At 45.4% G+C, this 72,089-nt stretch overlaps 1 protein-coding gene across 2 annotated transcripts; it reads right to left on the minus strand.

Annotated features, from left to right (window-relative positions):
* Window positions 1-15,132: 15,132 nt before the first annotated feature.
* On the minus strand, window positions 15,133-33,628 carry LOC309523318 (BCL-6 corepressor-like protein 1). 2 transcript variants are annotated; one of them, XM_082207119.1, is made up of 4 exons: window positions 33,415-33,628; window positions 26,159-26,236; window positions 18,094-18,247; window positions 15,133-16,788 (listed from the first exon to the last, which is right to left on the minus strand). In XM_082207119.1, exons 1-4 carry the CDS (start codon window positions 33,518-33,520, stop codon window positions 16,506-16,508), a joined length of 621 nt encoding a protein of 206 aa, XP_082063245.1. In that variant the 5' UTR covers window positions 33,521-33,628; the 3' UTR covers window positions 15,133-16,505. The 2 variants fall into 2 exon arrangements, with proteins under 2 accessions (XP_082063245.1, XP_082063246.1); XM_082207120.1 differs by having other exon boundaries at window positions 26,159-26,216; window positions 33,415-33,466.
* Between the last annotated feature and the right edge of the window lie 38,461 nt (window positions 33,629-72,089).

Consider the following 72,089-nt stretch of genomic DNA (forward strand, 5'->3'; position numbering starts at 1 on the left):
CCTCCTCCGTTTCAGTCTCTTTCAGTCCCCCCCCTTACTTCTGTGCCTTAACAGGTAAATTTACTCCCAAGTAAGCTTCCTTTCACGAGGAAACTGCAAAAGAGGGGAGGCAGTGTTTGCTAGGAACTCCATTTGTTATGAAAGGTGTGAGGAGAATCAGAACTTACAGAGTTAAACAGTTCTGTGTATCGTCCAGCCTACTGAGGTATGGCTTTTTTTCACATACGGGAATCTTTCTTTGTGTGTGAGTTACTTTCGCTTTTTCGCTGATGAACCGGGAGGATGGCTGCTCAATCTCCCGGCTGATTTATTGTGCTATGGTGTTCATTAAAGCCTCTTTAGATTAGAAAGAAGCTTACGTACGGACTGTGATTTATTGCACCTACACAAGGCACACACTGCTGCTGCGATACTCTGCTTGGAGCCAGGAAAAAGTCTTAAGGCTCAGAGGCACAAGGAAGTGTGCCAGACGCTACTCTAACTCAAGAGGTTATGGGAGCTGCCACGTCGTGCCTATGTGTGGGGGTGCAGCAAGGCCAGCTGGAGCTCCTGCCTAAGGCTTGAGGCAACGAAGCTCGCTGGTGAGAAGGCCTCATCTTCAGGACCAGCTGCCAGGAGCTACTGGAACGTGAGTAGGCTAAGCCCCGGGGGAGAAGATGGCGGAAGGCCAAGAGTCCTTCACAGTCCCTTTTGAGAGACTCAATGGACATAACTGGGAGGAATGGTCCCGAAATGTCAAGGCCTGGCTAATAGCCAAAGGTCTGTGGGAGGCCACGCAAGGAGCCCCATTGCAAGCTGCAGACGAAGATGCAGCAGCAGTAGTTGCAGCAGCATATGCCTCACAGAGGAAGGATCAGAAAGCTCTGGGATCTATAGTGCTCAGTTTGGATGGCTCACTTGTTGAGGGTCTTGAGAATGCCCAGGCTGTTTGGCAGGAGCTGGAGAGGGTTCACCAAGGAACCACAGCAGGAGCCAAAGGCCACGTCCCCAGAAGCAGTACAGCTTCAAGGAGAGCTGCCAGCAAGAGGGGTGGGGGCAGTAAAGACAGAAGGCACAGTGCAAGCTTTTTCTTTTCGTCGTTGCTTTGTATGCGGTTCTGACCAGCACCTGCGTCGCTCCTGCCCAAGGAGAGCCAAGGAGGCTACACAGGATGCTTCCAAGGTCATTTCCCATGGCAGCCAGCCAGGTCCCCATGGCAACCAGATTAGAAGGGGAGCCCAATGTAGGAACGCGAAAGGAGGACATGACAAAGGAAGTGAGAGGGACAGCACTTCTTATCATCTTGCTACTTCCATGGCAACAGTCAAAGACAGCTCCAGTGAGGTCAGCATGCTGTGTTAGATCATCGACTCTGGTGCCAGTCATCATCTGCTGCCATCTAGCAGCCAAATGTGGAACTGCAGAGCTGTTTCAACTGGAAAAGCAGTCACACTTGCAGATGGAACACAGAGGCAGTTGACTACTGTTGGAAATGTCTATGTTTCTTTCCTACAGGAAGAGCTGGAAGTGTATGCTGTGCCAGGAATGCAATGTTGTTTGCTATCTGTTTCTGCTCTTGTAAAGGATGACTATAAGGTTAGCTTTGAAAATGATGTCTGTTCTATTTCCAGGGGTGGGAAGCATCTGGTCAGTGTTGAATGTCAGAACAGGCTCTATGTTCTGGAAACACCTCCAGCAGGTAGGGGTGACACTGAGACAGCACAGGCCCAATGTGCTAATGTTCCCACACACAATATGTGTCAGCATCTGTGGCACAGGAGAATGTCGCACAGCAACTGGAAGTACATCCAGAAGCTTCCAGAGTGCATTGAGGGATGCAAAATAAAGGCATGTGATAAATTCTTGGATTGCAGAGCTTGCAAAAGAGTAAAGGTAAAAAGGTGAAGTTATCCTAGGTCTGACAGAGTGACCACAAAACCTTTTGAACTGGTACATGCAGACCTATGTGGCTCCATGCCAGTGGCCAGTCTGGGCGGGGCCAAATTTGCGCTCACTCTGACAGATGATTTTCCCTGAAATGGTTGGCTGTTCATCTTGAGACACAAGAGTGAGGGTGAGCCGCTGATCAGAGACTGGATTGCAGCAGTGGAACTACAATTTTCCACACGTGTACAGAGCTTTCAAAGTGACCATGGTGGAGAATTTACTGGGTCTGCTTTGCAGGGTTTCTTCCGCCAGAAAGGGATACGTCACAGGCTGATGGTCACTTATTCTCCCCAGGAGAATGGCATTGCAGAACGCAGGAACAGAACACCACAAGAGGCAGCTGAAGCTCTACTTCCGCCCAAAAGCGCCTGCCCCAGCGCTTTTGGGTGGAAGCTTAGAAATTGGCGAACTTTACGATTAATCGCTCATATAGCTCTGTTGTAGGGAACATGCCCTATTTCCTGACGCACGGTAAGAAGCCCAAGGTGCATTTCTTCTGTGTGTTTGGATGCGAGGCTTGGGTTCTTGTGCCAAAGGCCCAACCCAAGGTCCCGGAAAATGATATTTTGTGGGTATGAGCCTGGGACAAAGGGGTGGAGGTTTGCCTATCCAGAAGGCGATCAGTCCAGGATTCTGGTCAGCAGGAGTGCTGAGTTCTGTGAGCAGAGTGGGTGGACACGGATCCATGGGAATCCTGACATTCTCTCAGAGAGTCTGTTTGATTCTGCTGAGGAGGGAGAAGTAGACACTGAATCTGCTGCTGAGGATCAGGTCTCTGACCAGGAGCAGGAACAGGGAAAGGCATCTCTACAGGCTATTAAGCTAGAGCAAAAGAGTGTGCCTTCATCTCCCATCAGACCAGTGCAGAAGGCCAAAAGACACAGTAAGTCAGAGGGGGAGTCTTCTGATGTCAAGGACACATTAGCTGGCCCCAGTGGGTCAGAGGGAGCACCTGAGGTAGTGCTCAGACGTTCCACACGCACTGCTAAAGGGATACCTCCTGAGAGGTTCGAGGTCACTAGCGTGTGGGTTGGTTTGGTGCAGTGCGAACCAGAGAGTTTTGAGGAAGTTCAACAGTTGCCTGAAGCAGAAGCCAGGAAATGGCAAGAGGCAATGGGAAAGGAGTTGAACTCAATGAGGTCTTTAGGTGTGTTCACCACCAAGAAGCTGCCAGCAGGCAAGCAGGCTGTGAACTGTTGCTGGGTTTACAGGATTAAGCCCACAGCAACTGGAGAACCACAGTACAAGGCTAGGCTAGTAGCCAGAGGGTTCATGCAGAGGAGGGGGCTGCATTACATTGAAGTGTATGCTCATACTTCCCGAAGTGAAACTCTGTGCATGCTTTTAACAGTAGCTGCACAAAGAGGGCACCAAGTGCACCACTTTGATGTAGATGTCGCTTATTTGAACTCAGACCTGAAGGAGGATCTGTACATGCTACCTCCTCCAGGGTTTGAGGGCAATGAGCCAGGTGTTGTGTGGAAGCTGCACAAGTCCATTTATGGCTTGAGACAATTGGCCAGAAATTAGAACATATGTCTGAATGATGCTTTGGGAAGCATGGGTTTCCAAAGGAGTCTTGCAGACAGCTGCCTATACCTGAAGGGGTCAGGGGAGACACAGGAGTTGATCCTGGTGTTTGTGGATGACATCTTATACGTGTCACAGACAGGTAAACAGGTGCAAGGTTTTGCCAAAGAGCTTGGAAACCATTTTAAGCTCAAAAACCTTGGTCCAGAAAGGCAAGATTGAGCAGTTGCTTGAGAAGTTCAGGATGTCTGACTGTGCGGGAGTCAGAACATCCATGGAGACAAGCTACGTGAAGGACAGTCAACTTGGGGATCATTCTGAGTTCCAAAACCCTGAGGTTTTTCAGTCATTTTTTCCAAACTTTACCAACCCCATCCATTGTTTTAACAAGATGGCCTGTCCCTTTAAAAAAAAAAAAATCACCCTATACTATATAAACCTGTGATTGGAAACACCCGGTATCAGTCTTTAACATCAGCAGTAACATCTAGACCATGGGAGCTTTTCAGCCCTGTTCTTGAGTTTGTTTAAAATCTAAAACATCTTATCTTGTGTTCTTTTTTTTTTTTTGAATTTGTGCCATTTAGGTTTTTAAACCTTTTGTAAAAGCAGCACTAGAATTTTCACAGTTGAGTCCTCAAACCTTTATTACTGCGCTTTTCTTTACCTAGGTCAAGCTAGGATTATAATACTTCAGAATTTTGGGGGGGTTCTACCCTTTTTTAATTTTGATCATTTAAAGTTTATGATTTTTCTATTTCCTTCTGAGGAAACTGAATAGTTCAGTGAAACGAGGTTTGTAGCCAGCATCCCGTTAAGGCTTTGTTCTGTTTTAGGTTTTTCTAATGTTTTCCTTAAGCTTTTTGATTTTTAATATTTAGTTTATTTCCACAAGATAATATTTCTAGTAGATTACTTCTCGTTTCAGGGATTTTCACGGTATTTCATTTGTTTTGTGCAATTTCTCAGTTCTGTGACTGTTTTTTTTCTATAGGGATGAGGAACCAGCAGCTCTCTAGCTGTTACCAACTCTGATCATCTCTTACCATTGGCCATGCTGGCTGAGGCTGATGGGAGTTGGAATCCAACATCATATGCAGGACCAGAAGTTTCCTATACTGTTGCAGCTGGTCTCTGAAGCTCCTGATTTTCACTCCTACCCAGCACAGTTGTTTCCCCTCAAAGGCTGATGTCAGAAAGGAGTGGCTTGTTTTACACCGTGACTGCCCAACCTTAACCTTCACACAACCATTGCTCAGTGCATTTTTCCCAGGGGGTACTCAAGGGTATGCAGTACCAGCACCTCATTTTGTTGTTTAAAAAGTGTGGCACTTATTGTAACAACTTCATGGTGAGTACCAGCACCTATTTCTCTAGAAAGAAAGAAAAGCATTGCCAGTGTCCAATCAGCAGCAGGGAGGTTGCCAGGAAACCGGCCCTGGTTGCTATTTAGAATCTGGTTTTATTTATGGTGCAAAGAGAGCCCAAGTCTTGGGCCTTTACAAACATTCACAAATATTCACATATACTGTGGTGGGCAGGACAGGGAGGGGGCACACAAGCAGATGAGCTGACGCAGCTTGGTGCCTAGGCCTTCATCTCTCCAGTTTCCAAATGCATCCCAGACTGAGGCTTTGGGTGGGACACTCAGTCCTCATGAATTTGAAGAGTCATCTTGGGTTGGAGGAAGTGTTTGTAGCATTAGAAGAGAGAAAATGCCTACCCACTTTCTTCACATTTTGCATAATTGTATACATGTTCCCACACGCACTGTTATTTCCAGCATTACAAATGTATCCTTTCATTAGAGGGGATTTGTTCCTGTCCCATGATCGTTTTGCTTGCCTTTTTCTGAACCTTTTCTCAGTTCTACAATGTATTTTTTAGGGACAGTGACCAGATCTGTACAGAGTATTCAAAGTGCAGTATCACCACAGATTTGTATAGTAGTGTTGCAATACTGACAGTTGTTTTCAATCCCTTTCTTAATGGTCCATAAGATGGTATTCACCTCCACAGCTGTGGCACACTAGTTGATGCTTCCATTGAATGTCTCCAATACCTTTTTCCTGGTCAGTCTATCACTCGCTCAGGCCCCTTTAAGTGTACAGTTGAAGCCAGGATTTTTTTGCCTCAATGGACATCACTTTGCACTTACTTACACTGAATAGAATTTGCCATTTGAATGCCCATTCACCCAGTTTGGAGACATCCTTTTTGTTCTTATTGCCCTGACCAATTTGGTGCCATTTGTAAACTTGGCCATCTCACTGCTCATCCCTAACTCCAGGTTATTAGTATAATAGTTCAAAACTCAAGTCCCAGTACTGATCCTAGGGGGGGGGGCCCTACTTACAGTCTTCCATTGTGAGAACAGCCTATTTATTCTTACCCTTTGCTTCCTGATTGTTGACCAGCTGCTGATCCATAAGACCTTATCCTCTTTGTTTCATCACTGCTAAGCTTACTCATTAGTCTTTGCTGAGGAACTGTATCAAAAAGTTTTGAAAATATGGTATCTACCACAGCACCTCCGCAGATATACTTATTGACACTCTTAAAATAACTGCTATGGGAGGCAAGATGTGTTGGGATATGAGTGCTCACCAGCAGCTCATTGTTTACATCATGTGATTCATCTGATGTTACTGAGCGTGAGACAGGATGTTCTTCGCTCTTCTCAAGGTTGTGTTCTCAGTGTAACTTGAGACCTTCCTGTTGTTGCTGCAAAGGGGGAGTGAGTGAGTTGTATGGAGCTTTCTGAGATGTACACACTGTGCTGGTTATTTTTCAGCAAGGCTCTCTTTTTTGTACACTTGGTAATTCTACCTCTAATAATGCTCTGCAATAGCTTTTCCAGTAGAGATGTCAAGCTAACTGGCCTGTAATTTCATGGCAGCTCCCTAATTATGTTTTTTAAAAAATTGTGTTACCTTTAGGACCTCAAGCACAGAGGCTGATCTTAGGGTGTTGCATACTTTTGGTAGCCGATCAGCCATTTCACATTTCAGTTCTTAAGATTACACCTAGGCTTCTGCTGTTCAACACCCTTTCTTGAAATGTTCCATGAAATGGGACTTCCGGAGGCGGCGCCAACGGTAATGGCGGTCTCCTTCTGAACGGGAGGAGAAGCTCCGCGGAATTCGGGGTCTTACCGCTACGGCGCAGCGGGGACCCGAAAAAAACCGCAGGCAGGAGAAGCCTGCGGCCGTGGCACCCGGCGGGCACCAGAAGCGCCCCCCCAATTAGCAAGGGAACCCCGTGAGGGGCTCCGGAGCGGAGCGGGGGTGGCGCGGCGCTGAGGGTCGATCGCTACTTCTGTGGAGTGAAGCCGCGCAGCTGTTGCCAGAGAGCGCTGTACTCTTCCCTTTGAAATTCGGATTACAAACTACAACCCGTGAGTAAGATCTTTAAATCGGGAGATCAGAGGATTGGATTACCTTTGATCGGCATAAAAGACTTTGAACTTGGCACTGAAGCGGGAAAGATGCAAAAAGGAAGTCCGCCTTCCGCTTTTGTAAATAGGAGCAAAGCAAAGACTATTAAAGCCAGAGCCGGAGAAATTAAATTAAGAAGACTTAGATTTTAATGCCAGATGCAAGAACCCCCTCCTGGAGTGAGGGGGAGAGGGAAACTTTTGGACTTGAGAATAAGAAAGTGGAGGAAAAAGACCACTGCCTAATCCCTGATATTGGTCTGCCAGAGACAGTAAGAAAGTGTTGCACCGTTTATAAATATTTGTAACTGTTTGAGACCACTCTGCTTTTGAATTGGATGGGACTCTTTGTAACAGCTGGAATTGGAAGGACTCTTTGTAATTGTTGCCTTTTATTGAAAAGTGAAAGCAGGACAGGACTGCCTTTGGAAAACTGCTTTGAAAGTAACATTGTTGCCAAGGTACTCCCCTAGAGGAGGCCTAGAATATAGCTGGGGATTTTCCACTACAACAGGTCTGGAAATTTTCCCATCGGAAAGGAATTTGAACTGCGTGAGTGACCTTGAACTTTAGAAAACAAAGCAATGGATCAGGATAAGCCCCAGCCAACAAGGATTAAAACTAGACAGCAGCAACGAAGACAATCAATAGTAGCACCTCCTGTATTAGAAAAAGAGGATACTGGACAGACTGGTGCAAAAAGCACAGGTGCTGAAGAGAATCTAAGTGCATCATTAGACAAAATATTTGGAGCTTTGGAAAAATTGTCAGCTAAAATTGATTTAAACACCACAACTATCAACTCCAATACTCAGGCTATTGACAGGCTGGTGCAGGAATCCAAACTGACAAGGAAAATTGCTGATGAAGCCAGAGAAAAGGTGCTGGTGGTAGAAGGAAAACTGCAGCCAATTAACAAGCAATTAGAAGAGCATAAGGCACAACTGTCCCTACTAGAATTGAAAAATAAACAGGCCAATTTAAGGATCAGGGCTGTACCGGAATCAGAAGAAGGTAATTTGAGTGAATTTCTTACACAGGAATTTGAAGATTTCTGGGGCCTTGATCCAGAGAAAGACTTTAAGATAGTGACAGCCTTTAGACTTGGCAGAGGGAACAAAGAGGGAAGAAAGAACAAGGTAAGAGACTGTTTGATTATGCTTGGATCTAAAGAAGAGAGAGATAAAATACTGGGCCTACACTATCAGAAATCACTGGAAATAGAGGGTTCAAAGATAGAAATTTACAAAGATATCCCAAAACATCTACTGGACCTTAGAGCTAAATACGGAGACCTGGTGACCTTACTAAGAAGAAATAGTGTTGTCTTCCGGTGGAAATTTCCCCAGGGGCTGTCTTTTACTTACAAAGGGGAAAAGGTCAAGATAAAATCGGAAGAGGATAAAGAGAAGTTTTTGAAGGACCACGAGGAAGATTTATACAAGGAGGTGGTGGACAAAAGAGAACCAAGGTTGAAACCAGGAATTTTGGACCTAACAAAGCTACCACTGGAGGACAAACCAAAAGTGATACCACCCACAGATCAAGAACAAGTACTGGGAGCAGTCGGAGGAGAAGCAGAATAATTACACAATGTCTCTGCAAGTATTAAGTTGGAACATTCGAGGTTTGAATTCCCCTGACAAGAGGGGAAAAAAATTCATTTGTTGAAAAAGGAAAAATTGGACTTGATATGTTTGCAAGAAACCCATGTGATCAGAACACATAGGAAAGTGTTAATCAACAAAAGATTAGGACAAGAATTTATCTCATCAGACAAAGTTAAAAAGAGAGGAGTGGTGATCTACGCAAAGGAAAGTCTATCACCTAAATTTGTATTTAAAGGCGATCAAGGAAGATATGTGGCTATTGAAATACAATGTCAAGGTGAGAAATTTTTGATAATAGGGATATATGCACCTAATGAGGGGAAATCAGAATTTTACAAGAAATTGCATGAGACATTGTTGGACTATATGGACTTAAACATTATTATGCTTGGAGATATGAATGGAGTGGTATCGACAAATATGGATAAGTCAGAAAGACAAGTGGTGACAAAAGACGGAAGACTACCGAAAACCTTTTTTGAAATGACAGACAATATGGACTTAATCGACATCTGGAGAACTAAGAACCCCCTAGGTAAAGAGGGGACTTTTTTTCTGAAGCCCAAAAGACCTGGACAAGGATTGACCAAATCTGGATAACCAGAGGAATGGCTCCCAAGATTTTGTAAAGCGGAAATCTGCCCAAAAATCTGCTCCGACCACAACCCTGTGAAGATGGAAATGAAACCAACATTGATCGGCCCCTTCAGATGGAGGATGAATGATGCCTTGTTTAGAGACTCAGAAATTATCAAGAAGGCCCAAAAAACTATAAAAGACTATTTTGAGATAAATTTGAAGACTACAGTGGAAAAAAGAACAATCTGGGACGCAAGCAAAGCCGTGATGAGAGGGCTTTTGATACAACAAAATGCAATAAAAAGGAAAATCCAAAATGAGAAAAAGGAGAAGATTTTGGAGAAAATAAGAGAAGGAGAGAAAAAACTTAGAGTTAAACCAAAATCCCAAGAGATTTTGAGAGAAATCAAGTTATACCAAGTACAATATATGAAATTGATAAATCAGGACATTGAATGGAAAGTCAAACAGATGAGACAAAAAACCTTCGAATCAGCCAATAAATGTGGAAAGCTGCTAGCATGGCAGCTGAAGAAGAGACAAAAATTAAATACTGTCACTAATCTCGAAGTGGATGGAAAGAACATTCAGAAGCCACAGGAGATTAGAAGCTGCTTCCAGAGATACTTTAAAGAACTTTATACACAAGGGCCGCAGATGGAGTTGAAAATTGATCAATTTCTGAATATCAATGGATTACAAAAAAATTCTCAAGAAAATAAAGCTTTATTGAACTATAAAATATCCGAACAAGAGGTGGAAGGCGCGATCCAAAATATGCAATTGGGCAAATCTCCAGGACCTGATGAATTAACCTCCAAGTATTACAGAACTTTGAAAGACTATTTAATTCAATGTTTGAAGGAGGTTTGTAATGAAATTATGGAAGGTAAAAAGGCACCTGAGACGTGGAAAGAAGCTTACATCACACTTATACCGAAAACTGAGTCTGAAAAGACACAACTATCGCCCCATATCCCTGCTCAATGTGGATTATAAATTTTTTGCAGATATTTTGGCCAGAAGATTGAAAAAAGTTTTGGCAGAAGTGATACATAAAGACCAGGCTGGCTTTCTCCCTGGAAGACACTTATCGGACAACACGAGGAATATTATTAATATTCTAGAAAAGTTGCAAGTGAACATTAATACAAAAGCAGTTTTGATCTTTGTGGATGCGGAGAAAGCCTTTGACAATATTTCCTGGAGTTTTATGAAGAAAAATCTTCAGGGGATGGGGGTTGGACAGAACTTTGAAAATGGTATAGGTGAGATATATTCTGAACAAAAAGCTAAATTGATAGTAAACAATATGGTTACGGAAGAGTTCAAAATAGAGAAAGGGACACGACAAGGTTGCCCAATTTCCCCATTGCTTTTTATTTCAGTCCTGGAGGTTTTGCTAAATATGATCAGAAGGGACCATTTGATTCAAGGTATTCAGGTCGGAGTTAAACAATACAAACTTAAAGCTTTTGCAGATGATCTTGTTATGACATTACAGGAGCCGATACCCAGTACTAAGAGGGCCTTAGAAGTAATCCAGGAATTTGGTCAAGTGGCAGGTTTTAAATTGAACAAATTGAAAACTAAGGTTTTGGAGAAAAAATTGACACCGATAGAAAGAGAGAGGTTTCAGAATGAAACAGATTTAACATTAGTAAAGAAGGTAAAATACTTGGGGGTGAACATGACATCTAAGAATGTGAACCTATTTAAAGATAATTATGAGAAATGTTGGTCTGAGGTGAAAAAAGATCTAGAAACTTGGACGAAATTGAAGCTTTCCTTGCTGGGTCGAATTGCTGTTATTAAGATGAATGTATTGCCGAGAATGTTATTTTTATTCCAATCATTGCAAATTATTGATAAGATGGATTGTTTCAAGAAGTGGCAAAGAGATATATCTAGGTTTGTCTGGCAGGGCAAAAAGCCCAGAATAAAATTTAAAATTCTTACTGATGTTAAAGACAGAGGGGGGTTTGCCCTGCCATATTTAAAACTTTATTATGAGGCAGAAGCTTTTTGCTGGCTGAAAGAATGGCTACTTCTTGAGAATACAGATGTTTTGGATCTTGAAGGGAATGACAATGTATTTGGGTGGCATGCATATCTATGGTACGGCAAGATAAAAGCCCATAAGGCATTTAAAAACTATATTGTCAGAAAAGCTCTGTTTAATGTCTGGATAAGGTATAAAGACTTTTTGGAGAGCAAAACTCCAAGGTGGCTATCACCTATGGAGGCGAAAACCTTGAAAAAACTTAATATGGAAGCCAAATGGCCAAAATACTGGGAAATTCTATAACAGGAAGGTGATAAATTGAAACTGCAGAGTTTTGACAAACTCAAAGAGAAGGTGCGAGACTGGTTACACTATTTTCAAATAAGAGAGGTTTATAACTTGGATAAAAAAATTGGTTTCCAGGTGGAAAAATAAAGTTAGAAACAGAACTGTTAGAACCCAATGCTAAGACACTTTCAAGAATGTATAACCTGCTGTTGAAATGGAACACAGAGGAAGAAACGGTAAAATCGGCAATGATAAAATGGGCACAAGATATAGGACATAATATTATGTTTGCTGACTGGGAGAAGTTGTGGACCACCGGGATTAAATTTACGGCATGTAATGCCTTAAGAGAGAATATTATGAAAATGATGTATAGGTGGTACATGACCCCAGTCAAACTTGCAAAAATATATCATTTGCCCGATAACAAATGTTGGAAATGCAAAGAGATTGAAGGTACATTCTTTCACCTTTGGTGGACGTGCCCAAGGATCAAAGCCTTCTGGGAAATGATATATAATGAACTGAAAAAGGTATTTAAATATACTTTCCCGAAGAAACCAGAGGCCTTCTGGGCATAGTGGACCAATCGGTGTTAAAGAAGGATAGAACCTTTTTTATGTATGCTACAGCAGCAGCAAGAATTCTCATCGCAAAGCATTGGAAGACACAAGATCTACCCACCTTGGAGGACTGGCAGATGCAACTAATAGACTATATGGAGATGGCGGAAATGACTGGCAGAATCCGAAACCAGGGAGAGGAGTCGGTGGAGGAAGATTGGAAGAAATTTAAAATTTATTTGCAGAAATATTGTAAAATTTTTGAATGTTGAGGACATTGAAATGAATCGCAGGGGCTTTAGCAACAAAGTAAAGTGTAAGATTGGATTAATAACAGATAAATTAACAGGATATGAATTTGCTGAATTAATTTCTAAAAAGGGATACAAGAACGGGAGACGTGAGGAAGTCGGGAAAATAAGTTAATTGAAGATGGGAAATTAAGAAAGAGGGAATTTTTGTTTTTTGTTATTATATGTGTTTTTATCTCTTTTTTCTTTTTCTTTTGATGTGTTCAATGTTTGTATTTTTGTATTGTATTGTTTTTTGTGTTTTTGTATTTTCTTTGTTTTTGCATATTTTCTTGAATGCTTTTTTATTGTGAAAACTTAATAAAATATTTATTTAAAAAAATGTTCCATGAAATGAAGGATTTTCATGAGCTCAGGTGAACTACTGCAGCTGCCCAAGGGCCCGTTTTTACCTGGCTCCAGATATATAGTTTGTTGTCATATACTGAAGACTGGCCAGTGAGGACAAGCCATGCCCCCTTTGAGCCTGTCACACACCAGTGTTTTCCCTTGCAGCTCATTGACTGATACGGGGCATGGGGAGTGGTTTATTTTTTGTGTCCTTCTTCCACATTGCTGGGGGCACATGGTGTCCTTGAATTCCCTCTCAACCCTTGCAGCCACCCAATCTAGTCATCTGCTCTGTATGAGAAAAAATTGGGGGATTCTAGTCTACCATGTAATAACTGGCTACAGCTTCATGCTAGGCCCCAGCTTGGATCCCAAGCAGTTAGGAGGGAGAAATTTAAATGAGGCTCACATCCATGATTAGGTTACTGGGCAGTTTATCATCTGGCATGCATATCCTTTCTTCCAACAGAAATAGGGAACCTGTGACTGGCCATATGTTGGACTCCTGGCTCCTATCAGCCCTGGGCAGTATGGCCAGGTCACAAGTTTCCAATCCCTGCCTTACAGAGTAGGGACCATGCCTCCTTGTTCCAGTGAATAGCCAATAAATGCTTTTCTAGATTAAAGGACAAGATTTGTCCCCCAGGAGCTACAGTTGTGCCCAACAAGGATTGTGTGTGCATCCCACTTGAGTTTGGAACAGCATCTCCTTTCATCCAGGCATTCCATGCCCCAGGCTTGGGTAGGGAACAGGTATCATGTCAAAGGGAAAGCAGGCACAGGAGAGGAATGAACCCTAGTCCCCTAGAGCCCAGCCCAGCATCATAAGTGACAACTTGCAACACAAAACAAAGCAGGCACAATTCAGGGGGTTCCAGAAATTCACCAGCTTGCTGCATTCCTCTCTGCACCAGGAAAGCAACCTGATATGCCAGTAAAAGCTCTGCTTTGAGGAGAGAACCCACCTCTTTCCCTTGCTGTAGGAGAGCAAGAGAGTGAAATCTTGCTACTGTAAGTTGGTTGTTGTCAAAAAAAGATGGAGGAGATACCCCAAGTTCTTGCTGGAGAAAAGGAGTAACGGGTGACGAGGTAATTACTTTACTTTCCGAGTGGGCTTCAAGATGGAGTGGAAAACACAGGAATGCCTGTGCCTTCTGCCCAATACCTGCATCAAAGAAGAGTGCCTTGACTTTCCACCCTCAGTTCTTTGCCTGTGCCAGGAGATTCTGGGAAATGAGGCGACAGTCCCACATAACACTCCTGACTAGAAAGCCAACCTAACTGCTGAAGACAAAGTGGGAGATAATCCCAGCTAGGGAGGACAGATTTTTCAAACCAATCCTCCTCCCAGGAATAATAGAAACCTTGTGTACAGCTAAGCTATGATGGAGCTGATCGGAGATAGAAAACACCTGTGGACACCTTAGCTGCTGCTGACCATTGGGTAAGTTGGCTGGAAGTGCTTGGAGTTGAAGTCCACCCACAGCAACCAAAGGGCCACAGGTTTCCTGTCCATGGACAAAACCTTCCATGTTGAACAGACCGCCTGCCCCCCTGCAGCTAGTCCTTCCCTTTGCGCAGCACTGACAGGGAAGACTTTTGCAAAGACAGGATGCTGCTGCAGCAAATTCCACCTTAGCTGAATGGTATGAGGGATAACCCAGCAAAGTGCCTTAAGATTTTTCTGCAGCAGACAATTATACTCTGGTACTGTTTAAAGTGAGTATAGGGAACCTGTGACTCTCAAGAGTCCTTGGCCATTGCCCATGCTGGCTGGGGTGTTCCGAGTTTCCCCAACATCTGGAGGGCCACACGTTCCCCACTCCTGGTTTAAAGAGGAGGCAAAGGGGGCTAAGTCCTAAAAAACCAGCTGTGTGAACAGAGCACTTGACTCCTTTAAAGAAATTAGAACGTTGGGTTTGGATAGAGCTGGGAAAGAAAGTGTACGTGGAGGCTGACCCTTTCAACTTCCTCACACCCTGTTTTACACAACTGGAATCACAGCAGCTTTAGCTGAGGGGTGAGTGGAATGGGAATTCCAGTCAGGAAAATGCAAGTCGCTTAAATGATGCACCTTCAAAAAACACAATGCAGGCTCTCAAATTAAAACTGTCCTTCAAGATGCCTTTGTGTTCAACAGTTTAGGTGATGGACAACAGTATCAGAGCCAAAATCCATCTCCCTTCCTTGCTGATCTTGGTTTACTGGCCGGCCCGTACTGGGACTAAGAGCCCAGCACTCTCTTCCCCCAACCAACAACAGCTTGCTTTGTCCTGGGAGGGATATGGCAAGAAACTGTTTTCAAAAGTCAACTGTTATTGTACAGGTAAGCATCAAGTGGAAGTTGTAAACGGCCTTCTTTAGTCTGCACAACTCACTGCCAAAAATGGGTGGAAGAGGCAGCCATTACGGCATATAGATAACACCCATTTTCCCCTCAGAGCAGAAGTGCTTCTATGATGGGGTTGCTTTCCCCCCACCCCCACCCCCGCCCTATCCACCAGGCTTCAGAAGTAAGAGGCCGGACCCAAAAGACGAGGCAGGAGACTGAGGCTCTGATGCAGGTTTTTCTGTACATAAGTGTTTTTGACACCAAAGTGTTGCTTAAAACAAATCAGAAGAAGAAGCAGCAGCAGCTGCAGCAGCTGTAGCACATGCCCCAAAGCCTTGGTGGAAGAGAGAGATGGTGGCGGAGAGAAGGGAACGCTGTTTGCTTTTTCCAAGGAAGGGGGCCAGAAGAGGCAGCCTGCTTGGAAAACTGATTTTGGAGCTGTGCAAGGAAATGCAGCTCCCCGAGTGGGGGGGGGGGGGGAACACAACACAAAAGAACAAAAATATCACCACCCAAAACAACCTCCCCAGAGCAGGGGAAGAGCCAAAATAATAAGAGATTGTCCAGTCCTTGTTAGCACCTGTACAATAAAACTGTACCGCACACCCCCACACCCTGCCCCCCTACCCTCCAAATGATCTCTCTCTCTCTCTCTCTCTTTCTCTGCTGCCCCCACCCCGTTGAAGACCGTACTGCCTTGCCAGCCGAACTGATTGAACAAGGATGAAATTATAAAGAGGGAGTGGGGGGTGTGCAAATAAAATAGCTGAGACCACCAGGTGCCTTTGGCTGTGTAATCATTCTGTTTCGAAAAGTGGCTGGCTGGACATCAGAAACAGAATAATATGATAAAAAAGGGCAGGGAGGGAAATGCACCCAACTATGGGTGCCAACTTGAATAAAGTACTGGGGGGGGGGGAGGTGTCGCATCGCTTAGCTGATCACAAGATGTGATGCCCACACACCATTTGAATGGTTATGCTCCTCAACTTTGGGGGGGGGGCGGCCCCTCAAATAATTTATTGTGGAAACTGAAGGTTGGCTCCTACTCACCCAACAGAAGCTGGGTGTCTCTAAAACAGAGGGGGGAGAAGAAACAATAGCCTCCCTCTCGCTATTTCACGGAGGACAGGAGAAAGGAAGGTGCAGCTTAGTCACTCAGGGGAATCCCAGAGGCGATGGTGGCTGCAGGAAGTTGTCCCCTGTCTCTCCCCCCCCCCCGAATCACAGTGATACAGACTTAGCAAGAACAAAAAAGAAAAAGAACACCACAAATTAAATACTAATTTAAATAAATACTCTCGATGAGCTTGGGGGTGGGGAAAGAGACGCAGTTCCATGGAGAGGCTTCCAAACCACGAAGGCCCTGCAGCAGGTGAACGAGTGCAGAGTCCAGGGCACAGGGGACGGCAGCTTCCTACCCTCAGGGTTGGTGGGAAGGTAGGAGGGCAGGCGGTGAGCACCCGTTGCAGTTCGTCAGGGAGGACCAGGCAGACAGAAGCCCTGCCCGCGAGAAGGCCACCTTCTCGCCTTGGTCCAGATTATTGCCTTGCAGTGCAGTCCAACACCGACAGAGGGGAATGCCCAGCCCCCCATCAGCTGCTCCAGGCCTCCAACATCACCTCCGAGCCCAGCAGCTGAGCCAGCTCCAGCTCGTGGCGCACCAGCTCCACCGTCTCTGCAGCACCCAGAGCCAAGGGGGGCGCCATGTGCTCCTGGATTTCTTTTGGGGCCAGCACCTGGCTCAACGACACCTGGTGCTGGAACTCCACCTTGGGCAGGGTGGTCACCTCAAAGTGTGGGAAACGGGCCTGGAAGATGCGGGACGAGAGCTTCAACCGCTTCAGCATGTCCGAGAAGAGGAACCAGTTGCAGGGCCTGGGCAAAGGGGAGAAGCGTGGTGGTCAGTAGGGACATGCTCTCTGTGCCCATCCCTCCCCTGTTCTCCATTTCACTCTCCCCCTCCCACCCCCACAGTCAAAGTTCTAAAAGCTGAAATGCAAGGGTTGAAACCTACCCATAAGCGACACCATCCCATCTTGATGGAAGCCCATTTTCCCCATATGTTGCTAGATCACAACTGCCATTATTCTTCCCACTGGCCAAACTGGCTGGGGCCAACAGGAGTTGGAGCTCAATGACATCTAGGGGGCCACATGTTCCCCATCCCTAATGTACTCAGAGCAACTGTCCTATCTTCTAGTGCCGTGTTTCCCCAAACGTGGGTATCCAGCTGTTTTGGGGCTATGATTCCCATCATCCCTGACCACTGGTCCTGCTAGCTTAAAAAGTGCTCGCGCTGCAACTCCACGCATCCTCTCTCCCCAGCCGTTAGCACCCACCTCACATCACCCACGGCTACAACTGCCTGGTGCAAGTAAGTGAAAAGGATGGTAGTGCTTTGTTTTTGAACACCATGCTTCTAACCCTCATGGGTGCCCATTATGCTTGAATACACTGCAGCCTGTCTCTACTGACATCTCAGCAGTTGGCTGGGCAGAGGAGGGGGGAGGCAGGACTTGGGTCAGGTAGTGGGTAGCTTGTCTCTGTGCTGTGCGGCCCTCCCCCATCCCTCCCCCAGCTTTTGCCTAATAAAAAACAGAACCGATGATGCAAAAGCACAAGACATTCTGAGATCTGCTTCCTTTGCATCCTTTATCTGGGTCACAGCATTGTAACGACTGCAGCACCAGCAGTTTGGAATGGTGCTTTTGCAGATGCAGGATCTTGGCCACGACCCTGCCTGCCTTCACCCCCATCCTTTTGGAACCATGGAGCTCCCACCACTTCCATGCTTAATATGCAGAATAGGCATCATATACCCCCCCAAGCCTGTTATTTTGTCATGGTTTGCCAGTCTCTCATTTGTCACAGCAGGCTCTCTGAATGCCCCTCCCCTCCTTGAGAAGCTGGCACAACCTTACTGTGCCTGTGTGAGCTGGAGAAGGAAAGGGAAAGCTGACTTGCAAGCAAATGCATGTCTCCTCATCCTTTCTCCAAGGCTCTCAAAAGCTGTTGTCTGCAACAGACCCGTCCTTCCTTCCCTCCTGCTCACCACCTTCCAATGACACTGGCCTTCAGACTTCAGGGTTCCTCTTTCTCCCAGGGAGTAGTGGGGTGGTACAATTTGTCCCGTTCTCAAAAGCTCCCCAAGCTCTCCCAACAAGGAGATGCTGCCATTACTCACCCCTGGGAGACATTTCCTGGTTGTAGCAGGGGAGCAACGGCTTGTTGGAGAACTCAAACATAAGGTGGCCCGAGTCCTGCTCATCATCCTCCTGATCAGAGCTCCCGGGAGGGTTGAGCAGAAGGTCACAGCCAATTTTCTCTTTCCCCTCTGAAACAAGGGATACGGGAAATGGAGATGGAAGTGAGGGAGGGGAAATGCCACGGGCTCAAAGAACTCTGCATGCACAAGCTTGCTCCCTAGCCTTCCCTGTGCCCAGTTCACTTGCTGGACAGCCATCACCATAGCAACCCAACCACGGGCTGCAAAAGAAGCCCAGCATGTAGATGCCTGGAGGAACACCTGGAAGAAGCCAATAGAAATTTAGAGACCACTGTGGGGCTGTGTTATGCTGCAATGCTACAGGAGTGCAGACGGCTCAGGCTGGGTGAGGAATGTAGCTCTGCAAGAATGACAGCTCCTGTTTTGAAAAACCCCATGCATCTAGCCTTTTTAGGTGCAGAGAAGCATCTGGCAGTGCAAGTAAGCTGGGTCTCCTGATGTTTCAGAAGTCGGAATGTAAGATTTCCAGGGGTTGGGGTGCATAGCTCATCAGCCCCTCCCAGGATCAGCAAAGGTAGAATAAATGACAGACACAAAAAACCCCCAAACAGTGGAATAAATTGTGCATAATAAGGGAACTTATGCACAGTGCTCAATCCTTGTCCTTTAGAGCTACCTTCTCCAATGTGGTGCCCTCCAGTTGTTTTTAGACTACAACTCCCATTACTCATGACTGTCAGCAGTGCTGGCTGGGGTTGATGGGAACTGGGACCATGCAGCATCTAGAAGGCACCAGGTGAGGGGAGGCTACTTTTGGCAGGCACAAAATTCAACTCTTCTGGACTGCATGGATGCAAAAATGCTGGGTTCCTGATTCCCACATTTAAACAGAGTACAAACAGTCTTAGATACACACTGCCTCTCATTTCCCCACTCTCTCCACTCTCAGGATGGGAGAGGCCAACTTCCTGAGGCACAGGAGCAGCAGGCTCTTTTCTCCCACAGAGAATGGCTGGAATTCTGGCACAAGGTATGCCAAAAGTCACCCATCTCTTGCTGCCTACTGCTTGCCCAGAGCTGCCATTAGGGCAAGGACAGGGAACCTGTGGCCCTCCAGATGTTGCTGGACTCCCAACTCCCATCAGTCCAAGCAAACGCTTAGGGATGACAGAAGCGGAAGTCAAACAGCACCTGGAAGGCCACAGGTTCCCTGTCCCTGCCTAGGCTGAAGAAGGGAAGGCACCAGCAAAGGATCAAAGAATGGAGGAAACTGTTAGGATATAGTTCCGTTCCACCTTAAATGGTCAGGCATGATTGTTGTGTATCACATGCCTGTTTCGTTCCAGCTCTCTCTCTCTCTTTAAAAAAAATAATTTTTATTAACCGACCAATCAAATCAAATCACATAAATTACAAATTACAAAGCCAAATTTTAAATTTTTGTTGGGGGTACCCATATTTCAAGTTCTGAAGGGGATCCAATCATCTTCTTGCTGCTGCTTTCAAGTCCACAAATCTGTCCAAATAATGTTCACAGTTCTATCCAATCCTTTCTTGTTGTTTCTTGTTGTTTTCCACATCTCTTCTTGTTGTTTTCATATATTTTTCCTTTCTCTTTGTGACCTCTGATGGTCTCCACAAGCGGCTTAAGACAAATTGTAATCCTGTGTAGGTTTTTTCCGTTCATCCAAGAGCCATATCAGACGGCTTCCGTATATCATCGCTTTCATAAATAAAAACGCTCTTACCGTCGTTAATCTTCACTGGTCTGTCACTCCCTTCTCAGTCCTTTGATGAGGTTCGCTAGGAATCCAGTATGAAAACAAGTCCATTCCTCCTCCCGGTCGTAAATCTTTCGACAAAACCAGCCAACATGATGACTTTGTTTTTTATTGCTGCGTCATTCCAAAAGCTCTTGTTCTTTTCTCAATCTCCGTAAAGCAAACTTTTGGTTAGAATTCACTTCCACACAGTTCTTAATCATCCTGCTTGGATCAGTTAAGCAACGGTTCTATCTTGAGGAAGGGTTATTGGTTAATCACATAGAAGAAAATAAAAAGAGTACCCCCCCATCCAGTCCCGCTGCCGACATTCCAAGCCTTTGATGTATTCTTCATGATATATTCCTGTTGATCCAACCCGTTGCTCTTCTTTCGCAGAGGTCCCTTCAATTAGCAGTCTTCACTCCCGTTCTTCACTTGAAATATGTGCATTTGCTTCTTTCTAATTGTTTATTTCCAATTTGCTGCAGCTAGTGCACGATCAGAGACAGCGTCCAGGAGAGCCGGAGTCCACACAAGGGCATTCTGCCTAGTGCCCTCACCCCCTTCTTTTGAATCCGGGGGTGATTTATGGGCACAGCAGGCAAGGGCAGTGTTCCCCATTCCCTTGGGGCAACAAGGGAGGCTGCATACTCCCATAACAGCCTCTTAATTACCTCATGTGGGCCGGAGAGATGTTATTGTCGGCCATCTTCCAATGCGCCCCTAGTGGCCCCCCCGTTTCATTCCAGCTCTCGCTGGGAACTTCTGTTTTGTATATAGCTTTTGTTCTGGCTGTTTTCCTGGACACGGAGGCAAGCAGTCATGTTTTTCCTTTGTTCTGATCTACGTTGAATAAAGCTGTAAATATGCTCTTCTGTCTGCATCTTCCGTTGTGGAGACTCTGCTGAAAGGGTGTGCACGGGCCTTGGAATGTCTCTGAGGCTCGTGTCGCTAATTGACTGATGCTGTTCCTGTTGGAAAACATGCCCCCTCGGGAGAGGCTGGCGCCTCTCCGCGGCTCCCGGGGCTTGTCTCCGGTGACCTACTCCGGCTGGTATCACGGCAGTCCAGAGAGGTCTTGATAGGCGACATCCCCCAGCGTGGAAGATGCACACCCCCTTCTCCCCTTGCATACCAGCAGGGGAAAGAAGATAGTCAGAAAGCCTATTACATTTCTACGGTTTATTTCTGACTTTACATCTGTACAAAAACATGTCCGTTCAGTTCAGTCTTCTCCAAGCAACTGACTAAGACTTCCTTCACACATGCAACAGGAAGGTCTCATATTACATATAGAACAAATCCCTGTGAACTGCCTGGTACATTCTTTCCCAGGACTAGCCACATCATGTGATGTAAACATCGAGCTGCTTGTTTGCAGCTGCGTTGTACTCATATCCCAACAGTTCCACGGGAGACCGGTGATCGTCTGGAGACGACGTGTAGGCTGCCTGATGCCTCCGTCTCCCTGGCAGTATCCCAACAACAGGTTATGGGCCCAGATTCATGGTGCTTACAGGAGAGTAAGACTGCTGAAGACTGCGAGAGGTATGTGGAGAAAAGCAAGACTTTTCTGTGCCGCAACAGAGTCTTTGAAGTCCGAGCCAACTAATTAGGCTGGCAGAGAGAGCAAGCAGGCCTCGTAATTTACAACCTGCCAAAGATGAGGTGCTTTTGAAGGGAATAAGGCTCATGGCTGAAGTAAAGAGCTGAAATTGAGCTTTTACAAGCCTAAGATGGGGTTCCGTGCCCAAAGCTTAATGGCCACAACTATCAGACCTGGGCAAGGTACTGCGAGGGCCAGATGAGACAATTTGGAGTGTGGCACACTGTTTCTGAAGCCCCTCCAGTTCCTCTGACAGATAGATGGAGGGCCGATGATTCAAGGGCCATAGACGTGATCGTCTTGTCCGTCTCTCTGGAGGAAATTGTAACACTGGCTGGCAACACGACAGCAAGTCAGATGTGAAATGCTTTGAAAGTAGCCCATCTGACAGCGTCTCCAGCACAGAGTTTGACTGCCTCGGAGGTCCTGGCTGTTTCCCAGATTGAGAGTGATTGCAGGGATGCCGAGGGCACCAGTTGCAAGCTGCAGGGGGAGCTGACTGTTACGTCATCCCAGACAGCATTCCAGCCTCCAGGGGGAGCCAAGGAGTCGGCAGCTGAGAGCTCTGTTTCCTGTGAGAACCGAGGTCGCCTTTGCAGAGGCCTGAAGGCGAGATGTAAACAGAGACAAAAGCCTGCAGATGGCCAGGAGCAGGGGGGCAAGCAGCAGCCCAGGCCAGTGGAAAACAAGGTTTTGTTTGCTGGCACTGCTTCTCCAAAGGCCAAAGCCAGATTTGTTGTCGATTCTGTAGCCACAAGGCACATTTCGAAAAATCAACGCTTGTTTATCTCCTTCACGCCTCAAGATGGAGAGATCCAACAGGCTGATGGAAAGACGTTGAGAGTTGCAGGAGTAGGGACAGTGAAACTGGCAAGTCTGCATACAACCATTAGCAAAGTACTTTTTGTTCCAGATTCTGCAGACAATTTGCTCAGTGTCCCACAGCTGACTGGGCGAGGCTTTGAGATTTCCTTCAAGAAGAGCGTCTGTGTCATCAGGAAGGGCAAAGAGGACATTTTGCATGCGAAGTTTATAGATGGCTTGTTCTTGATAACTTATGATGACAATGCTGTTGATGTGTCTAGTGTTGAATCTTGTGTTGCACAAACTAACAAAGTTCTTCACGCAGGATGTATTCATGAGGCGCACCGAAAATTTGGTCACATGTCTTGACAGGCACTGGCCAAGATGCCTGGAATGGTTCAGGGTTTAAACATCAAGCCCTGTGAGTTTCACATGAAATGTGTGTCTTGTGCAGAGAACAAGGTGAAGGTTGCTTCGAAAGGCAAGGTGTCTAGGAGACAGGCTTCCAAACCATATCAGCTAGTCCACGCAGACCTGGTTGGTCCACTTGCACCCTCTTTGGGTGGAGCAAGATACTTCATGGTTTTAATTGATTCTTTTTCCAGGTACATTCATGTGTTTATGCTCCAGCAGATGTCAGAAGCGTTTCCTAAGTTCAAGGCATTCTGTGCTTGGTTGGAGAATGCTCACAATAAACACATTGGCTGTTTATTTTCTGATCGAAGTGGTGAATTCGCTTCTCAGCAGTTTGAAGCTTTCCTGACTGAGAAGGGAATCCAGCATAGCCTCTCAAGTCCTAGATCTCCATGGGAGAATGGACTTTGTGAGCAAGCAAGCCAGACTTTGCTGCAAGGCCTAAAAAACTTACTGCATGATGCCAATCTCCCTGAGAAATATTGGGCTGAAGCTTTATCGTGTTTCCTTTATTCCTATAATAGGAGACTGTCATCACCTATTGGTTGTACTCCCTATGAGAAGATGTTTGGTAAGAAACCTCACGTCAAGCACATGAGAATATTTGGTTCTGACATGTGGGTACACACCCCACAGAACAGCAAGCTTGGGAAGTGTGGGGCACATGGTTTGTTCACGGGGTACGAAAAAGGTGCATACAGGGTATTCATGACTGACTCTAAGTCCATTAGGTTCACAAAGAGTGTTGAGTACAATCCTAAGTTGGGGGGGGGAATGTGGGAATTTTCCAGAGTCACTCAGAGGAGGATGAAGATGATGTGAAAGAAGCAGATGATGATGAGGTAGACAAGGAAGCTGAGGATGATGATCAGAGTTTGGATTCCAGCTCAGTGGGCGGCGCTGCTGCTGTTGTCAGCGACAGTGATGACACAGCAGACTACAAGAGCGCAAAGGCCTCAGTCAGACCATCTGATGCGTCTGACACTGAACTGGGAGAACCACTGTTCACCATTGGTCACTTTTCTCCTAAGAAGGAGAAGATGAGTGCAGAAGACTTGCGTCTAGTATGCAGATGTGAAAGGGCCAAAAAAGGCAAACCTCCAAAGAGATTTGCTGATGAGTTTGCTAAGACAGCAACTGCTGTTCTTAGTAGCTTAGAGAAGGTGTGGGAACCTTCAAGCTTCAAAGAGGTTCAGGAGTTGACCTCTAAAGATGCTGAGCCATGGCTTAATGCCATGAAGGCTGAAGCTGATTCCTTGAATAGGAACCAAACCTGGGAGCTAGGAATGAGACTGGTTGGCAGCAAATGGGTCTTCAAGGCCAAGACAGACCAGATTGGCAAGGTTGTAAGGCACAAAGCCAGATTGGTCGCTAGAGGTTTTCCACAGGTACCAGGACAGGATTACCACGAGACCTACTCACCCACCGTCAAGTATGAGAGCATTCGGCTAATGCTCACGATTGCTGCAGAGGAGAAACTGCACGTTTCTCATCACGATGTGAACACAGCTTTTTTGTACGGGGTTTGGGGGGAGGAGCTGTATATGCTTCCACCTGATGGAGTGCAGACACAGAAGGGAATGGTCTGTAAACTACGGAAGTCCTTATATGGTCTCAAGCAGAGTGCCAGGTGTTGGAACACAAAACTCACTGAGACATTGCTTTCTCTAGGTTTTCACCAAGGCAAAGCTGATCCATGTGTGTTTGTCAAGGAGGAGGGGCAAAACAAACTGTATTGTTTATGTTTTGTTGATTATCTTCTTCTGTTTTGGAAGAATCAGGCTTTGTACCAAAGCACCCTAGCTCAGCTCAAGGAGCACTTTGACATGAAGGATCTTGGTGAGGTATCCAACTATCTTTCTCTGCAGGTGGAGAAGGACCAAGCAGGTAATTTTCTGGTACACCAAACACAGAAAATTGCTGATGTATTAACCAGGTTGAATTTGGTTGATGCAAACCCAGCAGACAAACCGATGGTGACAGGTTACCAGGTAGATAGTACTGCTGAAGCATTTTCTGACACCACACTGTACAGATGCATTCTAGGCAAGCTGAATCTCATTGCTAGATGTTCAAGACCTGACATAGCTGTAAGCACTAACCTGCTTAGCAGACATGCCAACAATCCTACTGTTCAGGATTGGAAAGCTCTGAAGCGCATAGCCCACTATTTGAAGGGGACTTTGCACTACAGGCTGAGGTTCACCAGTCAGAAGACTGCATGTCTTGAAATCTTTGCAGATGCTAGTTTTGGAAGTGACACCACGGATGGTACAAGCACTTCTGGAGCATGCTACATGTACAACCATTGTCTGTTTGACTGGCTATGCAAAAAGCAGACGACAGTAAGCCTAAGTTCCTGTGAAGCAGAACTCAATGCCCTGTCATTTTCACTCATGGGTTGTGAATGGTTGATGCAACTGTTTCAGGACATCAGAGTTTCTGTGAAATGTCCTATACAGGTGTATCAAGACAATAGATCATGTTTGGCTTTGCTGAACTCAGAGAGTTGCAAGCAAAGAACCAAGTACTTGCAGATTAAGTTACATTGTGCAAGAGAGTGTATTCAGAAAGGACTCATTCAGGTGTCCTACATGCCAGGAAATGAAATTCCTGCTGATCTGTTGTCTAAGGCTGTTAACAGAGAACAACTTAAGGTTTATGTACAGATCGTGCAATTGGGTTGAACCACAGGTACTACAGGTTACACGGAAAGGGGGAGGATGTTAGGATATAGTTTTGTTCCACCTTAAATGGTCAGGCATGATTGTTGTGTATCACATTCCTGTTTCGTTCCAGCTCTCGCTGGGAACTTCCGTTTTGTATATAGCTTTTGTTCTGGCTGTTTTCCTGGACACGGAGGCAAGCAGTCATGTTTTTCCTTTGTTCTGATCTACGTTGAATAAAGCTGTAAATATGCTCTCCTGTCTACATCTTTTGTTGTGGAGACTGCTGAAAGGGTGTGCACGGGCCTTGGAATGTCTCTGAGGCTCGTGTCACTAATTGACTGATGCTGTTCCACGGGAGACCAGTGATCGTCCGGAGGCGACTGGGGGCCTGCCTGATGCCTCCGTCTCCTTGGCAATATCCCAACAGAAACATCCCAAGGTGCACTTGTGAGACCAATATGTCTTGAGCTTGAAGGGTCAACCAAACCAGTTTCTTCAAAGGGCAGTAACTGAGCAAAATCACCCACCATTTGAAGAAAATGGTTCAAACACATCTTTGAAGATCTGTCTCCTCCACTCAGTACGCTGCAGGAGCAAGTGGTTTAAGACCAAAAGACAGAGTGCTTGGGAAACAAATAAAAAATGCCCTGCACTTCATTCCCTTGCTCCAAACATCCTGCCTCTAAGGATGGAGGGAAGCCGATCAGCTCCGCTACTTGTTGTTCCAGGGAGCAGGGAAAAGAGGTAGGTGGGGTCTACTCACCTAATATAGTGCTGCTGTAAAAATCCCAGGCTGTATGGGGGTCCCCTTCAGCTCGACCCTGCAGATCCAAGAGGTAATCTGCAAGAAGATAAAATGGAATAAAGGAAGCTGAGATGTCAATGTGTTTTCAGGTGCTTAGGCAAGGTTCCCAGAGAGTAAGATGGGGGAATTTTTGACCTGGTGTGCCAGATATTTTATCTCTCCCCATCCTTGTGGCTGAATTTTTACAGGTAGGCAGAGGCAACCCATCTGCCATTGGGTGACCATTAAGTAGGCAATCTTGCCCACCTGTTAACTTGCGGAAGGAAAAAGTCACCAGGAAGCAGCAAGGAGCAGAACTGAACTCTCTCTCATCAGGTGATGGGTGGGCACTTAAAATACTGATGCTTTGGCTGAGCATACCAGCTCCATGTGGGGAACAGGCAGGCACAGTCCATGCAGAACTGAACAGCCCATCAGCTGATTTCACCCACCCATCAAAGTGATGTCAGGTGACTGACCAGAGGGGGCACAGTTTAGAGGAACCATTGCTTGATTTGATTTATTACGGCCATTGGCCCATATCTAAAACAATACATCAAGATTTAACCATAAACAAACAATTTAAACAGTTCCAAGTTAAAACACCCATATAAAACCAATTTTACTTCAATTAAGTAAACACTATATACAATAAGCTCCCTCTATGTCAACTGCAAATCAAATCCCTCGGATTTTGGGGGATATGCGTCTTAGTTCTGGCACTTATTGATGGTTCTTAAGTTTGGCTAAGCTGTCAGAGTCATACAGTGATCCATTTCTCCTCTTATGAAATAAGACATTAATCAGGTATCTAGCGACTGCAAGGGATCTACTTGAGTCTTCGTCGTTTAATAAGTATATTATTTGGGCTTCCTGAGGTCTGTCAGCAATTCTCGATAAATATGGGGCCAGAAACTTGGACCGTGAAGCCGAATGTAATGGGCAACAGAAGATTATATGATATAACGATTCTATAGATCCACTTTTACAGTCACAGAGGAGTGAGATCTGTCCGTTGGAGAGTCTGTTACCCAACACATTTGATGGGAAAACATTGAATCTAGCCTTTATAAAGGCATACCTGTGCATCACCACAGATAAGGTAGTTAAATAAGATGGAAGTTTCGTTGGTGGTGTTAAGCCAAGGTTTATCGGCGAACAGGTGCCACCACCTGTCGCAATATTAAATTGTAAATCGGTCTCCTCCAATTTGTGAGTTATAATTCTCTTGGCAGAAATTAAATCCAATTTTAGTAGTTCAGATGGAGATAGTCCTAAGGACACAAGTTTCCCATGTATTATTTTTGCCCGAGGGCTAGGGAAGTCATCTCTCCAGAGACACTGTATCAAGTGGAGATTTGGGAGTTTATGCCATAATGCCAACCAGTAACAGAGGATGCATTTCCATAGTGTGGTTTCTAGATATGTCACATTTAGTTCGAGTCGTATAGCAGTATTGCCTACACACCTGGGTAATTTTAGCAACCTTCTTAGCAGTTGGTTTTGGATTACCTCCAATTGGGTTAGATTAACAAAGGACCCCCATATTGGGATTGCATATGCTATTGTTGCAATCACCTTTGCCTTGAAAACTTTTAATACTGATGGAATATGGAAAGCCCCATCTGAAAAGAAAAAACGCAGTAGCGCAAAGGAAAGGGCTTTAGCTCTATTTAATACATGTGCAAGATGGACCTTTCAGCCCATGTTGTGTTGGAGAAGGACTCCCAAGTATTGAAATTTAAAAACTTGGTCTACGGCTTTCCCGTCTATTCTCCAATTATAGGTTTTTCGACTCTTGGTGAAAATTAGGACTTTGGACTTTGCATGATTAATTGTAAGAAAATTTGATTTGCAGTAAGCATCAAAAATTTTTAAGGCCCTCCTAAGGCCAACTCTTGAAAACGATAGGATCACTGCGTCGTCTGCGTAGAGTAGAAGGGGGCAACGATATTGGGCAAGACGGGGGGCGTGGATCATTTCTTGAGAATCTATCAGAGGCGCCCTCATATCGCTTATAAATAGATTAAAAAGGGTCAGAGCAAGGATACATCCTTGACGAACACCTCTATTGATGGTTACTGGATTTGAGAGGTCGCCTGCCGGAGTGATTCTCACCCTAGCGGCTGATCCATCATGCAGTTTAGTTATTAGCCACAAAAGTCTTTTGTCTATTCCCCATCGTGCTAGTTTTCCCCAAAGTAGTCCTCTGGGGATGCTGTCAAAAGCGGCCTTTAAATCAATAAAGGCCGCACAAAGTTGGCCTCTATTTGGGGCGGAATATTTCCGGGCAAGGTGGTATAAAACTAAGACATGATTGACCGCTGACTGATTCGATCTAAAACCAGCCTGTTCAGGCCCAATCAGGTTGTTCTCTTCGGCCCACTTAGTAAGCTTAGTTAACAAGAACCGTGCATATATTTTCCCAATTATTGACAATAAGCTGATATTCCTGTAATTTCCCGGATCATCTGTCGAGCCCTTTTTATGAATTGGAATAATAATCGCATCCTTCCATATTCTTGGAACCTTCCCACTGTTGTTTACGGCATCAAAAGTAACGGCCAGGATTTTCGCCCACCAGTCTGCGTGAAGTTTTATAGCTTCCGCCGGGACTAGGTCAGGACCGGGGGCTTTCCCAACTTTGAGATTAGAAATGAGTCCGTGGATTTCTTCCGGGTCAGTGGGTGGCCAAAGAGGGAGCTGCTCATAGAATCCATCAATTGTATTAATATTAAGGTCTGGTAAGGCAAAATAGTTCCTTAGAAAGGATTCCCAGACTGGGGCAGGGATAACTGTTAGGGGGTATCTTTTAGATTTTCTGTTAACCAACAGCCAGAATTTTTGGGAATTACGGGTATTTGAGGCAGCTATAAGTGCATGCCAGCGGTTCAGTTGCCATTCCTGTCTGGCCTTTTTTTGCACATATTTGTAAGCTGATTTTGCCTGATAGTACTCATTGGGAAGCATAGTCGCCCCTGAGGATTTGTAATCATTATAAATAGCACAAAGATGTTGTTTGGCTTGTTTGCAATTACGGTTAAACCACAGTGCACCTGTCTTGGAGTGGGCCCGATTTGCCTGGTGGGTTGGGACAGTAAAGAATGACGTGAGGACATTCAACAGATTGGCAAATAGATTAATAGTTTGGTCGTGTTCATATGAAGTTATGTCAAGGGCTGAATAGGTTTGTATGATCTCCTGCTGAAAAAATTCAGAATATTTTTGAGCCTGCGTTGCAGACCACTTTATACCCTTCACTCGTAATGCCGTATTAATACCCTATACCAGGTTTTCTGTGTTAGTGTCTAATTGAGTTGGATGACTGTACTCGTCCCCGTGCCAGTCTAGGTCAAGCGTAGCAGCAAGTGGGAGGTGGTCACTGAACTGAATATTGTCAATCTTAAAAGAGAGAGCTTTCGGCATCAAATCACTCGAGGCTAAAAGGTAATCTAGTACACTATTTGATTTTATGCCTAGGTGAGTATACTCCCCCGGTATATCGGGAGGGCAGCAACCATTCAGGGGTGCTAGGTTTAAGCGAATAGCCATTTGGTAAAGAAGTACACCAGCCTCGTTTACTTGAATCTTTTGAGGTTCTCCTCAAGGCATGTATCAAATCATAATTTTCGAGGCATGGAGCTGACCACCATTTAGCTTTAGTTAAATCAGCCCAATTTGCTGCTATGCGTGCGTTAAAGTCACCCCCAATTAGGGATTGGCTATTGGAATATTTAACTCGGCATGATACTAAATGATCTTCTAATATTTCCCATCTATCATGCAGTTCAAGGGACGAACCACCTGGCGGGATGTAGACATTGGAGATTAGCAGTGATACTTCCCCCCCCCCCCCGACATCAACCCGGATAAAGCATAGGGGGGAGCAGTCAAAACTAATGAAAATTTAAAATGCAGCTTCAGTGAGATACCAATTACTAGACCACCTTTCGGCCATCCTCCTTTCTGGGAGGGGCAAGCTGGAAGAGATAGAAGGTCGAATCCATTTATGACAATTTCACCCTCCTCCCAAGTTTCTTGCAATAGAATGATATGAAACGAATTGATATACGACTGGAATTCTGGGTCACATTTTTTCCTACGCCAGCCAGCGATGTTCCAACAGAGGATCGATATTGGTGGTTTTTTGGGTTGTCCGGCTAACCGTCATTTAAATTCTTGTGGGGAGCTCTTATGCAGCAAGGACGCTCCCTTAAAGAAGTCTGTTATTTTCCTTTGCTGAATGTTGACGTCCTGGTGAGGTGAGTCTTTTGCTCTGGTGCGCGCCGGTTGTGGTGAGTCTTTTGCTCTGGTGCGATCCAGTTGTGGCACGATCAAATCACAAGGGCCAGAATTTTTGGGGGGCAGAAAAGAGTTAGCATCCTGGTGAGTAGAGATAATATTTGGCGTTTTTAGCTGTCGAGCCCAACTATGCTCTGAGGAGGCTCCTGCCAAGTCCGCTGGAGCCGTCCTCTTTGGGGATCTAACCGATACACTTGTGATCATTTGATTTATATGTCCTGCTGGGTCTTCAGTCCACTCTGTGTTGACTCTCAACACTGTAGTGTCTTCCTCACGTAATTTTTGGATTTTTGGTGGAGAAGCCTGACTTGGAGTGGCCACTACCGTCACAGGTCGTGGATGGTCTTCGATGTATGTTGATTCCAAGTCCGGCATGGAGGGATGCAGGGGCGACGATTTATCCAAGGGAGTGTTATCCTGAGAATCATTCTTTGATCGGTTAATCTCAGAGGGAGCAGTTAAGTCTATTAAAAGCAGGGATGAGTTACCAGCGTGAAGGGGAGGAGAAGAGTCTGCCTCCAGCCGAGAGACCTTCCCATCCAATGCCGATGGCACCTTATATGCTGGATATTGGGGGCTTGTTGTTTCCAGTGTGGTGTAGTGGTTAAGCCACGTAATCTGGGGAACCGGGTTCACGTCTCCGCTCCTCCACATGCAGCTGCTGGGTGACCTTGGGCCAGTCACGCTTCCTTGAAGTCTCTCAGCCCCACTCACCTCACAGAGTGTTTGTTGTGGGGGAGGAAGGGAAAGGAGAATGTTAGCCGCTTTGAGACTCCTGAAGGGGAGTGAAAGGCGGGATATCAAATCCAAACTCTTCTTCTTCTTCTTCTTCTTCCACCTCCATGGGGCATGGCACCGCTAAGTTAGAGTGGGTATTATTCCTAGGAACTCCGTTGCAAGCGATACTTAGGAGCTGAAGTTTAAGTGAGTCCAGCCTATTTATAATTTCTTGTTGTTCCCTCGCTGGTAACTCTCCAAAGGAGGCAATAAGCTCTCTTTCCTCCTGGGGTGTCAACGAGTTACTGGCACAATCATAGTGTTTAGTTGAAGAAGTGGGGGTACTATGGGACTGGCCCAGACATGAGGTGTACAGCTCAGCCCTCTTTTGTGGTTCAGGATGGGAAGGTTGTACCGTCTCCTTGATTAATCCCTCCAATAGGAGGGGTCTAATTATGGAGTCCATGAAAACTCTCGTTGGAAAAATGCCAAGACTATTCAAAAACAATTTTTGCTGAATGATGAGAGAGGGGATTTTTGCAGAGTGGAAAGCCAGCATTATTCTCTGGTATCTGTTCTGGTGGAATAAGGGAAGCACAGCACAAAGATCTATTTGTGATGTCTCGAGTTTTAGAAGCCATCTGAGGTGCTCTTTAGTCCCATGTAGCGTTGCCCAACTTGGGTCCCTTTCCCGGATGGTTAGGGAAATCTTCCTTGGATGTAGAATCAGGGATTGGCGATTCAGTGAGGGGTTAAGATTGTATTTGCAGTTCTTCATATGATCAGTGTTTGGAGGGGCTTTCTGCCGGCACAATGGAACATCTACTGCCCCATCTTGGGCTGTCTGAACCGGCTGGTCATCCAGTTTTTGCTGCAGGCTATGCAGCTGAGAGGATAGGCCGTCAATTTTCTTAAATATACAGTTTAGAGTTTTAATTACTAGATGGAGTTGCTCACATCCTGAGCGGTCCGCAGAATCGGCTACCAACACCTCCTTCGGATAGGGGCCCTCCCCATTTGTATTACCATTAGCGTTTCCAATTTGTGGCGTCTCAGGAGCCTCATCTTTTGATGTTGTTTCAAGGGCAATTAGGGGATCAAAACGATTTTGAGTTACTATTGAGTAGGTACATTCCTCGGTGCCTCTCCCTCCTTTAAGTGAACCCTTCCTTGATTGCTTAGGCCTCGGAGAAGATAACGCCTTGTCCGAGTCTCTTGGGCGTTTTCCATGACCCATAAATCAATTTTGCAGGGGACCCGTCGTGGGCACTGTGCTGGGGAGCACCTTAAATCCTTTAGTCTTCCACACAAGAATACTGCCTTCCACTTATCTCTCCCAGGTTAGGGAGGCGGCGACAGCCGTGGCGGTAATAAAAGAGATAATAAAAGACAGCCAGCACGGCCAACAGTTCGTTAAAACTCTCGGATAAAAAGCCAGCACAGCCAGCAGATCATTAAAACTCTCGGATAAAAAACAGGGGAAGATAAAAACCACTTAAAACCACTTAAAACTTTGATAAGGGTAAGCGAACTTACTTGGTGACTACCTTCGCCGCCATCTTGGAATCCTTTGACCAGTTTAGAGGAAATGGCCTCATGGGCCAAACTGGACCCAAGATTGGCCTGCAGGATGAAGGCTCCACAATCCTTGCCATAAAGACTGATTAAAGCAGGGTTTCCCAAACTTGTGCCTCCAGCTGTCGTTGGACTACAACTCCCATCACCACAAGCTAGCAGGACCAGTGGTCAGGGATGATGGGAAATGTAGTCCAAAAAAACAGCTGGAGACCAAAGTTTGGGAAACCCTGGATTAAAGGGATAATTCAATGTGGATTTATCACAAAAGATTGTGATGTTATGATAAATCCACATTGAACTTTGCAAGCCTTTAATGAGAGCAAAAATCTTCGTCTTTTGCTCACAGGTACCTTCTAGCAAGATTCATGTAGGATTCTAGTCTAATGTTTTCAAGGTAGAGCCCTCCAACATGAATCCGTCCAAAGCCCTCCTTAGAGGGAAAACTAAGCACCAGAATCAACCCATTGAAGCATGCATATATCCTGCAGAATGATGTCCTTTAGTGCAAATCAAGCACTTTCCCTGCAAAACCCATGTGCATTTTCGACTGCAGCAACACATACGTCATATCTAGTATCCAATGGCGTGCGTGCAGGGGAATAAAATTGCTGCCTTACCTTTGACAAATGGAAACCTACCATTAAGGAAGTTTTTCATGTTTTCGCTGCTGGCCAGCTTCAGGGCAGTCTGCCCCGAATATGTAGCCAGGGTTGGGTCAGCACCGTAAGACAGCAGGAGCCACATGATCTCCAAGTTGTCATTTGCTGCAGCGTCATGGACAGGCCTGCCAAGAGACAAAGAGTTTTAAATTGGATTTCACAGAGTCAAAAGGCTGGAGCTGACCAGGGTTCACCCATTCCTCCCTGGCCTTTCCCCATCAGGGAACCCTGGTGGAACCTGCAAGGAAGCCTACCCCTCCTGTTTGCCTTTGTAAAGTGTTGTGTACTCTCTGTTAATGACAGGCGGTAAACTCAGCATCTGATTGCCTACAAGAGGTCCCAGGTTCAATCCCTAGGAGCTTCAAGTAGGGCTGGGAGAGACCCGTCTGAAAAACCAGAGAGCCTCAGCCAACCAGTGCGAACAATATGCTGAGGTGGATGGAAGGGTCCTGTGCTCTGCTACATATTTTAAATGAAGGCAAGAAAATGCAAGAAAAGACTTATTTTGCAACGATAAACTTGAAGCCCCCAGGTCCTCCAACATGGAGTTGAGATACTCACGTATTAGATGGTCCGAAAAGCTGAATGCCGAAACATCTGAAAGGCTATACTCGGACATATTCCTCATGAGAAGAGATAATCTCTTAAACTCACCATGTTCTGAATCTAGAATAATCTTGTTCCAGGATCTGATCTCACTTTTGCAACCCCACCTGATTCAAAAAAAGACATCGCGCCAACCTTTATTCCCCAACAAATCCAAACCCTGGTTTGATCAGGAATGTATTGCTACAAAGCGTTCTTTGCTGGATAAGTACAGGAATTACAAATCAGCGAACTTACCCTTGCTTCCCGCGGAATGGTTCGAAGCCAAACGTAAATATAAAGATCTGATTAAAAAGAAAAAGCTTCAGGCCCAAAGGGGGGAGTGGCAACGTTTATTAGAGGCCTCTCAAAGGAAAGACTCAGCCACTTTTTGGAAAATAGTCGCGAAAAGTTGGCAAGACTCCCCGATTGAAATTGATTATACTATACCAGTTGGGATTTGGGAGGCTTACTTTCTATCTTTATATACATCAAATCAACATCTGCAGGCCCTGCCCCCAGCTCCGAGTGATATTGGCGCCGAATGACCCCCAGTAGCAACTGAAGAGATCTACAGGCTCATCCAATCCCTTAAACCTGTAAAAGCACCCGGCGTAGACAACATTACACCGGAACTCCTTAAGGCTAATGTTGAATGGTGGGCCCCTGTGCTAGCTGCCCTATTTACCAGCATAGATCAATCGGCCACTATCCCTGAGGACTGGGGATTAGCAATCATCATCCCTTTATTTTTTTTCTTCCGGAGGCGGCGCGGACGGCAATGGCGGTCTCCTTCGCGCTGTGAAGGGGAAGCTCCGCAGAAACGGGTCGTCCGCTACGGCGAAGCGGAGACCCAAGTCGGAAACCCACAGGCAGTGAGAGCCTGTGGTCGTGGGACTCGGCGGGCACCAGAAGCGCCCCCCGAAACGAAGAAGGAACCTTGTAAGGGGCTCCGGAACGTGGAAGGGCTGGCGCGGTGCTGTGAGTCGATTGCTCTTTCTGTGGAAGTGAAGCCGCATAGCTGCTGTCGGTGAGCGCTGACCTTTTTTGCTGGAACATCCGATTCGAAAAGTATCAACCCGTGAGTAAGAGGGACTGAAGGAATTGGGGACTAAATTCATTTAAAATTCGGCCAAAGCGGGAGACGCAACCAGGAAGTCCGTCTCCCGGTTCTGCTTAAGGATCTAAAGCAAAAGACTTTGATCTGTCTGAAGCCTTTGAAGCAGCGCTAAAAGTTTTTAACTCGTGCATTATTTGAGTTGTTTTCATAGAGACTAAGGGATTTAAATTTTTTCTTTTTTGGTTCTGGACTTGGCTTTACCTCTCCCCGTGGATTTACAAATGTATTAAGAAACCCAAATACTCGGACTGCCAGATAAATAGAGCTGTCAAATTGTGGACTCTGTTCTTGTCATTTGGAACTGCTACATTTGAGCGTTACTGGACTGGATACATTGAAATACTGTTTCTGGCACTCTTTAGAGACATTGTTTCATACTAAGGATTAACTCTGCTAACTACAAGAGAGCTGAAGGTCTTTTGGAAATTTATGGCTGCTTGGACATTGTTGTGGAATAACTTTTTTATTTATTTAAGAGTAATAAATTCGTTGTTTCCCTCAAGATACGTTTAAACCCCCCCTAGAGGATTTTGGATTTATAACTGTCTGGGACTTGTTTTTTTATTTCTTTCTCTCCTATCTTGCTGTTTATTCTCTGGACTTGTGGATTCCCATGGGACCATACACGGTTTGACCTTGGCACGTAGACAGGAGTGGAATGAGTGGCATTGGGAAAACAAGATCGGCTAAAGCTAAACAATCAACTCAAACAACTTTGACTGCACAGCTGTGCAGATCATCTGTTCCGGCTATTTTGGTGACACAAGAGGAAGAAACTGAGCAGACTTTGTTAGAAGGTATGGCTGCAGGAGGATCTGCTTCAGTACTAGATAAAATTTTGGAAAAATTGGAAAGTTTGGATAAAAAGGCAGATGAGCATTCGGCTAAGATTGATCAAACCACAGCCAGCGTTAATAAATTAACTGAACAAGTTGCTCTGCATGCACAATCAATTGGGAACCTCTTTGAAGTCACCACAGAAAATCATAAACTGGCTGTGGAAGCAAATCAAAAAGCTGAAGCATTAAAGGAGGAGGTAAAACCATTGCATAAGCAAATTGGTGAACAGCAGGCCTACCTGTCTATGATTGAATTACGTAATAGGGAAAACAACTTGAGACTGAGGTCAATTCCAGAACTTGAACAAGGGGACTTAATTGACTATTTGACAAAAGAATTTTCCAAGTTCTGGCCTCTAGAAGAAGATAAGGATTTTAAAATTGTGAGTGCTTTCAGATTGGGAAGAGTAGCAAGGAAAGATACACCCAGAGACTGTTTGATCATTTTGAGATCCAAGGAAGAAAGAGATAAAATATTAAGCCTACATTACGAAAAGTCACTTGTAATTCAAGATAGGAGAGCAGAAATTTACAAAGACATCCCGAAACAACTTTTGGATCTTAGATCCACCTATACAGAGCTAGTAAAACTGCTGAGGAGCAACTCAATTCCTTTTAGGTGGGAATTTCCCCAAGGACTATCTTTTACTTTTAGAGGGAAGAAAGTGAAAATTAAAACAGCCGAGGATAAAGAAAAGTTTTTGAACGACTACGGAGAAGACCTTCAGAAAGGGATCACAGGAATTCCAGGGTCTGGGCCATTGCCTATACCCACACCTTTGGGGCCTGAAGACCAGAAGAAAGAGACACCACCACCAAAGGAATAACAGATTTGTCCAGGATGTCTCTGCAGCTCTTCAGCTGGAATATTAATGGCTGTAATTCCCCGGAAAAAAGGAGAAGGATATTTCATTTATTAAAGAAAGAACAATTGGACATTATTTGCTTGCAGGAAACACATGTGACTAGGCTCCACAGAAAAGTGTTAATTAACAAGAGACTAGGCCAAGTATTTATTTCATCGGACCGAGTTAAGAAAAGAGGAGTGGTGATACATGCAAAGGAGAGCCTATCACCAAAATTTCTATTTAAAGATGAGCAAGGAAGAATTTTGGCAATTGAGATACAAACTCAAGGCGAAAAGTTTTTGATATTGGGCATTTATGCACCGAACGAGGGGAAATCAGAATTTTATAAGAAACTGCATGAGACAATGCTGGACTATCTGGACTATAGCAACATCATTATGATGGGAGATATGAATGGGGTGGTCTCTACAAACATGGATAAGTCACAAAACCAAAGCTTGACAAAAGATGGCAGACTACCCAAAACTTTTTTTTAACTGACAATATGGACTTGATTGATATTTGGAGGACAAAGAACCCCCTAGGAAGAGAAGGAACATTCTTTTCTGAAGCCCAACTGACATGGACAAGAATTGACCAAATATGGATAACTAGAGGACTGGCACCTAAGACTAGAAAAGTGGAAATCTGCCCAAAAACTTGCTCCGACCATAATGCAGTGAAAATGGAAATGAGACTAACTACAACCGGATCCTTCAGATGCAAGATGAATGACACCTTGTTAAGAGACCAGGAGATTATTAAGAAGGCCCAAAAGACCTTAAGAGACTATTTTGAAATAAATTTGAATACTACTGTGGAAAAAAGAGTAATCTGGGATGCAAGTAAAGGTGTCATGAGGGGGTTTCTGATACAACAGAATACGATAAAGAAAAGAGCACAGAATGAGAAAAAGGACAAGATTCTGGAAAAAATAAAGGAAGGCAAGAAAAAGCTAAGATTGAAACCAAAGTCACAGGAGATTCTGAGAGAAATTAAACTTTACCAAGCACAATACTCCAAACTGATAAATCAGGAAGTTGAGTGGAAAATTAAGTTATTGAAACAAAGGACTTTTGAATCAGCAAATAAATGTGGGAAACTGCTAGCATGGCAGTTGAAAAAGAGACAAAAATTGAATACGGTTACAAACCTAGAGATTGAAGGGAGAAACATTCAGGACCCTGAGGAAATTAGAAAGTGCTTCCAGAGATACTTCAAACAACTTTATACGCAAGGGCCGCAGAAAGAGATTGAGATAGACCAATTTTTAAGAAGAAATGGATTACCAAAACTTTCTCAAGAAAATAGGATAATTTTGAACTATAAAATAACACAACAAGAAATTGAAGGTGCCATTCAGAATATGCAACTGGGCAAGTCTCCAGGGCCAGACGGACTTACCTCCAAGTACTATAAGACACTGAAAGACTATCTGACACAATCATTAATGGAGGTTTGCAACGAGATTATGGAGGGGAAGAAGGCACCGGAATCGTGGAAAGAAGCTTTCATCACATTGATACCTAAATCGGAAACTGAAAAGACACAACTTAAGAACTACCGTCCCATCTCTCTCCTGAATGTGGATTACAAAATTTTTGCAGACATTTTGGCAAGTAGATTCAAAAAAGTGTTAAATGAAGTAATTCATAAAGACCAGGCAGGTTTTCTCCCAGGTAGACACTTGTTTAACAATACTAGGAACATTATTGATATTCTGGAACTTTTGCAAACAAACATTAATACAAAAGCTGTGTTGATTTTTATAGATGCGGAGAAGGCCTTTGATAATATTTCATGGAAGTTTATGAAGAAAAATCTTGAAGGGATGGGAGTGGGACGGGGGTTTGAGAATGGTATAGAGGCAATTTACTCAGAACAAAAAGCTAAATTGATAGTTAACAATGTGGTGACAGAAGAGTTTAAGATTGAGAAAGGAACACGACAAGGATGTCCTATCTCCCCTTTGTTATTTATTTCGGTCCTGGAGGTGCTCTTGAATATGATTAGAGGGGACCGGTTGGTTGAAGGGATTCAGGTCGGAGCCAAACAGTACAAACTTAAAGCTTTTGCAGATGACTTGGTTTTGACACTACAGGAGCCAGAATCTAGTACAAAAAGGGTTTTAGAACTGATTCATGAGTTTGGTCGGGTGGCGGGATTTAAATTAAACAAACAAAAAACAAAGGTTTTAGAAAAAAATTTGACACCTTTGGAATCAGAAAGGTTTCAGAAAGAGACAGACTTAAATGTGGTTAAAAAGGTGAAATACCTAGGGGTTAATATGACTGCCAAAAATCTGAATTTATTTAAGGATAATTATGAAAAGTGCTGGACAGAAATCAAAAAGGATTTAGAAAGCTGGTCAAGATTGAAACTTTCCTTGTTAGGTCGAAATGCTGCTATAAAGATGAATGTATTGCCAAAAATGCTGTTTTTGTTTCAGACCCTACAGATTGTGGACAAGGTGGAATGTTTTAGAAAGTGGCAGAGAGATATTTCTAAATTTGTCTGGCAGGGCAAAAAGCCCAGAATAAAATTCAAAATATTAACCGACGCTAATCATATTCAAGAGCACCTCCAGGACCGAAATAAATAACAAAGGGGAGATAGGACATCCTTGTCGTGTTCCTTTCTCAATCTTAAACTCTTCTGTCACCACATTGTTAACTATCAATTTAGCTTTTTGTTCTGAGTAAATTGCCCTGCCAGACTTAAGGCTGTATTATGAATCTGCAGCTCTCTGCTGGCTGAAAGAGGGGTTGCTTTTGGAAAACACTGATGTCCTGGATCTGGAAGGGTTTAACAACGCTTTTGGATGGCATGCTTATTTGTGGTATGACAAGGTAAAAGTCCATAAGGCTTTCAAGAACCATATTGTCAGGAAAGCAATATTTAATGTCTGGATAAAATATAAAGACTTACTAGAAAACAAGACCCCAAGATGGCTGTCACCAATGGAAGCTAAAGCCCGGAAAAGACTCAATATGGAGGCCAAATGGCCAAAATATTGGGAAATACTAGAAAAAGTAGGAGATACCTGGAGGTTGCAGAGTTTTGAGAAATTAAAGGATAAAGTGCGAGATTGGTTACATTATGCTCAGATTAGGGAGATTTTTAATTTGGACAAAAAAATAGGTTTCCAGGTGGAAAAATCGAAATTAGAAACAGAATTGTTAGAACCTAAGACTAAGGTACTTTCGAAAATGTACAACTTGCTGTTAAAATGGAATACTCAAGATGAAACAGTTAAATCAGCCATGATAAAATGGGCACAGGACATTGGGTATAATATTATGTTTGCTGACTGGGAAAGGTTATGGACCACCGGTGTGAGGTTCACGGCATGTAGTGCCTTGAAAGAAAATATTATGAAAATGATATATAGGTGGTACATGACCCCAGTCAAGATTGCAAAAATATACCATTTGCACGATAATAAATGTTGGAAATGTAAGGAGACTGAAGGAACATTCTTTCACCTTTGGTGGACGTGCCCGAGGGTTAAGGCCTTCTGGGAAATGATTTATAATGAGTTAAAAAAGGTATTTAAGTATACCTTCCCTAAGAAACCAGAGGCCTTCCTTTTGGGCATTGTTGGCCAGAGGGTGTTAAAAAAGGATCGAACTTTTTTATGTATGCAACAACAGCAGCAAGAATACTCATCGCAAAACATTGGAAGACACAAGATTTGCCCACGCTGGAAGAATGGCAGACGCAATTGATAGACTACATGGAGTTGGCTGAAATGACTGGCAGAATCCGAGACTTGGGAGAAGAGACAGTGGAAGAGGACTGGAAAAAGTTTAAGGACTATTTACAAAAACATTATAAGTTGTATGAATGTTAAGAAAATGCACGATAGAAAACAACACGGCATCAGCAATTTAGTTGAAAGATATTATGAGAATAAGTGATGTTTAAGAAAAAGATGAAATTTGAAGCAATATTATGTTTAAACTAAGCAGCTAAGCACCGGACAAAAATATTTAAAGTCCGAGACATAATATTTGAGAATTACAAAGTAAGAATTGAAACAAGGCAATAAATTGCTGTTTATAATTTTTACTATTGTGAACGCAGGAAAGGGAGATGCGAGGAAGTCCAAAGGTTATGGAAATATGATTTATGGATAGTGGTTTTTGTTGCATCTTTTCTATTCTATGTTTATTTCTTTGTTTTTTGTTGTTTTCCTTTGATTGTTATTTGTTATTTCTTGGTGATGGTATTTTATATGTTTGGTGATTTTTTTCCTTTTTTGTTAAAAATTGGCAATAAATATCTTTTTTTAAAAAAAATGATTGGACTTTTTTTGACCATAGGAACGCATTAATTGATTTTCAATGCATTCCTATGGGAAACCGTGCTTCGCAAGACGAAAAATTCGCTAGACGAAAAAACTCGCGGAACGAATTAATTTCGTCTTGCGAGGCACCACTGTATAAGGAAACTAAGGTGGAAGTCCAAAGAAAGAGCAAGAGCCCTTCCAAAATGATCATCTCACAAGAACTCGATTCAGCGGCTCGTCGACCACGTAACCTTCAGGTAAAGGCAGAGATTAATCTACCTGCAATCAAGAAAGTACAACTTACAAAGGAGAACAATGCATCGCTCCCTATAAGGAAAAACATGCTTAAGGAAACCTCACCAGGCTTCTGGTCCAAAATGAGATACTTAGATGAAGCGGAATTAGGCTACAACCAGGTAAAATACCCCCAGGAGGAGGCCTTGTATAGCAAAGGCCCAGTGTCTACCAATGTGAGCACTCTATATTTACCATCTGACACCATAGAACACCTGGGCAGCTCTCCATGTAAAGATGATAGTCGGCTGCCACGTAGAATGGTAAACTTCCAACAGTACCTTGGAAGATAATTGACAAGGAGTGGATCTTGGTAAAGCCAACCTTAGCTTTTTATCATGGAATATCGCAGGATGGCAAAAAAAGGCAGCTGACCCATCCTTTGCTAAATTTATACAAGAATACGACATAGTATTTTTACAGGAGACATGGCTCACAGGGGACCTAGAAGTTAACGGCTTTTCCTCAATGTCCCTCACAGGATCCCCAAGCACTAAAGGGGGGAGAGTCAAGGGTGGCCTAGGCATTTTAATATCTACAAGGTTGAGGGCGTCCTTAGTAAAGTTAGAGACACTGAAACACCTGGCTATGGCCTTACTAGTGAAAAGTAGATTCTTCACCCTGCTACTGATTAATGTATATCTTCCCCCCCAAAGAGGCAAGCAGCTGATTAAAAACACCTGGCATGGGCTGGAAACATACATTGATGGTTTGATGACTCTTCTCCCCCCGCCAGCCTTCTAGCCAAGTCGGGGGACAGTGCGAAAGGCGCGCTGCGCCTCTCCTGCTGTCCCCCGAGTTTGTGGGGCTGGCGATGGGGAGGAGCAGGCTTCTCCCCCCCCCCACCAGCCTTCTAGCCAAGTCGGGGGACAGTGCGAAAGGCGCGCTGCGCCTCTCCCGCTGTCCCCCGAGTTTGCGGGGCTGGCGACGGGGAGGAGCAGGCTTCTCCCCCCGCCAGCCTTCTAGCCAAGTCGGGGGACAGTGGGAAAGGCACGCCGCGCCTCTCCCGCTGTCCCCCGAGTTTGCGGGGCTGGCGATGGGGAGGAGCAGGCTTCTCCCTCCCCCCACCAGCCTTCTAGCCAAGTCAGGGGACAGTGCGAAAGGCGCGCTGCGCCTCTCCCGCTGTCCCCCGAGTTTGCGGGGCTGGCGACGGGGAGGAGCAGGTTTCTCCCCCCGCCAGCCTTCTAGCCAAGTCAGGGGACAGTGGGAAAGGCACGCCACGCCTCTCCCGCTGTCCCCCGAGTTTGCGGGCCTGGCGACAGGGAGGAGCAGGCTTCTCCCCCCGCCAGCCTTCCAGCCAAGTCGGGGGACAGTGGGAAAGGCACGCCGCGCCTCTCCCGCTGTCCCCCGAGTTTGCGGGGCTGGCGATGGGGAGGAGCAGGCTTCTCCCCCCCGCCAGCCTTCTAGCCAAGTTGGGGGACAGTGCGAAAGGCGTGCTGCGCCTCTCCCGCTGTCCCCCGAGTTTGCGGGGCTGGCGATGGGGCTCTCCTGAAGCCTGGAGAGCAAGAGGGGTCGGTGCGCACTGCCCCCTCTCGCTCTCCAGGCTTCAGCGAAAGCCTGCATCCGCCCCATAGGACGCACACACATTTCCCCTTCATTTTTGGAGGGGAAAAAGTGCGTCCTATAGGGCGAAAAATACGGTATAAACAAACGCCTACTGTTTCTCATCCACAGTCTATATGAAAATACACGGATCCGGGTAAGGTGTGACCGACAGGGCCACCTATCCAAGGAAATCCAAATCCATCAGGGGGTCAGGCAAGGGTGTGTCCTTGCGCCTACTTTATTTAATTTCTATATCAACTCGCTAGTAGGAAATATGGAGAAAGAAAATGCCCATCCCCCCAAATTGGCTGGTACGCCCCTCCCGGTCCTTTTATATGCGGATGACACAGTTTTAATTTCCTTTTCTTGTGTTGGATTAAGAAAGCTTTTGAGATCTCTTACCAAATACTGCAGCATCGAACAACTAACAATTAACTACAACAAATCCAAAGTCATGGTGTTCTCTAAAAAAAGGAGGAGGCACAAATGGAGAATAGACAATCGCTTAATAGAACAGGTAGCAACCTTTAAATACCTGGGTGTAACCTTCCCGGAAAGGGGTTCCTGGTGCTTTCAGATTAATAATACTATTGCAAATGCAGAAAGATCTACCAAAGCGTTAATAAGATTCTTCTATGGGAAAGGGGGCCAACACATACCGGCAGCCTCCCAGGTCTTTGCTGCCAAAATACTATCACAATTGTTATATGGATCCCAGATCTGCAGCTTTAAAAACCTTACTCTCTTAGAGGCATTCCAAACTAAGTTTTTCCGCTGCCTGCTGGGGATCCCCTCTTGCGTATCCAACGTATCCGTTTGGAGGTTGGGCAAATTCCTATCAGTACTCGGATATGGATATTGAAGATCCATTATTGGCTAAAGCTTATTTTCTTCCCGGTTGGGCTGGCACCTTTAACCTTATTAGATACCTACCAATCCAAATGGAAAGCTACACTGCTGGAAAAGCTTAAAAGCTTGGGGATCCCACAGCAGACCCTGATAGTGACAGGCTTCGAGAAAGCTAGGACTACAATTCGCCAGCGTATCTGGGACGTAGAATTACAATGCCACATGAGCGAAATGATCAAACATCCAGCAATAAGGGACCATGGGAGAGGTTTCTCTCCAGCTAACTATCTGTCAGGTCTTCAGGTACCCAAATACAGACGGTCTTTTACCCTCGCCAGATTCAACGTTCTCCCTTCAGGGCAGATTTGAGGGTAAACCATACACAGCACGGGTCTGCCCTTGTGGCTCGTTGGAAGTTGAAACTGCTTCACATGTACTACTACGTTGTCGTCTTTATGAGGATATACGTTTGACTTTTATTACACCTGTTTTGCAAAAGTCCAGGAAAGAATCGGAACACCATAGTTTAAAACTACTGCTAGAGGACAAGAATCCCAAGACTACATTAAATGTAGCCAAATTCTGTGCGTCTGCAATTAATCGCAGGAAGCAAGTGGTATCCCATAATGACCAAACCCCTAAATGTTAATTACAGAGGGGCACACTAATAATTAATTTTAATTTTTTATATTTAAATCCTTGTTCTATTCAAATTGTCCTCTGTATTTCTGATATATATTTTTTATGATCTGTGATATTGTGTGTGTTGATGCTGGTCTGTGACCATATTAATAAATTCATTCATTCATTCATTCAATCTCGTGCTGTAAAAAAGAACAATACAGTGAGCCAGATATAGTCAAAGCACATTTGCTTCCATCTGCTAGTGTGACAGTTCGTCCACTTTTTACAGCTTTGCAGTTCCGCAGAAGACCACTAGAGGGCATGAGATTGTGAGTAGCACCACTGTCCACCACCCAGCTCAGCACGTTGCTATGGGTGGAGCTGGTCTCTGTTGCCATGCTCGCTGCAAAATACTGTGAAGACTTGTCCTTGCTTTCAGTTCCCTTGAAACTTTTGTGAGCTTCCCCACGTCTCTCCGCTGAGCTTATCTGGTTGCTACGCGAGACGATCTTGGATTCCTGAGCCTCTACCGGGCAGTCTCTCACGAGATGGGAGGGGGATCCACATCTGTAGCAACGTCTTGAAGCAAAAGCTTTCACATATTCATCATTGCTTTTTGCTGCCCCCCCCCCCACTCCTGGGTGCACAGCTCATGGGGGCACAGCTAGTGCCTACTCGCTTTCTGTCTCTTCTGCTCTTCATCGCAAAGTCTCCCCGTTATATATTCCAGACTAAGCTGGTCAGGCAGCATCGTTTCCATAGTCAAAACTAAATTCTCATAACTCCTGTCCAAAGAGCTCAACAGGATGTAAGCCTAGAGCTCATCAGGGAGAGGTACATTCAGCTGCCGCAGCTTAGTAAAAACAGACAGCATCTGTGTAATGTGATCTTGTACCGATTTCCCTGGAGACAGCCTCAACTCAAAAAGAGAGCGTGTCACATGAATCTTGGCACCAGCCGTGGTTCTTTGGTGTACCCTGACCAAAGAGTCCCAGACCCCCTTGCAAGTCAATAATCCATCAATGTGGGGCAGCTGAGAACCCTCCAGGGCAAGTACTATATGGGACATTGCTTTCTGGTCTTTCTTCACTGCCGCTGTAACTCTGGCAACCTCAGCAGCATTTGCCCCAGCGGCTGCCACTGGCGGTTCATTTTGGGTGCAATCCCAGAGCTGTTTGCCCAAAAGCCAATACTTCACTCTTCTCGACCAGTCCTCCCAATTGCGCCCATTAAGCCTCTCCAAAGGGATGGTGAAAGTCTCATGAGCCTGGGCCTCTGCCATCTTCCCGGGGCTATAAGCTTACTCACGCTTTCTGCCAGCCGGTTGTTTCAAAGATGCCTCCTCCAGCAGGCTCTTGCTTCCACCAGCAAGATCGGACTCCCTCTGCTTTCTCCACAACAGCAGACAGGATCTCAGAGCTGGACTTCACTGCAACTCCTCTCCTCACACTCAGCACAAACGTGGCTGGAAAGCTTCCATAACCTGTAGGTCCGGTACGTTTCCAAAGCAACAGAAATTCCTGGACTTGCAGCAGAGCGGCACAGCGAGTGCTTCTTGTGTGAGTGAGCTTGCAGAAGGGAGAGTCCAGACGCTGTTGTTCCTCTAACTAACAGCTTTATTTACATCAGAACGGTAAAATAACAAACAAACCATCGGAGACGGCAGGCATGGTGTCTCTCCGTCTCTCGGCAGAAAAGTGAAAGTAACTCACAAAGAACTCAGCTTTGAGTTGTTAACCCTGTAAGCTCCAAACCTCACATGCCAACAGAAAATCCTAGAGGCTAATAAAGAAAAAATTCAAATGTTAAACGCCCCAATAACAATATTAGAAAACAAAAATGCAATTAAGAAGACATGCAGTCCAGATGGCCTCCCAGCTGAATTTTATAAAAAAAATGGACAAGATTTTAGTAACACCATTGTTAGAAATAATGAATAATGCCCTTAATAAAGGGGAAATCCCTGATTTGTGGAGGGAAGCCTATAGGGAGGCTTCCCTAAACAGGGAGGCAACCCAGAACTAATATCTAACCACAGGCCGATATCACTATTAAACTGTGATTATAAGCTTTTCACCAATATATTTGGGAAATAGGCTCAAAGAAATCATTAGAGATATTATATATCCAAACCAGGCAGGATTTCTTCCCGGAAGACAAATCTCTAGAAATACCAGAAACATTGTCGAAATTTTGGAATATCTAGAAACTAAGAGTGATAAAAAGGCAGCTGTGTTATTACTTGACACCGAGAAAGCATTCGACAATGTTTCCTGGCTTTTTATGAAAAAACAAATAGAGGTAATGAAATTAGGAGAAAAGTTTAGAAACTGAATGGAGGCAATATACCATCAACAAAGAGCTAGACTTCTGATGAATGGCAACCTTACAGAAAATATCCCTATCGCAAAGGGGACAAGACAGGGTTGCCCCTTGTCGCCCTTATTATTTATATTAGCCTTATAACCACTCTTACAAAATATCAGGAAGGATGAAAATTTAAAAGGGATAGTGATTGGGGGGAAATCCCATAAAGTCAGGGCATTCGCTGATGATTTAATGGTAAGAATGGAAGATCCGAAACAAAGTTTACCAGCAACTATAGATTTAATTAAAAAATATGAAAGAATAATGGGAATAAAAATAAATTACCAAAAAACTAAAATATTGACAAAAAACCTAACACAAGAAGAGAGAAGAGAACTACAAGAAACAACAGGCCTGGAAATTAAAAACAAGGTTAAATACCTGGGGATCTGGATATTAACTAAAAATATAAACCTATATGAACATAATTATATTAAAACTTGGAAAGAGATTAAGAAAAACATGGAAATGTGGACTAGACTTCACCTCTCCCTTTTGGGGAAGAATCTCAGTAGTTGTCACAGAGCTGCCAGGGAATGCTCCGGAGCTGGAGGAGGGGGAGGAAAAGGAGCCAGTAGAAGAGACAGGAGGAGCACTGAGGGGAGAGCAAGAGGAAGGAACTCAAGCGGCAGGAAGGCTCCCTGATGTTGGTGAGCAGCAACACCACTCTACCAGCTCAGGCACAGAGGGAGAGGTGATGCCAGTTCCTTCAGCACAGGACAGGAGAGGGTTAAAGTGCAGGGAATAAAGAAGGCATTTGTGACTTCCCAAGCTGCTCTGCTGGAGGAGCCGAAAGTTCCCACTTCCTGGATCTACTATGGATGATTTGGACGCATGAAGCTACACTCTGTACCTTGTACATAGATGTAAATAAATACTGTAAATACATCTCTGAGTGAGCAGAGGTATTTCTTGCAAAAGGCTTCCCAAACCCATCACAGTAGTGAAGATGAATATCCTTCCTAAAATGATTTACCTGTTCCAAACAATACCAATCTTGGGAGGAATGAAATGCTTCCAAGAATGGAGAAAGGAATTAGCAAGATTTGTTTGGAGTGGAAAGAAACCGAGAATCAAACATCAATTATTAATAGATAAAAAAGAGAGGGGAGGGTTTGCATATCTGGACTTAGAATTAATTATACCATGCGGCTGCAGGATTAGTATGGTTAAAATAATGGATTATTCTAAAAGATACTGACGTGTTAGATCTTGAAGACCATGACAATTGGTACAGATGGCACGCCTATTTAATATATGAAAAAGTGAAGGTCCACATGGGGTTTTCGAGCCATATAATAAGAAAATCACTTTATAAGATTTGGATTAAATATAAAAGATTATTGGAACCAAAAATACCCTTGTGGACTTCACCTGCAGAAGCAATAGCAGTTAAAAGGAGGGATATGAAGGGAGAGTGGCCTACGTACCGGACACTATTAGAAGTGGAAAAAGAAGAACCAACTTTGAAGAATTATAATGAAATTAAAAAATATCTATCAGATTGGCTCCAATATTTTCAGTTAAACCAAAGAGTGTGCATAGATAAGAACCTTTGAAGGAAGTCTGTAATGAAATTTTAGAGGGGAAAAGGGCACCAGAATCGTGGAAAGAAGCTTATATTACACTCATCCCGAAAACAGAGACTGAAAAGACTCAGCTTAAGAACTACCGCCCTTTATCATTACTTAATGTGGATTACAAAATTTTTGCAGACATTTTGGCAAAAAGATTGAAAAAAGTATTGGTGGAAGAGATTCATAAGGACCAAGCAGGCTTTCTCCCAAGAAGACACTTGTCAGATAACGTGAGGAATATAATAGACATTTTGGAATTATTAGAAGTGAACATAAATACCAAAGCAGTATTGATATTTGTGGATGCGGAGAAAGCTTTTGACAATATCTCTTGGAGTTTTATGAAGAAGAATCTACATGGGATGGGGGTAGGCCAAGAATTTGAGAATGGTATGGGTGCAATATATTCAGAACAAAAGGCTAAATTAATTGTAAATAATGTGATAACGGAAGAATTTAAAATAGAAAAAGGGACATGACAGGGGTGCCCAATTTCCCCATTACTTTTCATATCAGTCCTGGAGGTTTTGCTAAATATGATTAGAAGGGACCAGCTGATTAAAGGGGTACAGGTGGGAGCTAAACAGTACAAACTGAGGGCATTTGCAGATGACCTGGTACTTACATTACAAGAGCCAGACACTAGTACGAAAAGGGTTTTAGAATTAATTCAAGAATTTGGTCAAGTTGCAAGATTTAAGTTGAATAAACAAAAAAATACTTGGGGATTAATATGACATCAAAAAATGTGAATTTATTTAAAGATAATTATGAGAAATGTTGGACAGAGGTAAAAAAAGATCTAGAAATATGGTCAAATTTGAAGCTTTCCTTGTTAGGCCGAATAGCTACTATTAAGATGAATGTATTGCCGAGAATGTTGTTTCTGTTCCAAACATTGCAAATTGTGGACAAGATGGATTGTTTCAAGAGGTGGCAGAAAGATGTTTCGAAGTTTGTCTGGCAGGGCAAAAAACCCAGAATAAAATTTAAAATTTTAACTGATGCAAAGGAAAGAGCGGGGTTTGCCCTGCCGGACTTAAAACTGTACTATGAATCAGCAGCTTTCTGCTGGATGAAAGACTGGCTACTTCTTGAGAATACTGATATTTTGGATTTGGAAGGTTTTAATAATGTATTCAGATGGCATGCATATATATGGTATGACAAGGTTAAAGCTCATAAAGCTTTTAAAAACCATATTGTTAGGAAAGCACTATATAATGTTTGGATTAGATATAAAGACCTGTTGGAAAATAAAACCCCAAGATGGTTGTCGCCATTGGAGGCTAAAGCTGTGAAAAAACTCAATATGGAGGCCAAATGGCCAAAATATTGGGAAATTTTGGAACAGGAGGGAGATAAACTGAAATTACAGAGTTTTGAGAAGTTGAAGGTTAAAGTGCGAGATTGGCTCCATTATTATCAAATAATGGAGGTTTACAAACAGGACAGGAAAATTGGCTTCCAGGTGGAGAAATCAAAATTAGAAACAGAACTGTTAGAACCCAATACTAAGAATTTATCAAGAATGTATAACTTGTTGCTGAAATGGAATACGCAAGATGAAACAGTTAAATCAGCCATGATTAAGTGGGTACAAGACATTGGTCATAACATCATGTTTGTTGACTGGGAACAGTTTTGGACCACCGGTATAAAATTTACGGCATGTAATGCCTTAAGAGAGAATATTATGAAAATGATTTACAGGTGGTACATGACCCCAGTCAAGCTTGCAAAGATCTACCATTTGCCTGATAATAAATGTTGGAAATGCAAAGAAACTGAAGGTACTTTCTTTCATCTTTGGTGGACGTGCTCGAAGATTAAGGCTTTCTTGGAAATGATATATAATGAAATGAAAAAGGTACTCAAATGTACTTTCCCTAAGAAACCAGAGGCCTTCCTCTTGGGCATTGTCGGCCAATTGGTGCCAAAGAAGGATAGAACATTCTTTATGTATGCTACAACAGCAGCAAGAATACAGGATCTACCCACCTTGGAAGAGTGGCAGATGAAGTTGATCGATTACATGGGACTGACTGAAATGACTGACAGAATCCAAGACCAGGGGAAAGAGACGGCGGAAGAAGTTTGGAAGAAATTTAAAATCTATCTTAAGAAACATTGTAAAATTAATGAATGTTAAAATGTTGTGGTTATATAAAGTAAGGGATTACAGCTGGTAAAGATTAAGTAAAAGAAAAGAAAAGGGAAAATTGGATAAAATTAAGGGGAAGGATTTGCTGAAATAAATTTGGGTATTGGAATGCAGAAAGGGGAGGTATGGGGAAGTCGATGAAGTAAGTTTAAAGAAAAAAGGAGTTGAAATTATACGTGTTTGTTTGTTTTTGTATGTGTAAGGTGTTTTGTGTGTATTGTATGTGTTTTTATAATTTGTGAAAATTCAATAAATATTTATTAAAAAAAAGAAGAAAGAAGGTATCGTAAAAGAAACATCTAGATTTGAAAAAGAGTTAACTCATAATAAAGGAAAACACATATCACAAATTTATGATTATTTATTAGAATGGGAAGTAAAAGAAGAACAAGTTAAAGTTGTAATGGTAAGATGGGCACAGGATTTGGGATACAACATTTACATGGAACAATGGGAAAGATTATGGAGGAAAGATATAAAATTCACAGCATGCTCAGCAATCTCAGAGAAAATAGTATGAAGATGTTATACAGATGGTATCACACTCCTTTTAAACTTGCAAAAATGTACAAAGGCAGATCGCCATTATGTTGGAGATGTAAAAATGATACAGGATCATATTTCCATATGTGGTGGAATTGCGAGGTTATCCATGAATTTTGGAACAACATTTATAGTGAACTTAAAAAATTATTCAAAGTTACATTTATTTAAAAAACCAGAAATCTTTCTATTAGGTATAATACCAATGAAAATAAAAAAGAATATAAGGCAACCAGAATAATAGTGGCAAGAAATTGGAAAAATGAAATCTTACCAACGATTACAGAGTGGCAAATTCTTATGATAGAATACCTGCAACTAGCAAAATTGACTGGAAAAATTAGAAGAATGTCAAACCAAAAGGTATTTAGGGAATGGAAGGTATTTAAAGAATACTTGAAAATGTACTGTACGAACAATAAGATACTTGCAGAAATAGAGTGATACAGATAACCAAGAACTATTTAAAATATAATAGTGGAATATAGATCTATATATAAAACAAAATAATATGAATCTGTGCAAGGAATACAGATAATATAAGCAGTATAATGAGGATTATTGGAAGTTACATATTTTAATTTGTTATGTAAGTGTAATATGTTTGTTTATTGTTTATTTGTTTATTTATGTTTGTTTTTCTATCTTTTCTTACTCTATTGTTTTTATTGTGTCAGGGAACTGACATCGGAGGAAAGGGAAGTGGTAGGGCTCCCAGAGACTGGGAGAGAGTCAACAGCCAAAGCAGGGACCAGCAGGGGGAGCGCGGGGTCTCTGGAGGAGGATCTCAGTAATGCTGAGAGAGACGCAGCAGCCCAGGCAGGAAGCAGCAGGGGAGAGAAAGGGGTGAGAGACACTTCGAGCGAAAATAGCGGGGAGGTGTCAGAAGCAACTGCAGGGAGACCTATGCTTCGCCGGAAGCTGTCACGTCGTGAGTCCAGGAGACGCGTTTCCGTTAAGGAACTTCTTTGCTGGAAGCGCTTCCGCAGACAGCCACTGTCGGACTCTACAAGTGACTAGAGCAGACATGTCTGAGGAGCTCTGTCACACACAGAGGTTTGTGGGGTCGCACAAACTCTGAAGGGGCACTATTTTAAGCACAAGCAGCTAATCATCCCCTGATAGCAGTCCGACAGTCTCTGTACGCTGCCTGTGCAGGAGAAGGCATCATGAGTGACCCAGCAGGAGCCGGAGCCGCAGGGGGTGGAGCTGGTCCAAGCTTGGAAGACAGATACCGAGCATTGGAGGTCCAACTTGCGCTGCAGACGGCGAGGCTCGAGGAGAGGAGGGCTCAAGATGCAGACAAGAAGGGGAGAACCACTCAGTTCCCCAGAAAGGTACCAGGATTAGTGCAGAAGTTTGGGGGGGACCCCAAGGATTACCATGCCTTTAGGACTGAAATGCAATATGCCCTGAATGTGCAGTTTGATGAGTTCCCTGATGAGGAATCCCGAGTTGCTTTCGTAATTGGGCATCTTGAGAAGGGGGCGCGAGATTGGGTTCGACCCCTGATGGCAACGCACAACGATATCCTGAAGGACACTATGAAATTCTTTCGTGCAATGGATATCATGTTCTCCAGCGATATTGAGGAGGGGGTAGTGCGCAGACAGCTAATGGCTTGCAAGCAGGGAAGCAGATCTGTCCGTGAGTACTGGACTGAATTTACCATGCTGATTCACAGATTGGGGTGGGATTTATCGGCAGCACCCATTCAGATGCTATTTGAAGAAGGTCTTTCTTCAGCTGTGAAAGACGAGCTGGCCAGGAGCCCCAGGGCGGTGTCTATGGATCAGCTGACCAAATCTGCGCTGACCATTGGAGCGCGCCAGGAGGCAAGAGCCTTGGAGAGGCGGGAAGGGAGAGGGGAACGTTGGAAGGAGTTACGCATTCCAGACATTCCTGAGCCAGCTTTCCCGCCGGCAGAGCCGATGGAAATCGGAACAGCCCGCGCGCGCGCAGTTTCAAAGCCCAGTGAGGGGGCGAAGAAGGAGGGAAAGGGACCCCGGAAATGCTATCTCTGCCAACAGCCAGGCCACTTTGCCAGAGTCTGCCCCCAGAGGAAGGAATGGCAAGGGATGGTGGGAACTGTTGAGGGGGAAGAGCAGGGAGAAACGGAGCAGGTAAAAGCCAACGCCTGGTTGCCAGCAGGGCACTGCAGCCAGGCCAAAGAGCAGTGAAAGTGCCCCTTCCCCAAGTGCCAGTGCCAGAAGCTCCTCGACCTGCTCTAGTGATTGAAGTGTCGCTAGAGTTGCAAAATGGACACCCCCTAAAAATAAAGGCGCTGTTGGACTCAGGCAGCTCCTGCAATTTCATGAGCAAGGAGTTTGCTGCTGAACACCAGATACAGACTATCCCCTTAAGCAACCCCCTGCAGGTGACCACGATCGATGGCAGAGAACTGTTGGGAGGAGGCGTCAGCTTGCAGACCATCCCAATGATAATGAGGGTGGCAAGGCACACAGAACTGATAGCGTTTAATGTGGCCACCTTGGGAGGCGCTCCCATTATTTTGGGAATGAGCTGGCTAGCCCTACATGATCCGCTGGTGGGCTGGCATCAAAGAGTGGTTTCCTTCGGTTCCGCACATTGCTTAGAGCACTGCAGGGGGGAAAAGGGGTCAGCAGGGGCCCAAGCCACCCTAGCAGGGACGGAAGTGATGGAGAAGGGGAAGGTGCCATCACAGTATGCTGATCTCAGCGACGTGTTCAGCGAGAAGGAAGCTGACCAACTACCCCCGCATAGGCCCTTTGATTGCCAGATCAATTTACTCCCTGGAGCACAGCTTCCTGTAGGCAGGTTGTATGCCATGTCAGACAGGGAGATGCAGGAGTTGCGAGCGTTCATTGACAAGAACCTGAAGAGAGGCTTCATCAGAGAGTCCAAGGCAGCGGGGGGTAGCCCAGTGTTTTTTGTGGATAAAAAGAACACGGACAAGCCGAGACTGGTATGTGACTTTCGGGCCCTAAATGCAGTGACAGAGCCGGTGGCTTTTCCTATGCCCAGGATTGATGATATTTTGACCAGGGTGCGAAAAGGAAAGATTTTTACAAAGCTGGACCTAAGGGGGGCGTACAACCTGATACGTATAAGGAAAGGGGATGAATGGAAGACCACCATGTTCACCCCTTTGGGGGCATTTGAATATCTCGTTATGCCTTTTGGATTACAAGCAGGCTCCGCGTGTTTTCAAGCCTTTATGAACCATGTACTGGGGCCTTTGCTCTACAAGAATTGCGTGGCCTTCTTAGATGACGTGTTGGTGTATTCGGAGAATGAGGAGCAACATGTGAGAGACGTCAGAGAAGTGTTGAGCAGGCTGCAAGCCAACAGACTGTGGGTGAAACTGGAGAAGTGTCAGTTTCATACCAAGGAGGTGGAATTCCTGGGGTACCGCTTGTCAGACAAGGGGTTGGCCATGGACCCCGGCAAGGTTCAAGCGGTGCTGGAATGGAAAACACCCAAGACTAAGAAGGATGTGCAGAGGTTCCTAGGGTTTGGAAACTTTTATCGTAAGTTCATCCGAAACTTCGCTCACCTGACGGCGCCCATCACGGACTGTCTCAGCAGCAAAAAGAAGTTTGTTTGGACGGGGGAGGCGGAGCGAGCGTTTGAGGAACTGAAAAAGGCCTTCGCCTCTGACGAACAACTTCTACATGTGGATTTACAAAAAAAGCTGAGGGTCGAAACAGACGCTTCTGACAGAGCCATAGGGGCGGTGCTTCTTCTGCAGCCGGGGAAGGAGGGGTCCGAGTGGCGACCGTGTGCCTTCTTTTCGCGAAAGCTGAACAAATCTGAGAGAAACTACACGGTGTACGACCGGGAACTTCTTGCGATTTATGAGGCCTTCCGGAGATGGAGGCACCTACTAATTGGTGCACAACAGAAGGTGCAAGTGCGCACGGACCATAAGAATCTAGAGTATTGGAGAACTGCGCGAGTGCTCAACCAACGGCAGTTGAGATGGGCCCAGGAGTTCTCCAAATTTAACTTTGAGATTTGTTACGTACCAGGCCCGGAGAACGTTAGGGCGGACGCTCTCTCACGCAAACCTGAATATTTGGAGGGAGAGGGTGCACCCGAAGAGACCCATGTCATTCCCGAGGATCGCTGGGTGTGTGGGGCGGCATTGGTGGGGCTAAGGGAACTGATAGAGGGAACGGTGCAGGATGAATATGCCCAGGACAAACTCAGGGGTCTCAGGAGGGAGGGAGACAAACCCGGGGGTTTTGAGGAGAGAAACGGGGCGTTGTACTACAAGGGAGCGTTATACGTACCTGAAGGAGAATTGAGGGAAAAGGTACTCAAGCAACTGCACGATAGCCCCACAGCAGGGCATTTTGGGCAACACAAAACCATGTGGCTGGTTACCAGGGAATTCTGGTGGCCCAAGGTCAGGGAAGATGTGCGGGAGTATGTGAGAGGGTGTGACCGATGTCAACGAGCCAAGGGGGAGAGGCGGGCACCGGCAGGTTTATTAGAACCACTACCCACGCCGGAAAGACCATGGGAGGCAGTGGCAATAGATTTTATGACTGATCTGCCCAGGTCCAAAGGGAAGACAGCCATTATGGTTGTGGTAGACCTGTTAACCAAGATGGCCCACTTTATAGCCTGCTCACATGCGGTCACAGCAGAAGAAACCGCTAAATTGTTTGTGGAAAATGTGTTTAGATTGCATGGGGCCCCCTTGAGGGTGGTTTCGGACCGAGGGAAACAATTTACTTCCAGGTTCTGGAGGAAGCTCATGAGCTTATTGCATGTAGAGGTGAATTTTTCCACTGCCCGCCATCCAGAAACCAACGGGCAGGCGGAAAGAGCTAATGGTGTCCTCCAGCAATATTTGAGGTGTTATGTGAATGACAGAGAGAATGATTGGGTGGAGAAGCTGGCGTTGGCAGAATTTGCCTATAACAATGCGGAGAACGTGTCCACGGGAATGAGCCCTTTTTTGGCCAATCACGGGTGTCATCCCCGAGCCTTCCCAGGGGGGGAGGGGGAGAACTGGAGCGTTCCAGCCGCAGAACAGTTCGTTGAAGAAATGGAAGCGATCCATCGCCAGCTCCAACTTAATTTAAACAGGGCGAAGGAGGAATATAAGAGGCAGGCAGACAAAACCAGAAGGGAAGGAGAAAGCATTAGGGTGGGGGACCAGGTGTGGTTGTCCACCCAAGGGTTACCATTTAAAGGAGGTTGTAAGAAGTTAAGACCCAAAAGGCTGGGCCCATTTGAAGTCACGCAACAGGTCAACCCAGTGGCTTTCAGACTCCGGTTACCTAACCACATGAAGTTGCACCCAGTGTTCCACAGATCATTGCTGTCACCGTATATAGGGGACAGAGAGGGGAGGGTCAATAGGGGACCAGCTATGGAGGAAAAAGAACACAGCTACCATGTAGCGGAGATTCTCGATTCCAGGTGGAGGGGAGAGCAAGTAGAGTATTTGGTAATGTGGGAAGGGGAGCCGGAGTCGGAAAACACCTGGGTCAGGGCAGAGGATGTAGATGACGAGGTTTTGATTGAAACTTTTCATCAGAGATTCCCTCGGAAACCCCAGCCAGTGGCGAGGTTCCGGAGGGAATACTTCGCCACCACCGACGAAGAAGAAGAGTTGGAGGGGTTCGCCGATTCCGAGGTGGAGGAGGATTCAGCGAGTCGGAACGAAGACCGATGGAGGGAAATGTTCGAGACGTCGGAAGATGAAGAGGATTCTTTTAGGGGTTTCAGCTCCTCACCGCCCAGAGGAGAGAGTAGGGGCGGGGGAGAGGGGGGCCCTGGAGGGGAGGTGGATGTCAGGGAACTGACATCGGAGGAAAGGGAAGTGGTAGGGCTCCCAGAGACTGGGAGAGAGTCAACAGCCAAAGCAGGGACCAGCAGGGGGAGCGCGGGGTCTCTGGAGGAGGATCTCAGTAATGCTGAGAGAGACGCAGCAGCCCAGGCAGGAAGCAGCAGGGGAGAGAAAGGGGTGAGAGACACTTCGAGCGAAAATAGCGGGGAGGTGTCAGAAGCAACTGCAGGGAGACCTATGCTTCGCCGGAAGCTGTCACGTCGTGAGTCCAGGAGACGCGTTTCCGTTAAGGAACTTCTTTGCTGGAAGCGCTTCCGCAGACAGCCACTGTCGGACTCTACAAGTGACTAGAGCAGACATGTCTGAGGAGCTCTGTCACACACAGAGGTTTGTGGGGTCGCACAAACTCTGAAGGGGCACTATTTTAAGCACAAGCAGCTAATCATCCCCTGATATATTGATTTGTATCTTTTTGTATTATATGTTATGTAATTCAAGTATATTTGTCTATGTGAAAATTAATAAAGATTTTCTAAAAAAATAAATAAAATATAAGCTTTTGTAGGGGTTAGTCCTGCAAGTCAGGGAGGGGCTGTGGATCAGCAGAGGAGCACCGTTCTTTGTATGTGAAAGCTCCCAGGTCCAATCTCTGGCATCCCCAGGTAGGGCTGGGAAAGAGCCCTGCCCCAAATCCTGGAGAGCTGCTACCAGTCAGGAAATGGCCTGCTACTCATTCATCAATAGTTTTTGTAACCTGCCTTTCATCCCAAAGAGGAGCACAGGGTGACTAACAAGATAACATGAAAAGAACTATATGACACAACTGCCTACCAGTACAATAAACAGCACCAGATAGACCCAACACCCTTTGGTCCCCACCTTACCCCAAAAGCCAGGACAGATTAGTGAATTTTTACATTTTGCCTGAATGTGACCAAAGTGGTGGACGATCTGACAATACTCAGGAGAGAGTTGCATAAACAGGGGGCTGCCATGCTTCATTTTATTGTATAAGGCAGCTTCCTATGTTCCAAAGTCCTGGTGCAACAGCAATAGAGTAATAGTCAAAACCTAACAGATGGGAGGCAAGGTCCACCTTGCTGCAGAGAGGTGCAACTGTGCTCACACACCACTTCCTAATGGTCAGCAAAGATGCAAGAGGGAGCTTGTGCTGGAACCGAGAGAAACTAGTCTCAAGATAGTCTGGAGCAGGGGTCAGCAAACTTTTTCAGCAGGGGGCTGGTCCACTGTCCCTCAGACCATGTGGTGGGCCGGACTATTTTTTTTTGGGGGGGAGGGACGAATTCCTATGCCCCAAAAATAACCCAGAGATGCATTTTAAATAAAATGACACATTCTACTCATGTAAAAACACCAGGCAGGCCCCACAAATAACCCAGAGATGCATTTTAAATAAAAGGACACATTCTACTCAAGTAAAAACACGCCGATTCCCGGACCGTCTGCGGGCCGGATTTAGAAGGCGATTGGGCCGGATTGGCCCCCGGGGCCTTAGTTTGCCTACCCATGGTCTGCAGGAACACCTTGACCAGCCATCTGAACAGGTGGGAGGAGAATTACTCAAAGAAACAAAAGGACTTCTCTAGATTTTTGTCCTCTTCAACCTGGTCAATTTTAGGGGGCCTCTTGCAGGCTGTGGCATTAGAATTAAGGACCACTAGGCTTTCCATAGTTAAAACCATACTCAAGGCAGCTTACAACTTGAAAAATATTACATAATTACAAACATATCAAAAGTAGCCATAAACAATAAACAAAACGTCAGAAAGTACACAACCGAATGAAACAATTTCCACAATGTACCTCATCAATGAAGTCATGAGAGCTATCCATTGCACTCACACTACCACATTCCAGACAGCACTCTAAATAGCAATCCCTTACCCAGCTGAGCAAATAATTTAAAATTTCCCAACAACAATATGGTTCCATCAGTGTTCTTCAGGAGGGTTGGGGGTCATGGTGACTGCAATACTACCCTTTCAGAACAGAAGCAGTTCCTCAAGGGAAAATGCCCTGATCCTGTGCAAGAGATGAGCCACAGCAGCACATTTCTTGGTCTTCAAAATAAACATGTGAAAAGGAATTCCAACCCTGGATGGAACTCAGTGGGTCATCTAATACAATCTCAATGTAATCTCAGTCAAATGTAGTTGGTACAAGTGTCAACCTGGAAAACCCATGTCTGAGTCTGTGTTAAGTCATGAAGCTCACTGCAGGGCCTTGGCTTAGTCACTCATCCTCAGCCTGTGGTACCTGACAGGGCTGTTGTGAGAATAAACTATGATAACCCTCATGTATATTGCCCACAACTCATCCTAGAAAGAGCAGGATACAAACATGATTGATGGTAACAATAAATAACCTCCTACCCTAGGAGACAAAATATCTTAGATGACATCCAAGAAAGACAGGAAGTTAACTCCATTGCATAACTGCTCTCCAAACTTCTTAAATCATTTTTAATCTACATCTGTCATGGAAGTTCACTACAAAGCTAGGGAAATGGCAGAAGTTGGATTCTAGCACATAATTATACAAAATAGGGTGCACAGGACTCCAATGTTATATAAATGCTGGTGCTTGGAAATTTTATGTATTTTCCAAAATCTGGATTCAAACCCATTGCTTTTTGCTTTGTCCTCAGTAGAAATGATGTTTGATATCCCTAACTTTGCAAAGATCTGTTCCTGTCCAGATCTGTTTTCTGCAGAACATATATTTCATCCTGGATATCATGATCTGAATTTTCTGTTGAAGGGTCCAGACATACTCTGAAGGGTGCCAAACAGGTGAAGGGGCCTCACAATGCTACTGGCTGGAACAGCAAGGAGGTCTCTTGAAGAGAAGTGATTAGCTTAGTCCTAGCAGAGAGGAAAGGGCAAAAGTGGGACAAGGCAAAAGACTGGGTGTTCTTGCCTAAGATGCCCTGAAAATCTCTCCTAGGACAGATGGGAAAAAAGAAGGAATAAAATACCAAAAAGGATGAAAATCTAAAGGAGACGGACAAAAAGAAGTGTCCAGAGAAATTGTTTTACAGTTTATGCATTTGTAAAAGGAGGACTTATTTCTGCAAAATAAAATCCCCAAAGAAATAGCAGGACACAAAAACTCCAGCAGTAAAGTTTCAAACCTCATGATGCCTTGAATATACAACTTGTCTTACTTTAGCCAAATAGCTAAACTTATTGTCCCCCTAGTTCCTTCTCCTCCTACTGCATACCCAAAATGATCAAACACTATTTTATCTGAAGAATGACAACACAAGCTTTTCTAGCCATAACACAGCATTCACAGAATTCAAGTTTGTGCTTCAAGAGGCTCAAAGCACTTAAGATACATTATTTCAATAACTCATGCAACAATCCTGTAAAGTTAGGGCAATATCCAGGATGGGTGAGAAAGCAAACAGCGGTTTTCCTAAGGGAACCACATTCACGACAGAACAGAATTTGAACTGGAGATTTCTTAAATTCAGTCTCAAAGCCCTTATATTAAACTTGTCTCAGAAAAGTGACCATTAGTAATGGACAGATCTGCCCAAGTCTGTCCCTTTCCTTTCCACTGGCACCCAATCATAGGTCTGTTCCATTCTATTTTGTGCAATTCTTTTTTAAAGATAGCATGAAAAAGTTGTACTTAAATTATATGCACTCCCCCAAAATATGTATTTTTCAATGCTTTTCAATGTATTTTCCACAAAAGGTACATTTTACATGTGCTTTAACCATCAACAACGTTTGTCTGTGCTCTTTTTGTGCACTAAAACTTCATTGCAAAATGCAGTTAAGTGCATCCTCTAATGAGGACTTGTGTTCCAATCCACAGACAAGTTTAGGAGTGTTGAACTGGGTCAATACATTGCAAAAAAAAAAAACCCACTAAAAAACGGACTAATTGAATTCTTCCTCCACCCCAAAAGACTACAGAGCAGAAACAGGAGAACCTATGGCCCTCCAGATGTTGCTGAACTCTAGCTCCCATCAGCCCCAGCCAGCATGGGCAATGGTCAGGGATGATGGGAGTTGTAGTCCAGTATGTTCTGGTGGGCCACAGGCTTCCCACCTCTGCCACAGAGGAAAAACCAGTGTCTGAATAAAGCTTTAGATGTTGTTGGAACATATTTACTAAGAATCAGGGCAAAATTTACAACATACATATATACTGTATGTTATAAAACCAACAGATTGTACAGCTTTGAGAGCTTCAGTGGCTGCCACAAAAAGTCAAAATTGACATCTCTGCTGGTGCTTGCAGAGACAAAGGCCAAAAGGAAATGAGTGCCTTCAACAGTTAAAGGCCAGACGGATTAACAACATTTCTTATAGCTCTTGTGTTACAGGTCAGCCCTTCAGATGAAGAAAGAGGTTTATTCCCAACCTGCAATCTCTTTAAGTTAACATTTGACGGACACATGGTACATAAGCAAGTGTGCTCCTGAATCGAATTCCATATATGACATTTTTCTTTTTAAAAATACTTTCCACCCCCCACCGCATGAAAAACAGCAACCGTCATGTAGGAAATAAATTCAGCTTGCAAAAGTTGCCAAAACTTTAGCAATATGGAGAAGATAAAGTTACACTATTTACTTATGCCGCGCCTTATAGCAACCTGGAAATCTGGATGTTGAGAACTTAAGTGAAGCAAGGACTCAGCACTGGCAACCTGCAATTAAGCACACAACACTATTGAGAGTGTACAGAGTGCCTCTTTCTCTTCATGAATTGAGAGAGAACACAGCTCCCATTCTACACATCCAGGTTGAAGGAACAAAGTTTCTAGGCCTACAGTGGCTTGAAGTATGGCACTACTTTTAGAAACAAACCACCACTATACCCAGTGGAAGGCCTTATCACAGTAGTGTCAGCAACCACTTCCAACTGGCTTCAATACAAGGCATGCATTTGGAGTGCAGGATCAGAGTGGAAGTCCCCATTTAAAACCAGCTCCTCTCCCTCACACTCTGCTTGCGAGTATGTATACAGAATGACTGCCAAAGCAATCTTTGCCTGCACACCTGCTCATTCCCTTTTCTTAAGCGTGCGCAGCCAGGACAATGCACTCCTAAGCATGCAAAGACAATAATGCATCTCCACCGAAGCCAGGCACTTGCAAACTTTTACCATCTCCAGGTAAACCCTCTCTCTTAGTCACACTGTGCAATGGCACAGAGAGAACCATCACTCGTTTGCTCACTGCAGCCTGGCAAAAGGAAGTCTCACAGTGGAAACCTGTCGCAGCTGCAGATTAACATCATGTTTCTTAAAAACACAAGACAGGCTATCAAGACTGGGAAAAGCCTCTTCCAGACTCCAAGCGCACACACATTGTCCAGCCGATGCCTGCAGCACCTCTTCCCACCCCCACCCCGCAAACTGCCCTTTATCCCCATTTCAGTTTCAAAAAATGTCCCATCCCTTCACTCTTTCCTGCTGCCACTGCCAGGCTCCAATTTCCTTGGCAGGCTGAGAACTACACAACAGTAAACATGCACAACGACTAGCTCCGGGGGCTGCCATTTGTGGGGCCAACCTGGAGGCAGAGCCATGATTACAACAAATTGGAGGGGGGTGTTGCTCATGTGTTACCTAACTCTATGCTCCTCACCAACACAGACACATGGACATTTTTTGTGCTTTGCAAGCATTCTCAAGCCACCCTCCCACCAAGACATCTGAGTTTAAAGGGCTGGCCACGTACACTGCAAAGATGCCAACCAATACTTCCCACTCTTCCAAACAGGGCAAAAGTTGTCCCCCTCTTTTTGAAAACAAGCTTATGTTCTCTTCGCCTCCTGCGGACACACTCGCTACCGAGACTCAGAGAAATCAACCTCCGGGAGAACGGGTCGCCTCCGTTCCGCCTTCAGCAGCCCATCTCTGCCTCCCAACCGTCTAACATTTGGTTACTGCTTCGAGTTTACTGTAGCTCGCCTCCGCGCCACGTTCCTCCTCTCCTTTTCCCTCGCGGACCACGATCTAGGTTGCCTGTCCCTTCGGGACCGTCACGGACTTCGCCCTTGTCTCTTGTTTGAGGGAGGGAGCGGGGTAGGGGAAAGAAAGAGGGAGGCGGCGGCGGAAAACAGCAACCCAAGACGCTTGGAAGAAAGCCATTCAGAAGTGTATATGCCATTATCAGGTCTCTTCTATCGGCGAATCGCCCCGCAACGTGCGCCTGGAGTGGGTGGCCGCTGAATAATTTCCCCTCCTTGCACAAAAAATTAAGTCCAGAATTTAGACGGGGTGGTGCAGCTCAGGCTCCCCATGCCGAAGGCTCACCACACGCCCTAGATGCACAGAGACTCGCGCAGACCACCGTATCCGCCTCTGGAGGCCAGAGCGAAAAGGGTGTCGACCCCCTCTGTTCGCCCCGTCACTGGAAGCAAAGGAGAAATGGAAAGAGAATGTGAAGAAGAGGAGGGTGGCAGTGGTCGAAGTAGTGGGAGTAAGCCCAAGCACCCCTTCCTGAGAACAGAAAGTGAAATAATCTGCCTGCTAGCCTGAAGCGACGATCGCTTCCTCCCTCGCCGTCGGGGCCGGAGCAGAAGCGGCCCTGCTGTCACCATCCTGTCCTGGACGGGACCTTACCGCGAAGGGAGGACGGGAGGGGGGGTCAGGAAGGGAGAGAAAAGGGCCGCGGTCCAAGGCCCGCTCCCCGTTTCCATGGAAACCTCACACGCCGCCCCCCTTCCCTCCCCGATGGCGAAGGAGGGGGGAGTATAGCTGTCAACTTTTCCCTTTTCTTGCGAGGAATCCTATTCAGAATAAGGGAATTTCCCTTAATAAATGGGAAACGTTGACAGCAACGCAGCGCAAGGAACAGCGGCGGTGGCGGCACTGGCAGGGGCAGCCCGAGTGTGAGGACGAGAACGAGCCGCCGCCGACTGCTGCTTGCTGCGGGGCCTGCCGGGAAGTGTAGTCCGGCCGCCCCCACGCCCACCCCGAGCCGGGCCCTGCCCTGCGGCTTACGCCTCCCCGGCTGCACCGCGGCGAGCCCTGCCGTGCGAGCGGGGCGGTTTGCTCTGAGCCAGCCGAGTCCGTAGAAGGAAAGAAGGGAGGAGGAGTGTTGGGGGGGGGGGATTGAGAGGAGGAGGGGCCTCGCGCCCTGCCCGGGGAGGGGCTGAGCGAGGGCCTCCCCTCTTTCCACCCCCGGGGTTACCCATTCACACGCGCAAAACCAAGTCCTCGGGTGGTACTAGGCACCCATCCCAAAAATATGCACGGTTAGCTCTCCACACCGATGAGGTCACGGGACTGGAGAGAGAGAAAAGAGATGGGGTCGGGGTACATCATACATGGGGGGGGGAGCTAGGTGTTTTCTGGGTAGAGATCTACAATTTTGGGTAATCAAGCGGGGGCCTGAAAAGATAAAGGGGGCACAAGGAACCCGCGTGGCGTTAAGGGAGGGGGAAGTGGAAGCCCCGGGTGCGCACGGAGCCCAAGAGAGTCAAGCGGCGTTGCCTACATTGGCGAGCGCGGGGTCTGGGTTAAAGGCGGATCTACACGGATCCTCATGGATCCTCCCCTTTTTTAAAAATAGCCCCAACAAATGCAGTGTCAAATCACACCTGGAAGGCACGCCTATAGACTGGACTATAAAAAACGTGGATCCAACACTTTGTCGCTGCAGCACCACAGAAACATGGATCCAAGGCATGGATCCTCATGAATTCATATGATTTTTATATTGAAACAAAATAAAAACACAATGATACTCTAGACCACATCTTAGTCTGTAGGCAGAACCAAAAAAAATCACGCATCCACTGTTTCGTGATGACGCAATGGCACAAAAACATGATTAAAAAACAAGGACAGGGGCGCCGACTTATAAAAAATATTGGGGGAGCCCATGAATAATAAATAATGAATAATAAATGAAAGCTCATGAATAATAAATAAGCTCATGAATATGCAAATAAAGTGGCGCCGCCTCCTCGTGAGCGAATAGGGGAGAGCGTGCTGCGCCTATTAATCAGCTCCGAAGGAAATTGGGTGGAGCTTTTGCTCGGGAGGGAGGGCAGGAGGCATGCAGCCCGACCCTGTGCATTTTGGGCTGGGGGAGGGGCGGCGATGGCGCTCTGCTGGAGGGGCGCCTGAGATTATTGGGGGGGCAGAGCCCCCCCAAATGAATTTTTGAGGGGGCTCGGGCCCCCTCAGGCCCCATGGAGTCGGCGCCTATGAACAAGGATCCTCATGGATCCTCATGATTTCTGCACTAGATCAGCCCAAAGTCACCATCAGATCAAACATCATGGCCATGGGCACAGCATCCATCACAAAAATCACGGATCCACGGCTTCCTGGCCATACCGTGGCCCAAAAACGTGGTTTTGAAGCACGGATCCTCATGGATCCTCACACTTTTTGCATTGGGCCAACCCAAACTCATTGTCAAATCACATGTTATAGCCAGGGGCACAGCTTGCACTACAAAAAACTCAGATCCACGGCTTCCTGGCCACTCCATGGCCCAAAAACGTTGTTTTGAAGCACGGATCCTCATGGATCCTCATGCTTTTTACATTGGGCCAACCCAAATTCATTGTCAAATCACATGTTATAGCCAGGAGCACATCCTGCAACACAAAAAACTCAGATCCATGGCTTCCTGGTCGTACCGTGGAACAAAAACGTGGATCCTCATGGATCCTCACCACAAAAATCATGAGTTGCACTACAAAAATCCCCTTACCTGCACTGTTCATGTTTTCACTGGAAAATTATTATTAGAGCCGAAAGGAGAATATATGACTATATATAGTACCAAGATATGGTTCACATTCAAAAACAGATCAAATACATGCCAAAGTATTAAAGAGGAGTAAAAATATGAAACTGCTTACATACTGTCAACTAATATCCAGATTCAAGAAAGACTCTATGGCAAACATATAAATCAGTGAAAAGACAGAATTTGAGTCCATCATAACAGAGTTCTACCTTTTGGGTAGAATTTATAAACTATTACTCAAATATGACATCGAGCCCGAACAAGCAAAACCTTATATGACAAAATGGATGCAAAAATGTTAAGAGCAGTTTACAGTGGAACAATGAGAACAATTATGAATAAAGGAATAAAGTTTACTGCAAGTTAAGCCCTAAAACAAAATTGGTACAGTGGAACCTCGGGTTGCAGACATAACCCGTGACTGATGCACGTCCGCAACCCACAGCGTTCGCATCCTGAAACGCTGCGTCTGCACAGGCGCCGGAGCAATTTGGCGCTTCTGCGCATGTGAGAGCTGCGAAACCCGGAAGTAACCTGTTCCGGTACTTCCAGGTTTCCCGTGGTCCGCAACCCAAAAACACATAACCTGAAGCGGCGGTAACTTGAGATATGACTGTACAAAAATGTTCTTTCAATGGTACAGTGGTGCCCCGCAAGACAAATGCCTCGCAAGACGGAAAACCCGCTAGATGAAAGAGTTTTCCGTTTTGGAGGTGCTTCACAAAACAAATTTCCTATGGGCTTGCTTCGCAAGACGAAAATGTATTGCAAGTTCCTGCTGTTTTTTTCCCCTCCCCCCTTTTTCTAAGCCGCTAAGCTGCTTATCAGCTGATCCGATCAGCAGATAAGCCGCTAAAAGCCGCTAAAAGCCACTAATAGCGCTAATCCGCTAATCCGTCAATGGGCTTGCTTCGCAAGACGAAAAAACCGCTAGACGAAGAGAATCACAGAACAGATTCTTTTCGTCTTGCGAGGCACCACTGTATATAACTTTGAAAAATATACAGAAGATGAATAATGCAATGAATGGACATTGCTGGAAATGTCATAGACCTTAAGGAATCTTCTTGCATTTATGGTAGACCTGTGAAAAGACCAAAAAGTTTTGGAGGAAAGTTCATTTCAAAATGAAAAAAAAAGTTAAAAAAAAACCTAAATTTGCATTGGACCCCAAAACTATGCTGTTGGGAATGACTCCTTCAGCTACTGTATTGTGAAATCGTCAGTGGAACTATTTAGTTATATGACCACAGCAGTCAGAGTGGTGTTGGCTAACATATGGAAATCTGACATATGTCCTGAAATAGATGCATGGAAAGAAAAACTATCAGAATATGCCGTAATGGCAAAACTCGCCAATTTAGTAAATAATTGACTCATCTTTATAATTTGTACACAACTTAACAGAACCGTAACAAAATGAACATCTGGATGGATTTGTATAATAGACCTTAGGTACAAAAATATTTCCTGTTTAAAAATAGCTTAGTGCATATATGATAAAGAAAGAAATATATAGTAGAAGAAATCTTGTCTGTCTGATTTAGAAATGAAATCATATTTTAAAATAATTCTTGCTTTAGATTTTTATAATCATATAAGGTATTTCTCCAATAACAAACTACCTAGAATACGAAATAATATTTAGTACACTAACCTTTGTTTAACTCTTGATAAATGTCAGCTTGCTGAGTTATTTTGTACCATTGTGATTCAATGTTATATTTGCGCTCAACCAGGGAAACCCACATGACCTGAAGGTGTTGCTGTGCAATGCTAGGTCAATAATTCATAAGACCACTGCCATCCATGACTTGATCGTGGATGGAGGACTTGACCTGGCATGTGTAACAGAGACTTGGTTGGATGAAGCAGATGGTCCTGTCCTAGCTGCTGCTTGTCCACCAGGTTCCCCTTACACACAGCAACCCAGGTCATGTGGACAAAGAGGGGGGGGGGGTTGCAGTGATTTTTAGGAAGTCACTAACTTGCACCAGGCGTCCTACTGAGAAGACCCAGTTCTCTGAGTGCATGTTTTGGAAGTTGGGCAATAGGGGCAGTACAGGATTCCTTTTGGTGTACTGACATCCCCACTGCACCAAGGATTCCCTGCCCGAGCCGCTTCAGGTCATGGTGGATGTTCTCCTGGAGACACCTAGTTTGGTTGTCCTAGGGGATTTTAACATCCATGCCAACACGACCTTACAAGGGGCTGCTTGGGACTTCGTGGAAAGCATGGCCTTCATGGGGCTGTCCCTGAATAAGTTTGGCCCAACTCATAGTCACGGACATGCCTTAGACCTGGTGTTCACCTCTAGTGACGTGGGTGATCTGACACTAAGTAAAAGTGAAACAAAAGAAGTGCCATGGTCAGATCACTTCCTGGTGCAACTGGACTTCTCTGTGACCCTTCTCCTCTGCAGTGAGGTGGGACCAATTCGGATGGTCCGCCCCCGCCACTTAATGGATCCAAATGGTTTCCAGAGAGTGGTAGAGCATGCTTTATCCCATGTTGATGGCCTTTCAGCTGATTCCCTGGTGGCCCGCTGGAATGCGGAGTTAACCAGGGCTATCATCTGTCTGGCTCCGAAGCACCTCTCCGATTGCATGGAGCCCGGACAGCCCCATGGTTTTATTTGGAGCTGAGGGCGAGGAAACAATCGCTGAGACGGCTAGAGCGCCGGTGGCAGAAAACTCATTTTGAATTGGACCGGACACAGGTTAGAGCTCAATGTCAAGCCTACCAAGTGGCGATAGTGACGGCAAAGAAGACTTTCTTCACCGCCCTATTGAATCTGCAGAAAATAGTAGCAGGAGACTCTTTCAGGTGGTTTGCAATTTAACGGAACCACCTTTACCACCGGGGCCTTGTAAAGACCCCAAGATCTCCTGCAACGATTCTGCAATTTTTTTTGCAGATAAAGTAGCTCATATTCGGAAGGAGGGTAGACACCACCGTGGGAGCAGGGCCAGGGCGGGAGAGTGCTAGAGCCCTGTCTGGTCAAGTTGCATGGAATCAATTCCAATCTGTTACCCCCGAGAATGTGAACAGGCTGCTTGGATGCGTGAAACCAACCACCTGTCTCCTTGATCCTTGCCCATCCTGGCTAATAAAAGCAAGCCGGGAAGGGCTGGGTGATGGGCTCTGTGGGGTGGTGAATGCTTCCCTCTGTGAGGGAGCATTCCCAGACCTGCTGAAAGAGGCGGTCATTAAACCGCTTCTTAAAAAGACATCTTTAGACCCGGACAGTATGGCCAACTATCACCCAGTCTCAAATCTTCCATTCTTAGGCAAGGTGATTTATTGGGTGGTTGCTGAACAACTCCAGGCATGCCTGGAGGATGCAGACCATTTGGAACCCTTCCAATCGGGATTCAGGTCTCATCATGGGACTGAAACTGCCTTGGTCGCGCTTGTTGATGATCTCTGGCAGGCTAGGGACAAAGGTGACAGCTGTTTCCTAGTTCTGCTGGATCTCTCAGCAGCTTTTGATACAATCAATCATAACATTCTTCTGGACCGTCTAGAAGAGCTGGGAGCTGAGGGCATTGTTATTCAGTGGTTCCGCTCCTTCCTCCTGGGCTGTGTCCAGAAAGTGGGGGGGGGATGAGTGTTCAGACCCCTGGGCCCTTACTTGTGGGGTGCCTCGGGGTTCCGTCCTCCCCTCCATGCTTTTTAACATCTACATGAAGCTGCTGGGAGAGATCATCAGAGGGTTTGGGCTCGGTGTCCATCAATATGCAGATGATACCCAGCTCTACCTCTCTTTCAACTCAGAACCAGTGGAGGAGGTGAAGGTCCTGTGTGAGTGCTTGGAGGCAGTTGGAGGATGGATGGCAGCTAATGGATTGAGGTTGAATCCTGACAATATGGAAGTACTATTCTTGGGGGACAGGGGGTGGGCTTGTGTGAAGGACTCCCTGGTCCTGCATGGGGTAACTGTGCCCCTGAAGGACCAGGTGCGCAGCCTGGAAGTCATTTTGGATTCACAGCTGTCCATGGAGGCATAGGTCAATTCTGTATCTAGGGCAGCTGTCTACCAGCTCCATCTGGTACGCAGGCTGAGACCCTACCTGCCCGGAGACTGTCTCACGAGAGTGGTGCATGCTCTAGTTATCTCCCACTTGGACTACTGCAATGTGCTCTATGTGGGGCTACCTTTGAAGGTGACCCGGAAAATACAACTAATCCAGAATGCGGCAGCTAGTCTGGTGACTGGGAGTGGCCACCGAGACCATATAGCACATGTCCTGAAAGACTTACATTGGCTCCCAGTACATTTCCGAGCACAATTCAAAGTGTTGGTACTGACCTTTAAAGCCCCAAACGGCCTCGGCCCAGTAGACCTGAAGGAGCGTCTCCACCCCCGTTGTTCTGCCCAGACACTGATGTCCAGCACCAAGGGCCTTCTGGTGGTTCCCTCACTGCGAGAAGCAAAGCAACAGGGAACCAGGCAGAGGGCCTTCTCTGTAGTGGCGCCCGCCCTGTGGAATGTCCTCCCATTAGATGTCAAAGAGCTAAACAACTACCTGACATTTAGAAGACATCTGAAGGCAGCCCTGTTTAGGGACGTTTTAATGTGTGACTTTTTAATGTATTTTTATTTCATTTTTTTGGAAGCCGCCCAGAGTGGCTGGGGAAATCCAGCCAGATGGGCAGGGTACAAATATTATTATTATTATTATTATTATTATTATTATTATTATTATTATTATCATCATCATCATCATCATCACCATCATTATCATTATCATTATCATCAGTACTTTGTAAGATTTGATAATCTTTATAGGTCTTCTAGATTTCTTATCTATCTATCTATCTCCTCCCCCTTTTCCCTTTCTGTACTTCCCTATCCTTATAAAATTGAATATATATATACAGTGGTACCCCGCAAGACGAATGCCTCGCAAGACGGAAAACCCGCAAGACGAAAGGGTTTTCTGTTTTGGAGGCGCTTCGCAAGACGAATTTCCCTATGGGCTTGCATCGCAAGACGAAAGCCCATAGGGAAATGCTGGCGGTCGGGAGCAAAGACTTTCGCCCACAGCCGGCCTTCAGAAGAGGACCTCTTCTGAAGGCCGGCGGGGGGCAAAAGTCTTTGCTCCCCCCCGCCTGCCTTCCCCCCGCCTACCCCGGGCGATCTTAAAATGCTGGCGGGCGGGAGCGAAGCGTTCGCTGCCGACCCCCAGCATTTTAAAATCTCCAAGGGACAGCAGAGAAGTCTCTGTCCCGGGGAGATTTTAAAATGCTGGGGGTCGGGAGCGTTCGCTGCCGACCCCCAGCATTTTAAAATCTCCCCGTGTCCCGGGGAGGTTTTAAAATGCTGGGGGTCGGGAGCGAAGCGTTCGCTGCCGACCCCCAGCATTTTAAAATCTCCCCGTGTCCCGGGAAGGTTTTAAAATGCTGGGTGCCGGGAGCGCTTCGCTCCCGACCCCCAGCATTTTAAAACGCTGTTCCGAAGGGGGGGGGCGGGAACACCTGCCCCAGCTGCCCCACTTCGGAACGCTGTTCCGAAGCGGGGAGGGGGGCGGGGACACCTGCCCCAGCCGCCCCACTTCGGAACGCTGTTCCGAAGCGGGGAGGGGGGGCGGGGACACCTGCCCCAGCCGCCCCACTTCGGAACGCTGTTCCGAAGCAGGGGGGGGCGGGGACACCTGCCCCAGCCGCCCCACTTTGGAACGCTGTTCCGAAGCGGGGCGGGGGGCGGGAACACCTTCTGAAGGCGGGCAGGGGGCCAAAGTCTTTGTCCCCCCTGCCTGCCTTCCCAGGGGCTTTTAAATCGCCCCGGACAGCGGAGAAGTCCTCCGCTGTCTGGGGCGATTTTAAAATGCCGCCCGCCAGCATTTTAAGATCGCCCCGGACAGCGGAGAAGTCCTCCGCTGTCCCAGGGTTTTTTAAAATGCTGGGGGTGGGAAGAAAAGCCCTTGTACCCCCCCCCCCCAGCCTTCAGAAGAGGTCCGGGGACAGACTGTCCCCGGACCTGGTCTGAAGGCGGTTTCCCTAGGAACGCATTAATTGATTTTCAATGCATTCCTATGGGAAACCGTGCATCGCAAGACGAAAAAACCGCAAGACGAAGAGACTTGCGGAACGAATTAATTTCGTCTTGCGAGGCACCACTGTATATTAAAAATTTACGGCTCCACAGTTTTCTGGGTCGCCCCATATTCATTACCCAACCACCTATACTGCTCATGGCCAGATCACTTTGGGGCACTGCCATGCTGTAAAAAGATTCTCATGAAGCACAGATCCCCATGGATCCTTAGGTTTTTTATGTTTGGTCACCCTGAAATCACTATCAAATCACACATGATATATATGACCACAGAATGAACCACAAAAACCACAGAGCACAGCCAAGGAACAAACACTATATTCAATACTTTGATCCTCCTGGATCGTCATGATTGTTAAATGGACTCCACCAAATTATATTGTAAGATCACACCAATGTCC

The sequence above is a fragment of the Podarcis vaucheri genome (genome assembly GCF_965113315.1).
Source record: "Podarcis vaucheri genome assembly, chromosome: W".
NCBI classification, from domain to species: domain Eukaryota; kingdom Metazoa; phylum Chordata; class Lepidosauria; order Squamata; family Lacertidae; genus Podarcis; species Podarcis vaucheri.

Coding starts and splice junctions, on each gene's coding strand:
- LOC309523318 (XM_082207119.1), bottom strand. CDS start 33,520: ATGTGGCTCCTGCTGTCTTACGGTGCTGACCCAACCCTGGCTACATAT. Junction 26,237..33,414: donor CATGAAAAACTTCCTTAATG/GTAGGTTTCCAT, acceptor ATCTTCTTGCAG/ATTACCTCTTGGATCTGCAG. Junction 16,789..18,093: donor GAAATGTCTCCCAGGGGTGA/GTAATGGCAGCA, acceptor CCCTTTGCCCAG/GCCCTGCAACTGGTTCCTCT.